This window comes from Acanthopagrus latus, chromosome 9, assembly GCF_904848185.1.
Source record: "Acanthopagrus latus isolate v.2019 chromosome 9, fAcaLat1.1, whole genome shotgun sequence".
Classification (NCBI taxonomy): domain Eukaryota; kingdom Metazoa; phylum Chordata; class Actinopteri; order Spariformes; family Sparidae; genus Acanthopagrus; species Acanthopagrus latus.
In genome coordinates this window covers 23,556,423-23,626,263 of record NC_051047.1, presented here as the reverse complement: position 1 = coordinate 23,626,263, position 69,841 = coordinate 23,556,423, and the positions used below count along the sequence as shown (strand labels likewise).

Here is a 69,841-nt window from a genome sequence, read left to right as displayed (position 1 = left end):
TAAACAACAATGTTTATGTATACAACTATGCCATTAACTGTTGTTTGTGCAAAGGAACAAGCAAGTTTAACAATCATCCAATTCACACAGAAGAACTTGTGGATATATGTGCTACATAACTTTAATCTAGATGTTAGAAATGTACTTATACCAATCATGCAAAAAGGTGTCATCCAAGAGTAACACACTAACAAAATGATTCTTTGTCTCGACATGACAGAGTGGTACTCCAGTGGTCGACATATAGCCACATATCTGTCATATGCCATGACTGAAAGTATAGACAGATCACTTAAGGCAAATGAGGAAATTACTTGAACCTGAACGAGGCATCCAGAATAAGAGATGACATGAACAGGAGAAAGCAGATCCCAGAGAAACTTCGGGTAGAAACCTGCTGTCCCATAAAGTCCATTCATGCAAAAAGTACATAGATAAATATACATTGGTTCATGTAGATTCATATCAAAGATGATGGTCAGAATAACAGAAATATTTACCAGCAAAATCACACAGTAACACAGTAAAGTAAGAAAGAAGAGAGTAAATCTGTGGTTATTTGTCTCATCTAAACCTGAAAGAAAAAACATTGTTATGTGAGAAACATTATCCATCATGCTTAGAAAACATGTTGTTCCCCTGAAGGGTAACTCTGTCACTAACAGTGTCTGTTCTCTCTCATCACTTGTTAATATCTTGTCTGACTTCATCGACACACACACTTAGAGATCCAACCATCCAATCAAATCTCTTTTTTTCAGGGTGTTGCAACCTACTGTAAAATCAGCACATGAAAATAACAATACAGAATGGCACTTGTAGAGCAGAATTCTCCAACAATGTTCAAATGTATAATTTTCATCATTGGAAAAAGTAACCCTTTCTTTGGCACACTGTAGGCTATTTATGCTGTGAAGGCACCAACAATAAACTAGGTCTTTGCTCCAATTTACAATTTTACAAATATATTTTGGATCGGCCTGTTGTGTGGCCAGTCTAAATGTTGCTGTTATTTGTCTAATACATGTCTCTTATCGTGCACTGCAGAGATTCAAATTGAAAAAAAGGAATTGCAGCAACATCCACCTTGAACCGGCACCTGATCGTGGTGGAGGAGTTTGAGCACCTGAATGATCCTAGGAGCTATGTTGTCCGGGGTTTAATGCCCCTGGTAGGGTCTCCCAAGGCAAACAGGTCCTAGGTGACAGGTCAGACTAAGATCGGTTCAAAAGCCCCTAATGACAGACAATCAATCAAGGACGCTTACGTTGCCCGGATTGGCGTTACCGGGGCCCCACCCTGGAGCCAGGCCTGGGGTTGGGGCTCACAGGCGAGCATCTGGTGGCCGGGTCTTTGCCCACGGGACCCGGCCGGGCGCAGCCCAAAGGAGTGACGTGGGCCTGCCCTCCAGTGAGCTCACCACTCGCAGGAGGGTTCAGAAGGGGCGGGTGCGGTGTGATTTGTCCCCGTATGGTGACTCTAGCCATGGGGACATGGAATGTCAACTCACAGCCTGAGCTGGTGCAAGAGATTGAGCGGTACTGGCTAGAGATAATCGGGCTCTCCTCTACGCACAGTCTGGGTTCTGGAACCGAACTCCTTGAGAGAGGCTGGACGCTATTCTATTCTGGAGTTGCCCGCGGGGAGAGGCGACGAGCTGGTGTGGGCTTGCTTATAGCTCCTTGGCTCAGCCGCCATGTGTTGGAGTTCACCCCGGTGAAAGAGGGTGTCGCCTCCCTGCACCTTTGAGTCAGGGATAGGTCTCTCACTGTTGTTTCAGCTTACGGGCCAAACAGCAGTGTAGAGTACCTGGCCTTCTTGGTGGCCCTGGGAGGGGTACTGGAAAGTGCCCCAACTGGGGACTCCGTCTTTCTACTGGGGGACTTCAACGCTCACATGGACAGCAACAATGTTACCTGGAGGGGTGTGATTGGGAGGAGCGGCCTCCCCGATCTGAACCTGAGTGGCGTTTTGTTATTGATCCTCTGTGCTAGTCACAATTGTCCATAGCAACTACCATGTTCAAGCATAAGGGTGTCCATATGTGCAAATGGCACCAGGATGCCCTTGGCCGGAGGTCAATGATCGACTCTGTAGTTGTGTCATCTGACCTCCGGCCATATGTCTTGGACACTTGGGTGAAGAGAAGGGCTGAGCTGTCAACTGATCACCACCTGGTGGTGAGTCGGCAGGGGAGGAAGCTGTACAGTCCTGGGAGACCCAAACACATTGTCAGGGTCTGCTGGGAACGTCTGGCGGAACCCTCTGTCAGGGAGGTCTTTAACTCCCACCTCTGGGAGAGCCTTGACCAGATCCCGAGGGAGGCTGGGGACATTGAGTCCGAATGGACCATGTTCTCCACTTCCATTGTTGATGTGGCTGTCCGGAGCTGTGGCTGTAAGGTCTCCGGTGCCTCTCGTAGTGGCAACCCCCGAGCCCAGTGATGGACTCCGGAAGTAAGGGATGCTGTCAAGCTGAAGAAGTCCTATCAAGCCTGGTTGGCCCGTGGGACTCGTGAGGCAGCTGACGGGTACCGGCAGGCCAAGTATGTGGCAGTACGGGCGGTCATGGAAGCAAAAACTCGGGTCTGGGAAAAGTTCGGGGAGGCCATCCGCACCTCAGGAGGGGGAAGCCGTCCTCCACCTGTTTACAGTGAAGGTGGGGAGCTGTTGACCTTGATTGTGGACATTGTCAGGTGGTGGAAGGAATGCTTCGAGGATCTCCTCAATCCCACTGACACACCTTCCATAGAGGAAGCAGGGGCTGGGGACTCAGAGGTGGATTCATTCATCACCCAAGCCGAGGTCACTGAGGTAGTTGGAAAGCTCCTCGGTGGCAAAGCACCGGGGGTGGATGAGATCCGCCCTGAGTACCTCAAGTCTCTGGATGTTGTGGGGCTGTCTTGGCTGACACGTCTCTGCAGCATCGCGTGGCAGTCGGGGACAGTGCCTCTGGACTGGCAGACCGGGATGGTGGTCTCTCTTTTCAAAAAGGGGGACCGGAGGGTGCGTTCCAACTATCGGGGATCACACTCCTCAGCCTCCCCAGGAAAGTCTACTCCAGGGTACTGGAGAGGAGATTTCGGCTTATAGTCGAACCTCAGATTCAGGAGGAACAATGTGGTTTTCGTCCTGGCCGTGGAACACTGGACCAGCTCTATACCCTTCACAGGGTGCTTGAGGGTTCATGGGAGTTTACCCAACCAGTCCACACGTGTTTTGTGGACTTGGAGAAAGCATTCGACCATGTCCCTCGCGGCATTCTGTGGGAGGTGCTCCGGGAGTACGGGGTAGGAGGCCCTCTGCTAAGGGCTGTATGTTCCCTGTAGAAACGGAGCAGGAACTTGGTTCGCATTGCTGGCAGTAAGTCACACCAGTTCCCAGTGCTTGTTGGACTCCAGCAGGGCTGCCCTGTCACCAGTTCTGCTATTTATTTAAATGGACAGAATTTCAAGGCACACCGTACACACTATGTTCACAGCAAGATCAACAACCTCATTCTGGATTACTACAACAACCTCCAGATGGGAGTTACTTCTGAGTATTAAACATCAGAATGGCACAAGCTTGAAAAGGGAATCACAACTAGCTGCACCATCTCGGACATCCTTTTCGACTAGGCATGGATATGGTGGTTTAGTCCGTGGGGTTGGAGTGTTGAAGATTGCTGACAAAGACTGGTGTGAGGTGGCCACCAATTAGAGCCTATATGGATGGTCTGACTGTCGCAAATTCATCAGTTCCTGGCAGTAAGTGGATCTTAAAAGGACTTGAGAAGGTTCGGACAGGTAGACAGTGGAGTTCTGCCAGAGAGTTGCAAGTGGCGGAGGCACAGCTAAGACAGAAGACCCTTGTTGAGACAGTAGTGCATCAACATCTCTTCTGGGAAGAAGTGCGTGCTGGAGTCATCAAGATGGGGGGACTCCATCAACAAAGAGCCTGGACAAGGTGGGACAACACAATGGGGCAGAAGGTCACTTGATTGGATCTCTGGCAGACTGACATCTATCGCATGAGATTTTTGATCTAAGCACGACACCTTACCAATTCCTGCAAAACTTAACACTGTGGGCAAGACTGACACACCTTCATGCCCCCTGTGTGCTGCGGAGGATGACCAGGAGTTTAAGTCAGTTGCATAAACAGCCATTCAGTCCAATAAACAGCACCCAAGGAAGAAAACCATCACTTTCTTCATGGTTGGAGAGAAGCTCCACTCCTGCCCAAGACAAGACATGGCTGAATGTCCACAGCCCCAGTCTGGCAGTTGAGAGTGGATGTTGGAAAACAACTCAAGTTGCTTGATCACATCATGCACATGTGCTTCCACCTGGATGTAATGATCTTCTTAGACCCCACTAAGCAGGTGACTATGTGGGAGGTGACTGTGACCTGGGGAGAACACATGGAGGAGGCTCAGGAGAGGAAGCTTGCCAAATACCAGGAGCTGGTGGAGCAGCACATAAGACAAGGCTGGTGGACTCTGTGCAAGCCAATTGAGGTGGGCTGCCAGGGGTTTGCTGGGCAGTCAACCTGTAAAGCTCTGGCATTACTTGGAGTTAACAAAGCTGCGAAAAGGGAGGCCTTACGTTCCCTCACTGAAGCTGAAGACATTTGGTGACTTTGGATAAAGAGGGCGAGGCCCTGGATTGCTGTTATGCAATTTGGGACTTGATCAACACTAGATGGGTCACCTGGACTAGGAGGACTGACGTTGAAAGGCCTGAAACCCCAATGACCCCAGGAACATCACTGATGATGCATCCCAGCGTATTCTATATATATATCTTGCAATGAATGAAGCTGAAAAATCTACTTATCTTACAAATAGATCCTTTGAAAAATGATTAAAACATATTGTATTATATTGTTTTGTGTTTATTATTTTATGCAGCTGAATTATTAATGGCTTTTCATATTATAATTTGGGAACAGCAATGCTGTCTACAGTAACAGTTGCTGGTCATCACTACTGGCCGCACCTCATTTTACCTCTCTGCTCTCATTCACTGAAATTATATCAAGTTTGCTGTCTTCCATATGTGACTCAACTAGAGGCAATGTTCCCAACCAAATTTAGCTACCTAGCTTGCTAACTACTAATATAATCAGTATCTGGTTAACAATGGTATTGGTATATCTTTGTCAATTATCAGTGGAAACAGCATACATACATGCTTATCTAACAGTCTGTCCCAAAGCAAAGACTTGGATGTTCATAGGTGGAAGTATAGTGAGTCGGCATTAGCATGTTCTATAATGAGCCAAGGTCATGACATCACGTCCAGACTAGCTTATGTAACTCAAATGCAGGTTTACCACTGAGAAGTATGAATAATATTTGAAACAATGCTTAATTACAGATGGACAGAAAATACACACGGGGTGCTCACTTCTAGCTATTGATCGGCAATTTACAGCCAATTCAGCTGGTATGTTGCCATTGACAGATTTCTTTTGTAGCTAGCTTGCTAAGTAGCCCATTTCTTAATAGTATCAAACTGTATTAAGATGACTTTTTGCTTTAAAATACTATTTAAAATGGAAAGAAATGTCTTGAAACTGCATTTGCTACATACATGACATCATGATAAAAGAATAAGGGTATATAGTTTAATGTCCTTTGATAAAGTCAGCATCCTTATTAGTTGATGATCCAATGAAGAATGTAGATATTCAAAATGAACCTAATAAAGAGCACAACACCTACTTATCATTATCATAAATAGTGTTACCAAATGAAATAGCAATTCATATGATGCAGCACCCTAAATCTAAATTCCTGAAAAAATACATAAATAAACTGTTGAATGAAATGGAAACTTTCAGCTAAAAAGACATTCAAGGATTAACAAGCTCACATTTGCGAAATGTGCAAAAAACCTTGAGGATGTCACATGTAACTCCAAGAGCCACAGCAAACTACTCGTTAAACAGAGCAAATTTAAGAAGGAACATCACACGTAGGACTTTGAGTTAATACTGTATATAAGACTGAAGTCATTTATATTTTAAAGTAAGTACAACCATAAGTTTCTTTCGAATTTTGGTCAATTTGAAACCGTAAATGATTGGATTTATTAAGGGAGATATGACAATGGTTTCAATTGCAACAAAGTTTTTATAGGCTTGAGGGAGATCTTTTGAATCAAAATGCATCATCATTATTTCAAAAAGCATTGTTACAAGAAAAATGAGTAAGGAGCTTAACTGTGGCACACATGTTTGCATGAACTTTGCCCGGTTTTCTATAGAATTTGTACATGCTTTAATGAGATTCATGTAAGATAGAATGATGAATAAAGCATGAATTAAATAAATGATGATATTCATGTATACAACTATGCCATTCACTCTTGTTTGTGCTGGGAAACAAGCAAGTTTAACAATCATCCAATTCAAACAAAGCAATTTGGCAATATTTGGGCTGCACAACTTTAATCTAGATGTTAGAAAAACATTTATGCCCATGACACAAAAAGGTGTCATCCAAGAGTAACATATTAACATAATGAGTCTTTGCTTTGACATGACAGAGTGGTACTCCAGTGGTCGACATATAGCCACATATCTGTCATATGCCATGACTGCAAGAATAGACAGCTCACTGGCGCCATATGAGCCACCTACTTGAGCCTGAACAAGGCATCCAGAATAAGAGATGACATGAACAGGAGAAAGCAGATCCCAGAGAAGCTTAGGGTAGAAACCTGTTGTCCCATAAAGTCCATTCATGCAAAAAGCACATACCAAAATATACATTGGTTCATGCAGGTTTTTATCCATGATGATGGTGACAATAACAGAAACATTTACCATCAAAATCACACAGTAACACAGTAAAGTGAGAAGGACGAGAGTAAATCTGTGGTTATTTGTTTCATTTAACCCTGAAAGAAAAAACATTCTTATTTCAGAGACATTATCCATCATGGTTAGAAAATGTGTTGTTCCTGTGAGAGGTAACTCCCTAACAGTGTCTGTGCTCTCTCTCCTCACTGTTTAATAAGGTGTCTGCCCACATAGACACACCTGCTGAGAGGTCAAACTAGCCAATCAGTCCTCTTAGTTTCAGGATCTACTGTAAATGCAGCACATGACAATAACAACATAGAACCTTATGGCACTTTGAGAGGAGAATTATTAAAGTTGTAGTAATGGAACTATACGGCATTCCAAATTATTATGCAAATTGGATTACAGTGTTTTTTTAGGTGTTTAAGTTATTCTTTTGATTTTCAGTTAAACTCATGGATGGTATTGTGTCTCAGGGCTCTTTGGATCACTAAAATCAGTCTCAGACACCTGTGCTGTGATAATTAGTTTGCCAGGTGAGCCCAAATAAAGGAAAAATACTTAAGAAGGATGTTCCACATTATTAAACAGGCCACAGGTTTCAAGCAATATGGGTCCATATAAGCGTCAAATAGTGCAACGCCTTGGACAAGGTATGAAAACTTTAGATATTTCACGAAAACGTAAGCGTGATCATCATACTGTGAAGAGATTTGTGGCTGATTCAGAACACAGACGGGTTAATTCCAGACAAATTCATCGACTCAAGAAAGCAGCTGCTAAAATGCCGCTATAAAGCAGCAAACAGGTATTTGAAACTGCTGGTGCCTCTGGAGTCCTGCAAACCTCAAAGTGTAGGATCCTCAAGAGGCTTGCAGTTGTGCATAAACCTACCATGTGACCACCCCTAACCAATGCTCACAAGCAGAAACTGTTGCAGTGGGCCCTGAAATAGATGAAGACTAATTTTCAAACAGTCTTGTTTACTGATGCCGTGCTGTGCAACCCTGGATGATCCAGTTGGATGGAGTAGTGGATGATTGGTGGATGGCCATCATGTCCCAACAAGGCTGCAGCATCAGCAAGGAGGTGGAGGAGTCATGTTTTGGGCCAGAATCATCGGGAGACAGCTGGTAGGCCGCTTTAAGGTCCCTGAGGGTGTGAAAATGACCTCGGTAAAGTACATAGAGTTTCTGACTGACCACTTTCTTCAATGTTACTAAAAGAAGAACCGTGCCTTCCATAGCAAAATCATCTTTATGCCTGACAATGCACTATCTCATGCTACAAAGAATACCTCTGTGTCACTGGCTGCTATGGGCATAAAAGGACAGAAACTCACAGTGTGGCCCCCCCATCCTCCCCTGACCTCAACCCTATTGAGAACCTTTGGAGCATCCTAAAGTAAAACCTCTGTGGTAGAAGGCAGTTTGCATCAAAACAGCCACTCTGGGAGGCTATTCTGAAACAGAAACTCTACAAAACTTCACAAGCTCAATGGATGCAAGAACTGTGAAGGAGATATCAAAGAAGTGGTCCTATGTTAACATGTAACTTGGCCTGTTAAGATGTTTTTGATTGAACTTTCAGTAAATATGAAATCCTAATGCTGCAAATTCAACAAATTACAATGTTCAGTTCTTTACAACCGATAAATGTTTTGAAATTCTGTCGTGCATAATAATTTGGAACAGTGCATTTTGAGTTTTTTATTTTTGAAAAAAATAAATAAATAAATACGGTTATCTTTGGGAGGTTTGTTGAAAAACAGCCGATGACTTGAAAATTATACTGACTGTCATTTGCATTGACTATTTAGGAAAATTGCAGGATTGTAAGGCTTAAGACCAAAGCAGAATTGGATGCTTTGGACAAATAAGGACCCCTGCTTGATATATGTTTCATTTTATTTTTTAACCACAAGGCTAAGATGCCGGTGGTAACAGTAATATTTTCAATAGCGCATATCATCTTATGATGTTGCAGTTGAGCTATGTAGTTTGTTGGTAAACCTAGCTTGTAAGTTAACTCCAGTTTTGTCTTTATGGCTATAGTTAACAAAAGTGTCTTTCAAATGACTGGGCAGTTATAACGTTAGTTTGTTTTCAGAATACTCTGAAGTGGTTTAATTAGTTTAGAAATCTAACATTACTCATGCTTCAAAAAGGCAGCATAGCATTGCACTTGGTAATGATTACCTGTTAACTCCTTCTACTGCCATGTGAGGAATATTGTGTGTTACTCTGAAGTAACAATTCAAGGAAGAACACCAGACATAGGACTTTTAGTTTTGTAAATCATTTATTTTTTACAGTAAGTACAACCATAATTCTGTCATGAATTTTGGTCAGTTTGAAACCTTAAATTAATGGCTTTATTAAGGGAGGTATGATAGCGAATTCTATTGAAACAGTTTTTAAAGGTTTGAGGAAAATATTTTGGATCGAACCACATAATTAGAATATCAAATAGTGCAATTACGTACAAATTAGTAACCTTAAGACAGAAGTCATTTAATTTTTAAAGTTTGTAACTGTAAATCTGTGACTCCCTTAACACAAGGGAGTTATGACAAGAATTTCTATTGCAACAACATTTTTAAAGGCTTGAGTGAAATCTTTTGAACCAAATTGTTACATTGCGTGGAGACTGGTTGAAGCGGAGTCACTTGTAGAATGCCACACAGGCGATCACTGGAAGGCAAAGCAAAGTTAGATCTTGCACTGGAAACCATGAAAACACCAGAGACAATCTAGGAGTCACTGTCAATGTCCATATACATATGGTTAATGAAATCATCTGGCAACAGGTAACGTGGGGATCAGGGCTTAAAAGCAGACACTGATTGCCAACCTGCTGCAGGTGCATGTGTATAATCACTCCAGAGACGCAAACTCTGCAAACTCTGCAAACTCCGCAAACTCTGCCCAGCCTCCCAGTGCACCTCTGCAAGCAAAACAGTAAAGCAAATCCAACCACTAAAACACAAAGAAATCCACTGCAGCATTAGATTGTGACACAGATCACATTAATAGAATATCAATAAGTGCAATCACCCAAAAAGAACTGTAAGGCTGTCAAATGTGGCACATTTGTTTGCATGAACTTTTCTCTGTTTTCTGTATAATTTTCACTTGTTTCAATGAGATACATGTAGGATAGAACTATGAATAAACCATGAAAAAACAAAATTATTACTATTATGTATGCAACTCTGTAAAGCTCTGCAAAGCAGTTTCAGCAGAGAAACAAGCCATGAATTTACACAAAAAGTATCTGGTGATATATGAGATGCATAACTTTAATATTGAAACACATTTTTGGCAACAATGAAAAAAAGGCATCCTGTAGACTCAGGACAGAGGGGCAAAACCTTCTGGGTGCCAAAGGAAAAACAAATGGTCAGAAATTATTGCTCAAATACAAAATAAAACAGTCATGGTAATATGTTTCTGTGGTGACGTTGTATTGTTTAAAGGTTGTACTTGTAACAAAAAAAAGAGTAATTTTAGAGCCTCATTCTTAATCAAATCAAATCAAAAACTGATGCTTTGGGATGGTGGCTGACCTGTCCTACAATCCAACAGTGTCAGTTTTTGACAAATTGGGAAATTTAAGAAATACATTCTCAGGTGATCCCAAGAGAGGAGGGAGAATGAGATCCCCAATAGGATGGACCAAAGGACTTCAACCCATGCAGATGGCAGACGACAATGAATGCAACATGCATCTGTGTCAACGAGTGCAAGAATCTGCGTGGCCTTAAAATCCATCAGGCCAGAATGAAGTGCTTAGACAATGAGAAACTGGTGCAATGCCCAGTGATGGTTCCGAATAAAACGCAGGAGGAGCACTGCCAGGGCACACCCCACAAAGCCTAGCACCTCCACATGCCCAAGACTCCATGCAAAGTAGTTTGACAGATTATAAAATGTTCCCAAGCAACCAACAAGAAACAGGGAACTGCAAGAAACCCTACAACAAGCCTGGTAGAATCATCAAAATATAAAAGTTGTGAAAGAGCTGAGAGCTCTTAAGAAGCAGTACAAGCTTGCCAGTGAAGTTCAACACCAGCTCCTAGCAGAGTTGTAGTAAATCCTGAGGAAAAAGTTCATGATGATCTGGAGAGCTGAATGGCACAGAGGACAAGGGACAGGAACATCCATCATTGTCGACCCTTTTGGCTTTACTAGAAAATTGCTCTTGTGTATAGTGGCCACCTTGATTGTGCAGCAGATGATTTTAATTCCTTCCTTCACAGCAACTTGAGTGATCCAGCAAGTGAGCAGGAACTTGGCCACAACAAGGCCCTGATAAGTCCAGTTCCCCCAACAATTGAGTCTAACATCAAGAAAACCTATCTGGAGCGAGGTTCAGGAAGTTGTTAAGGCAGCAAGATAAGCCTCCTCCCCTGGGCCTAGTGGGGTACTGTACAGAATGTCCAAACACTGTCCGAGACTCCTCTAGCAAATGTGGAAAATCCTGAGAGTGATATGGTGGAGAGGAAGAGTCACTGACCGGTGGAAATGTGTTGACAGTGTTTAGATTCCCAAAGAGGAGAACTCCATAGACATTTACCAGTTAAGAACCCTCTCACTACTCAAGATGGAAGGCAAAATATTCTTCAGCATCTTGTCCCAGCAGTATTCTCTTAAAGAATGATTACATTGACACATCAGTACAGAAAGGTGCTCTCTGGAACACCTGGCAAACACCTGCTGAAACAACATTTAGCTGTTATATATATATATACACACTAGTGATCGGAAGGTCACTGGTACAAATCCCGGCTCCAGGCAGGGCTGAGCTGCATGTTAAAGTGTCCTTGAGCAAGATACTGAACCCCACATTGCTCATCAGTGAGGGCCCTGCGATGAGCTGGCGACTTGTCCAGGGAGTGCCCTGCCCTTTCCCTGAGACAAGGCTGGGATTGGCTCCAGCAGCAACACCCCACGACTCCATGGAAAGGGATAAGCGGTTACGGACAATGACGTGAATCCTTTTATGGTCAAGTTCCCGGGGGACTGTGCAAAGTGTGGTATGGATGAGAGAAAAGTTAGAGAGTTTTGGAAGAAAAGAGCTAAATTAATTAGTTTAAAGCTATGATGTCTTTTGGGAAGAAATGTATTAATATTTGAATATTAATACTGGCAATACTGGTATTTTAATATTTAAACTGGTAAATTATGCATTGAAAGTGCATTTGCTACATACATGATATCATGGTAAAAGACTAAAGCTCCTGTCTTTTTTTAAATCATGGCCTTCGTCATCAAGTTTTTTTTTTGTTTGTTTGTTTTTTCTGTGTTAAAGGTGTAGTGTGGAAAATGTATTGGGATCTATTGGCAGAGGTGGAATATAATATTCATAATTATGCTCTCAGAAAATAACCTAAGAATGGTTACATTGTGCGACCTCACCTCTAGCTGTGACTAAATCTGACACACTGGGCTTTGAAATCTTGATGTTAAATCACAAGCAGTTCATTGACAAATACAGTACAAAAAAGGATTATAAACATTTAAGTGTTAATTTCATCTATTTAATTCCAAAATACATGACTGCCAACTGTGCAAAATGTGACTGAACAGTGTGGTGTGCAATAATGGTATATTAAACTTTTTTGCATGATATGTTCACACACATGTTCACAACAGGAGACACTGTGCAACTGTGTTGACCATTGTCTAAATGTGAATAATGTGGATGCTCAAAATTAAACTAATAAGGAGCACGCCATCTTATCATCATCATCTTAAGAGCATCACCAACTAAGATAGTGTTGCATATGATTCAGCATGTTACATGTAAAAAAAAAAAAAAAAGAACATTCACAAAAAATAATGCAAATTTCAATTAAATGAATTGAAAACATTCTTCAAGGTTTAAGAAGTTCATGTTTGATAAATGTGCAAAAAGTCTTGAGGATATTACATGTAACTCTGACAGCCACAGCAGACAGCTGGTTAAACTGTGCAAATATAAGAAGGAACATCTAGGACTTTGAGTTTCTTTAATACTGTATATAAAACAGAAGTCATTTATTCTTTATACTAAGAACAACCAGAATTCTGTTTCGAATTTTGGTCAATTTGAAACCATAAATTAATGGATTTACTAAGGGAGGTATGACAAAACTTTCAATTGCAACAAAGTTTTTAAAGATTTGAGGAAAGTCTTTTGAATTGAAACGCATAATCATTATTTCAAATAGCAGAGATACAAGAAAAATGAGTAAGGAGGTTAGATGTGGCACACATGTTTGCATGAACTTTGCCCTGTTTTCTATAGAATCTACACATGTTTTAATGAGATACATGTAGGATAGAACTATGAATAAAGCATGAATTAAATAAATTGTCATATTTATGTATACAACTATGCTGTTAACTGTTGTTTGCACTGGGAAACAAGCAAGTTTAACAATCATCCAATTCACACAAAAAAATTTCCTGATATATGGGCTGCATAACTTTAATCTGGACATTAAAAACGAATTTAAGCCAATCATGCAAAAAGGTGTCATCCAAGAATAACACACTAACAAAATGAGCCTTTGCTTTGACATGACAGAGTGGTACTCTAGTGGTCGACATATAGCCACATATCTGTCATATGCCATGACTGACAGAATAGACAGTTCACTGCAAACAAATGAACCACCTACTTGAGCCTGAACAAGACATCCAGAATAAGAGATGACATGAACAGGAGAAAGCAGATCCCAGAGAAACTTGGGGTAGAAACCTGCTGTCCCATAAAGTGCATTCATGCAAAAAGTACATATTAAAATATACATTGGTTCATGCAGGTTTTTATCCATGATGATGGTGACAATAACAGAAATATTTACCAGCAAAATCACACAGTAACACAGTAAAGTGAGAAAGAAGAGAGTAAATCTGTGGTTATTTGTTTCATTTAAACCTAAAAGAAAAAACATTCTTATTTGAGAAACATTATCCATCATGGTTAGAAAATGTGTCGTTCCTATGAGAGGTAACTCTGTCACTAACAGTGTCTGCTCTCTCTCCTCACTTTTTAATATCTTGTTTGATTACATTAACTCACCTGCTTAGAAATCAAACCAGCCAATCAATCCTCTTATTTTCAGGGTGTTGCAACCTATTGTAAAAGCAGCACATGGAAATTACAATTGGACTGTGGTCCGTGTATGATCTGATCATTCAATTGTTCCATTTAATCTAGCAAACGAAAAATGAAAAAACGAGTCAGTATTTCGTTTTCTTTTTGTGTATGCAACAAACATTGAAAACTTGTGTTCATTTTCCTATTTTCAGTCCAAAATGGAAAATATGATAAACAACAAAACTAAAACGAAATAAAATCTAATTTAAATTTTCCGTTATTATCATACCATTTCCCATACATATACATTTCAACTGTGTGGCCACCCTTTGCACATGCTCAGTGTCAGTCTGGTATCTCTGGTTGCTAATTACATTTTTAATTAAGCATAGGGGGAAAAAAATCTCTAGTTAGTTAATACACTTAGTACATCCTAGACTACTTGCACGCATAATATGATGTACTTTTACTGTGTACTTCTTGTGTAATCATTTGTCAAAATCCTTAACAGAGGATAAGATTAAGGATATTTCACCCAACTTTGTGTAATAAAAAATGTATTTTTTTAATTTTAATAGTCCAAGATTCATATATTGCTGAACTAATTACTTCCTAAAATATTTGTTTAACTAGTATGAGTACTTTTACTGTGTACTTTTTGAGTAATACTTTGTCAAACCAGATCACAAGAATAAGGATATTTTGCTCAACTTTGATGTAAAAAATAACACATTTTCCATAAGGAGTCCAAGATTCATATACTACTTAACTTAGTACTGCCTAGACTACTTGCATTGATAATATTAAGTACTTTTACTGTGTACTTTTTGAGTAATCTTGTGTCAAAATCCTTAACAGAGAACAAGAATACTTAGCTTTGCCCAAATTTGATGTAGAAATTTACTTGTAACAGAGTATTATTAGGCTGTGATATTGCTCTGTTTTTGTTAAAAAAAAGATCAGAGTACTTCCTACGACAAAAAAAAGGTGCGGCGGATTTGACCAAGCAAATGCGAACCACGGCTGGCTTAACCGCTGTATATTTAGCGACCAGAGATTTTTTTTGCCCCCAATGCTTTATTGAGAATGTAATTAGTGACCAGAAGTACCAGACTATACATAAAAAACCCACGGCATCAGTTTTTGGAAAGTGTTGGGAATATGACTCAAAAATCAACTTATACAAATAGGTTTGTTATGGGATGGCCTCATGACCTCCTACTATAACAAACATCACACATCATACAACACTCAGTTACTTTGATCCTACCATGTAGCTGCCAGGTGGCTGAGGTGTTTGGTGATTAATAACATTAGGCTGTGAAACCTTAATGGCTGAGATAAGTTAAGACAGTGGCATTACTTCCAGTGTCAAAAACAAAACAAAACAAAACATCATATTCAAAGGAAACATCTGACAAAATGAAGTGGTTGAACATCTTCATTTTTAAAAAATTAGTTCGACAAATAGGCATAATGAAATGAAAAGCATGTGTATCTTCCATCAACAAGCATTAACATATCTGAAATGGAGTAGGAAGAAGTATACTCCTATTTAATCTTACCCCTTCTCCCATCTAAGTATACACAATTTGATGTACTATATGTAATATTCATGAATCACAAGTTATATAGCGATATATTTACATACACACCCATATATGCATATATACATATGTGCTGGACACATGTACATATACTGTTCTGTTTCAGCTAAATTAATGTGTTAGCTTCCTTGTGGGCCCTTTAAGAATTACAGGATGTCAGTATCAGGAAGTTGTGTCATGTGACTAGTTATCAGGAAGTGAATGAGCATGGCTCTGAGCTCTGTTGTTCTATTTCATCCTTACTGACCGCCAGAGGCGGTGCTTCAGCACTGAATGTCTCCATCTCGCGCATGCGCAGGTCGGGTGTTAATACCAACAAAGTCACCCGTGACCCCTGACGATACAGGCTAGCCTATATCTTCTGGTGACGTCAGAGGATCTGTTCCTTCTCATCTTCTCGCTTTGCAGGTAGACGTACATCAGTGAGCTCTAGCTGAACTAAAACGTGTACTTCACTGCTACTTTGTCGCTGGTAGCCCTGCGACAACCTGTCAGAGCTGCGAGCTGCGAGCCCTCCAAGGGCTGCGACGAGCTGAGACGGAAGGTTTGTTGTGGTTTGCCGCGGACACCCCCTCAAATTACCATCGGTTCGTCTCTACAACTGGCTGAGTATACCGGATGTTGTGTTACGTCTCCTTTGGGTATCTCTTTCTTTGCTAAATAAGGTTGGTGAAGGCGCTGTACTCGCTCCCTCTCCTGACATTTGTGCAATTAGTTACGGGCGCTAGCGTTAGCATTGCCTGCGGACCTAGCGTCTGTGTAATCGGTACACCGCTGATTGCCCTTGTAGTTAGCAGATGTGCTAGCCACTAAGACTAACTGTGTTTGTTGTGCGACACCTGCTGGTGAAGGCAATGCGTTCGCTCCCTCTCCCAGCATCTGTTGTCTTTCTCAGTTGGTTTGTATTTGAATAGTTGTCACCATGCTTGGTGGCCACTCTTGCTCAGCCTGTCTGGCCCCTCTGCAGTCTGAAGATGGTCATGATATGTGTCCTCCGTGCCTTGGCCTCGAACACCTGAGGGAGGGACTTTCAGAGGACCCCTGCATGAACTGTAGCTTCATGCCCCGGGCAGTGCATGTTGCCAGACTGGCTGAGGCTGAACACCTGCTGGGCCATGTTCTAGAGCCGGACCAGTTGACCCCAGCCCAGCGATTGCCTCCAGCACAGCCTTGCCGACCTAAACGTCGGGCAGCAGAGGCTGCAGGCGCCTCCTCCGGGAAGAGGGTCAAGGAGTCTAAACTGGCCTCCAGGGTGGACCAATTGACTGAGGAGCTAAATCAAATGAAATCCCTCTTCCTAGCCATCCAGTCTGGGACTGGTGCAGTGGATGTGGGTGCTCCTGCTTCCCCTGCTACAATGCTCGAACCAGAGGAGGATGTGCTCTCCTTGACGGCTTCAGCCACTGAGTTCACTGACTATGGGGCTGATGTGGTCCCCCAGGATGCTGCCTCCCACACCTCGGGGACGAGCTCCCGCTCCTCAGCCCGCAGTTGCAGTATGAGGTCCGAGGACGACTCCATGGGTGCCATCATTCGTATGGCCCTGGCCCACCTGCAGCTGGATGTTCCGAAGGCTCAGCCGGCTCCCGCCAGTGCTTTCTTCAGGCGTGGTCCAGCCCCTGCCACCTTTACTGTGCCTCCGTCAGAGGAATACCTGAAGGAGTTTCACGCATGCTGGAGAGATACTAGAGCCCTCTCTCATGCAACATCAGATGGCCGGACCCTGGCAGCTATGCAGGATGCAGCCAAGTTCGGCTTGGCCCACATGCCAGCAGTTGAGCCAGCTATAGCGGCTCTCACCGTTTCACCTGATGAGGCTCTGAGGCCGGATGCCAGGTGTCCGCGCCCCCAGTGTCGGGCTACAGATGACCTGCTCTCTAAGGCCTATGACGCAGCAGAACGCATGGGACGCATTGGAAATTCCCTTTGGCATCTGATGCTTGCTCTCTCAGCATCCCTGCAGGAGGCTACACTGGACGCTTCCGTCCACAGCTTTGGTGATGCATCTCTGCAGGCGTTTGCCCTGATGTCCAGAGAACTGGGGCACCTGATGTCCACACTTGTCCAGGCTCACCGCCGGGTGTGGCTGGCACAGTCACCTCTCACCAAGGTGTGTCGAAGAACCCTCCGCAGCGTTCCAGTGGAACACGGCGAAATTTTGGGGTCGGCTGCTGTAGAGGCGCTTGAGCGCACAGTCCAGGCCAGGCAGACTCGACAGCAGCTCTCCGGGCTTCATAGGAGCATGCTTCCTCCCAGCAGGCCTGGGGGCTCCTCAGCTGCCCCCAGCCACAGACTCTCCCCAGTGGCTACCCTAGGTCTCAGCGACCGGCTCAACAGCAGGCTCGAAGAGGTCCTCAGGGCTTTCGAGCCTCCGAACATCCACCCTCTAGACAACCTCAGACCTTTGACGCTGCCCGTCGTCCCCCCAGGGCCTCTAGAGGCCGGGGGACCAGGCGCTGAAAGGTTAGGACTGCTGTGCCCCGTGCGGGCTTTAAGAGCCTATGTAACTCTGACCTCAAGGATAAGACGGTTAGAACAGCTGTTCCTCTGTTATGGTGGTCCTAAGAAAGGCCTTGCCCTCTCCAAACAGCGACTGTCGCATTGGATTGTGGATGCCATCACCCAGGCGTATAAACAAAGTGGTCGTCCCCTGCCATCCATGGTGAGGTGCCACTCTACTAGGGCTGTCTCTACATCATGGGCGGCTCTGCGTGGTGTGCCCCTGGGGGATATCTGTGATGCGGCATTGTGGGCATCACCAACTACCTTTTCCAGGTTCTATCGGGTGAATGTGGCCACTCCCCACCCACTGGGTGTGGCCCTGTTGCCCACCTCTACTGCTTCCTCTCACTGAGGTATGTATTGGCATTCCTCGTGACTTTGTTGTTATGGGTCATCCAGTGCTGAAGCACCGACTCTGGCGGTCAGTAAGGATAAAATAGAACGAAAGTTACGTATGTAACTACGGTTCTATGAATCCTGGATGACCGCCAGAGCGCTCTGTCACTCAGAATCCTTGTGGTTTCGCGAGAAGATTCTGCAGGAACAGATCCTCTGACGTCACCGGAAGATATAGGCTAGCCGGTATCGTCAGGGGTCACGGGTGACTTTGTTGGTATTAACACTCGACCTGCGCATGCACGAGATGGAGACATTCAGTGCTGAAGCCATGCTGGTTCAATGTGCCTTCAATTTTGAATAAATACCCAGAAGTGTCACCAGCAAAGCATCCCCGCACCATCACACCTCCTCCATGCTTCATGGTGGGAACCATGCATGAGACCATCCGTTCATCTTTTCTGCGTCGCACAAAGACATGGCAGGTGGAACCAAAGATCATAGATTTGGACTCCACAGGCCAAAGCACAGATTTCCACTGGTCTACTGTCCATTCCTTGTGTTTCTTGGCCCAAACAAATCTCTTCTGCTTGTTGCTTTTCCTTAGCAGTAGTTTTTTAGCAGCTATTTGACAATAAAGGCCTGATTGGCACAGTCTCCTCTGAACAGTTGATGTAGAGATGTGTCTGCTACTGTAATCTGAGGTGTTGCTAACTTGTGATTTCTGAGGCTGGTGACTCGGATGAGCTTATCCTCAGCAGGAGAGGTGACTCTTGGTCTTCCTTTCCTGGGACGGTCCTCGTGTGAGCCAGTTTCATCATAGCGCTTGATGTTTTTTGCGACTGCACTTGGGGATACATTCAAAGTTTTTGCAATTTTACGGACTGACTGACCTTCAGTTCTTAAAGTAATGATGGACTGTTGTTTCTCTTTACTCAGCTGATTGGTTCTTGCCATAATATGAATTCTAACAGTTGTCACATAGGCCCCCTAACCCTAACCCTCTACCTAAGCCTAATCAGCTGCTTACCAACCTGACTTCTGGACAACACAGCTGATGGTCCCAAACCCATTAAGAAGGCAAGAAATTCCACAGATGAACCCTGACAAGCCATGACGGTGATGTGAAAACCATTCCAGGTGACTACATGAAGCTCACTGAGAGAAGGCCAAGGGTTTACAGGGTTTGCTGTCAACAAAGCAAAGGGTGGTTACTTTGAGGAATCTAAAGTATGAGACATAATTAGAGTTATGTCACACTCTTTTGTTTACTACATAATTCCATGTGTGTTCATTCAGAGTTTTGATACCTTCAGTGAGAATCCACCGTATAAACACATACACACACATCTTATCATCATCATTTTAAGAGCATCACCAAATAAGATAGCATTACATCTGATTCAGAAAACTAGATGTACAAACAAAAACATTCACAAAAAATAGTGCAAATTTCAGTTAAATGAATGGAAAACATTCTTCAAGGATTAACAAGCTCACAATTGATGAATGTGCAAAAAGTCTTGAGGAAATTACATGTAACTCTGACAGCCACAGCAGACAGCTGGACAGTCCAAATTTAAGAAGGAACATCACACATAGGACTTTGAGTTTCTTTAATACTGTATATAAGACAGAAGTCATTTATGTTTTTGAAGTAAGAACAAACATAATTTTGTTTCGAATTTTGGTCAATTTGAAACCGTAAATTAATGGATTTATTAAGGGAAATGTGACAGTATTTTCTATTGCAACAAAGTTTTTAAAGGCTTGAGGGAAATCTTTTGAACCTAAATGCATAATAATTATTTTTGTTTTTATGAGATACATGTAGGATAGAACTACGGATAAAGCATGAATTAAATAAATGCCACTGACTGGTGTTTGTGCTGGGAAACAAGCACATTTAACAATCATCCAATTCAGACAAAGCAATTTGACAATATATGGGCTGCATAACTTTAATCTAGATTTTAGAAAAACATGTATGTCTATCACGCAAAAAGGTTTCATCCGAGAGTAACACACTAACATAATGAGTCTTTGCTTTGACATGACAGAGTGGTACTCCGGTGGTCGACATATAGCCACATATCTGTAGCTTCTTTGCTAAGTAGCCCATTTCTTAATAACTGAAAAATGTGTCACAATGAACTTTTGTTTAAATGACTTCTCCATTTAAAAATCATGCTAAATGACTGAGGCTATGAGACCCCATGTCCTTTGAAAAATAGTCAACATTGTCATCAGTTGATGATCCAGGTAATTATGAAGACTTTGATATAAGGTAGCAGGATTGTTTTTGTATTGCAGTACAAATACATGTAGACACATCACTGCACACAGGAAAGCATGATAAATGACAATTTAATAATGTCATAACAAACTTTTTGCATGAATTACGTTAGATGTGCACACACGTTCAACAACCAGAATCACTGTACAAAGGAATCGACCATTGGCTAAATGTGAATAATGTGGATTTTCAAAATTGAGCTCATAAAGAGCACAACACCTAATCCTCATCATTTTAAGCATCTCAAAATAAGATATCAATATATGTATATATGATTCCGCATCCAATATGTAAAAACAATCCTATTGCCAAAAATGAATGCCAATTTCAGTTAAATGAAATGAAACTTTCAGCTAAAAAGACATGCTTCAAGGATTAACACGCTTACTTTTGCTAAACGTGCAAACACTCTTGAAGAAATTACATGTAAGTTTCTTTAATACTGTATAAAAGGCAAAAGTCATGTATTTTTTAAAGTAAGAACAACCAAAATTCTGTTTCGAATTTTCGTCAATTTAAAACCATAATTTAATGGATTTATTAAAGGAGGTATTACAAAAGTTTCTATTGCAACAAAGTTTTTAAAGGTTTGAGGGAAATTTTTTGGATCGAAGTGCATAATCATTATTTCAAAAAGTACAGTTACAAGAAAAATGAATAAGGAGATCAAATGTGGCACACATGTTTGCATGAACTTTGCCCTGTTTTCTATAGAATTTGCACATGTTTTTATGAGATACATGTAGGATAGAACTATGAATAAAGCATGAATTAAATAAACAATGATAATTATGTATACAACTATGCCATTAACTCTTGTTTGTGCTGGGGAACAAGCAAGTTTAACAATCATCCAATTCACACAAAAGAACTTGTGGATATATGGGCTGCATAACTTTAATCTAGATGTTAGAAATGTACTTATACCAATCGTGCAAAAAGGTGTCATCCAAGAGTAACACACTAACAAAATGAGTCTTCGCTTTGACATGACAGAGTGGTACTCCAGTGGTCGACATATAGCCACATATCTGTCATATGCCATGACTGAAAGAATAGTAAGTTCACTGCACACGAATGAGCCAGCTACTTGAGCCTGAACAAGACATCCAGAATAAGAGATGACATGAACAGGAGAAAGCAGATCCCAGAGAAGCTTGGGGTAGAAACCTGTTGTAACATAAAGTCCATTCATGCAAAAAGCACATATTAAAATATACATTGGTTCATGCAGGTTTTTATCCGTGATGATGGTCACAATAACAGAAATATTTACCAGCAAAATCATACAGTAACACAGTAAAGTGAGAAAGAAGAGAGTAAATCTGTGGTTATTTGTTTCATTTAAACCTGAGAGAAAAAACATTGTTATTTGAGAAACATTATCCATCATGGTTAGAAAACTGTGTAGTTCCTGTGAAGAGTAACTCTGTCCCTAACAGTGTCTGTGCTCTCTCTCCTCATTTTTTAATATCTTGTATGACTACATTGACACACCTTCTAAGAAAGCAAACTAACCAATCAATAAATTACTCTTATTAATTTCAGGATGTTGCAATCTACTATCAAAAGCACATTAAAATAACAATATAAACTGGGAAAGCAAAATAATCTAACAATGTTCAAATGTGTTTCATTTCAAAATGTAAAATGATTTATTCATCATATTGTAGGCTATTCATGCTAGTAAGCCACTGACAATAAACTACCTCCCTGCTCAGGTTCACAAATATGTTTTACAACAGCCTGTTGTGAGGACAGTCAAAATGTTGGTCTTACTAGTTAATACATGTCTCATATTATGCACTTCAGAAATTTACATGGTAAAGAGGAAATACAGAAAGACGCTAGGGCCAACAAGATGCTAAGAAACATGGAGTGATATTGGCAGTACAGGACAGAGGGACAACACCTTCCAGATACCACAGGAAAAACAAATAGGCTGTGTGTTGACTTTAAGGAGTACATTTGAATGTGGTTGCATTTTGAAAGAATTTTATTTTGAAATGTGTCTTGCTTAGAAAGTTACAGGTTCAAAGTTCATTTCCTGTTAATAGTTTGAGGGAGCCAGGTGAATCTGCACATGTGTCTTTCTGTGTTCATCGTGTATGATCCACACTGTAAATGCCACAGAGGCAATGTCGTAAGTAAATCATTTCATAGTTGGATGCATAAATTAATGTTGAAAATTACTATTTACATGAACAGGCATTTTATGGGTTTGTCTTACAAATAATTAATTTATAAATGCAGTATTTACTTTGAGGAAAAGCACATGTTGCTGAGTAAAATGGTGATGTTTGTATTTTGTCTTTTTACAGTTCTCACTCTGTCCATGTAGGTCGAAGTAGAAGAGCCACAGTAAACAGCAACTGAAGCTACGACTCATCATTTGCATATAAGAATAAGGGGATGATGTTGAAAGGCTTGAAACCCCACTAACCTCAGGAACATCATTGATGATGGATCCCAGCACATTCTATAGATGTATCTTGCAATGAATGAAACACAACAATCAGCTTTTCTTTCAAAAAAGTATTAAAACATATTACATAATATTTTTTGTCCATTATCGTATGCAATTACATTATCAATAGCTTTTTGTATTACAACTTTGGAATGGCAACACTGTCTACTTTAACAGTTGCTGGTTGTTGCTACCTGCCTCAAATCATTTTACCTTTTTGCTCTCAGTCACTAAAATGATATCAGGTTTACTGTCTTCCATCTGTCACTCAACAAGAGACAATGTTTTCAACCAAATTTAGCTACCTAGCTGACTAGCTAGCTCCTAATAAATCAGTTTCTGATTATTACTGCTCATGTTTTTTTTTGTCCAAATCCTGATGCATCTCAGTTATGACTGGGAACTGTGTGCATACATGCTTAGCTAACAGAAAATCCCAGAGCAATGGACTTGATGCTTGTGGATGCAAGTACAGTATATGACTATTGAGTCTGCATCAACATGTTCTATAAAGAGCTGAAGTCATGGTGTGGCATCTAGATTAGCTTATGTAACTCAAAATTTACCTCTCAGAATTGTTATTAATATCTGAAAAAATGCTTAATTGCACACAGAGATAAATAAACACAAGTTCCTCACTTCTTCCCAGTGATTGTCAATGCACAGCCAGTTCAGATGATTTGTTGCTGTTCACAGATTTTATTGTAGTTGCTTGCTAAGAATCCCCTTTTGTTAATATTTCCTAACTTAAAAAAAAAAAAAAAACATATCTTGAATGTGCATTTGCTACAAACATGCTAAAAGACTGATGCTATAAAGCTTCATGTCCTTTGATAAATACTCATCAACATCATCATCAGTTGGTGATCCATGTAATTATGAAAACTTGGATGTAAAGGAGCAGGATTGTTTTTGTATTGCAGTATACATATATGTAGACACATCACGGAACACAGTACAGCATGTTAAATTAGAATTTAGTAATGTCATATCAAACTTTTTGCATGAATTACCTGAGATATGCACACACACCTTAAACAGGAATCACTAAACAACTGAGTCGACCATTTGCTAAATGGGAATAATGTGGATATTCAAAATTAAGCTGGTAAAGAGCACAACACCTAATCCGCAACAGTTTAAGAGTGTCTCCAAATAAGACTGGTAAATATTATTCCATAAATCAAAATGAAATGAACCTTTCAGGTAGAGGACATTCTTCAAGGATTAACAAGCTCACTTTTGCGAAACATGCAAACACTCTAAACAATATGACATGTAATGCTAACAGCCAGAGCAAACAGCTGGTTAAACAGTAAAAAAATCAAGGAGGAACATTAGACATAGAACTGCCAGTTCTGTTAATATTGTATAGAAGACAGAAGTCATTTAATTTTTTAAAGTAAGTACAGCCATAATTCTGCAACGAATTTTGGACAATTTGAAACCGTAAATTAATGGATTTAATAAGGGAGGTATGATAAGAAATTCTATTGAAACAAAGTTTTTAAATGTTTGCGGGAAATTCTTTGAATCAAACCACATAATCATTAATTCAAAAAGAATGGTTACAAGAAAAATTAATAAGGACGTTAAATGTGGCACACATGTTTGCATGAACTTTGCCCTGTTTTCTAAAGAACTTGCACATGTTTTAATGAGATACATGTAGGATAGAATTATGAAAAATCCGTGAAAAAAATAAATGATGACTGTGATATATACAACTATGCTGTTTATAGCAGTTTCAGCTGGGAAACAAGCAAGTTTAACAATCATCCAATTTAAACAAAAGAAATTGTCGATATATGAGATGCATAACTTTAGTCTAGATGTTAGGAAAATAGTTATGCCTATTATGCAAAAAGGTGTTAGCCAAGAGTAACACACTAACATAATGAGTATTTGCTTTGACATGACAGAGTGGTACTCCAGTGGTCGACATATAGCCACATATCTGTCATATGCCATGACTGAGAGAATAGACAGATCAGCGGAGGCAAATGAGGCAATTACTTGAGCCTGAACAAGACATCCAGAATAAGAGATGACATGAACAGGAGAAAGCAGATCCCAGAGAAACTTGGGGTGGAAACCTGCTGTCCCATAAAGTCCATTCATGCAAAAAGTACATAGGAAAATATACATTGGTTCATGCAGGTTTTTATCCATGATGATGGTCACAATAACAGAAATATTTACCAGCAAAATCATACAGTAACACAATAAAGTAAGAAAGAAGAAAGCAAATCTGTTGTTATTTGTTTCATTTAACCCTGAAAGAAAAAACATTCTTATTTGAGAAACATTATCCATCATGGTTAGAAAGCGTGTCGTTCCTGTGATGGGCAACCCTGTCACTAACAGTGTCTGCTCTCTCTGCTCACTTATTAATATCTTGTCTGACTACATTGACACACAAGCTGGGAATTCAGACCAGCCAATCAATCCTCTCATTTTCAGGATGTTGTAATCTACTGTAAATACAGCGCATGAAAATAACAATATCGACTTTTATGGCAACTAGAGAGCAGCATTCTTGTAGAACAATCTAATGTATAATTTTCACACCTCGGAGAATGACTACTTCAGCAAAATGTGACATTAAACTAGCTCCTCGCTTCAGTTTCATAAACATGCTTCAGAGCAGCCAATGGTGTGGTCACTCTAAGTTTTGCTCTTATTAGTCCAAATACGCTTCCTGTCATGCACTGCAGAATTTTAAAGTTCAAAGAGGAAATATAGAAACACGAATGTACCAACAGGCCGACCCGTCCAACAGTCCCACAGTGTCAGTTTTCGACGAGTTGAGAATGAGACATAAAATCAAAAATCTACTTTCCTTTCAAAAAGGTCCATTAAAAAGAATAATTGAAAAAATATTATGTAACAGTATTTCCTCCAATAATTCTAGTAATAGCTTTTTGTATTTCAGCTTTGGTTGTCAATGCTGTGTACTGTAACCGTTCCCAGTCGTTGCCATGGGCCCCACATAATTTTACTGTTCTGTTTTCATCAACTACAATGATATCAGGTTTGCTGTCTAATATCTTCCTGAATCCATATCAATGCACACATGCATACAAGACTCTTGCAAGGTTTCATATGAGTCAATAAAAAAATAATCAAGTGTGTGTTGTGTTGAACCTTGGGTGTGGTATTGTTTCTGTGCTTTGTGCTTTTGCTCAGAGGTGTTTTGCAGAGGCTCAGCGTGGCTTCTCTGGATGACTGAAGCACCTGTCTCTCACACACCTGCAGCTCTGTTCATCATCAATACCTACTGAAATACTCTGTTCTTCACTCCACTTGCTGCAAGATTGTTTCCACTTTTGATATTGACAGATTTTCTTTTAGCTTTCTTGCTAAGTAGCCCATTTCTTGATTGTTGAAAACTTTGTCAAGGTAACTCTAAATGACTTCTTTCGTTTCGTTTTGTTTTCTTTCCGCTTATCCGTGAGGGTCACGGGATGTTGCCGTTTCCCCCTAAGGGGGCTGCGGGGCTTACTGGGACCAAATCCAGTTTCACACAATGGGCATAGGCCAGGGTACACCCTGGATGAGTTGCCAGCTCATCGCAGGACTAAATGACTTCTCTGATAATAATTTTTAAAAAAGTTATTGATGAAGAAAATGTCTTAAAATTATCAGCATCCTCATCAGTGGATGATCCATCTAAATACCAAGACTTCGAAATAAGGAGCATGATTCTTTTTGTTTTGCAGTTCAAATGCATGTAGATGCAGCACTGCACACAGTACAGCATGATAAGTGACAATTTAATAATGACATATTCAAAATTTTGTATTAATTTCCTGAGCTGTGCACACACGTTCAACAACATGAATCATTATACAACTGAGTCGACCATTAGCTAAATGTGAATAATGTGAATATTCAAAATGAATGCAATAAAGATCACAACCCCTAATTATCATCATTTTGATGGCGTCTCCAATTGAGATTAATACATATGATTCTCCACTCTGAATCTAAAAAAGAAACCTTCCCAGAATTGTATTTAAAACTTTCAGGTGAAAATACTCTCTTTAAGGATTAACAAGCTAACTTTTGCTAAACTTGCAAAAACTCTTGAGGATATTACATGTAACTCCAACAGCCACAGCAAACAACTGGTTTAACAGTGCAAATTCAAGGAAGAACATCAGATATAGGACTGTAAGTTTCCTTTATATAACACAAAAGTTATTTAGTTTTTAAAGTAACGACAACCAGAATTCTGTTTCGAATTTTGGTCAATTTGAAACCATAAATTAATGGATTCATTAAGGGAGGTATGACAAGAAATTCTATTGCAACAAAGTTTTTAAAGACTTGAGGGAAATCTTTTGAACCAAATCTAATGATCATGACATCAAAAAGTAGAGTTAAAAGAAAACTGATTAAGGAGATCAAATGTGGCACACATGTTTGCATGAACTTTGCCCTATTTTCAATTGACTCTGCACATGTTTTAATAAGATGAATGTAGGATAGAACTATGCATATACCATGAAAGAAGTAAATGATTATCATAATGTATGCAGCTATGTTATTGACAGCAGTTTCAGCTGGAATACAAGCAAGTTCAACAATCGCCCAATTCACACAAAAAAATCTGGTGATATATGGGCTGCATAACTTTAATTTAGATGTCAGAAAAATATTTGCAGCTACAATCAAAAACGGCATAAGCCAAGAGTAACACACTAAAATAATGAGTCTTTGCTTTGACATGACAGAGTGGTACTCCAGTGGTCGACATATAGCCACATATCTGTCATATGCCATGACTGAAAGAATAGACAGCTCAGCGCAAGCAAATGAAGCAATTACCTGAGCCTGAACAAGACATCCAGAATAAGAGATGACATGAAGAGGAGAAAGCAGATCCCAGAGAAACTTGAGGTAGAAACCTGTTGTCCCATAAAGTGAATTCACGCAAAAAGTACATAGGAAAATATACATTGGTTCGTGCAGGTTTTTATCCATGATGATGATCACAATAACAGAAGTATTTACCAGCAAAATCACACAGTAACACAGTAAAGTGAGAAAGAAGAGAGTAAATCGGTGATTATTTGTTTCATTTAAACCTACAAGAAAAAATATTCTTATTTGAGAAACATTATCCATCATGGTTAGAAAACTTTGTCTGTCGGTAACCGTGTCTGCTCTCAATCCTTACTTTTTAATATCTTGTCTGACTACATCGACACACAGCCTGGGAATTTAAATCAGCCAATCAATGAATCCTCTTTATTCAGTGTGTTGATTTCTACTGCAGTGCAAAGCATGAAATAAACAACATAAAACTTTTACATCTTGGAGATGGTGGACAATTTCCAATGTTGCTGTATATACAAATACTGTATATCCCTGTCATTACCTGAACACTGATATGAAGCATACTTTTAGTATTCAAAAGTGTCTTCATGCTAATCGGGCTGTTAAATATCCTAGATTCTACACCTCCTGTTACACAAAGATATTTTCAACACATAACCAACACAACATATATCACTGTTCACAAACCAACAAAACAGTTGCAGAGTATCTGCAACATTTGTACCAGACCTTTGTTCTATGTTCGCAGTTCATTGGGTCTAGGTAAGAAAGAACTATTTTGTTATTTCATCAGTTTTCATGAGCCCACGCCAGTGATCGCCCTGGTCGGAGGCATAATGTTTTCCAGTTGTCTATCCATCTGCATCTCTTGTGAATTAAATATCTCAAGACCCCCTGAGGGAATTTCTTCAAATTTGGAACAAATTTCCAAATGGACTCAAGTATGAACTGATCAGAATTTGGTGGTAAAGGTCAAATTCACTATGACCCAATGGCATCCCATTCTTGTCAATACTATACCTCAGAAATGCCTTGAGGGAATTGCTTCAAATTTTGAAAAAAGAAAAAAAAAGTCCAGTGTTCATCATCAAGTCGAACTCCTCCAACCTCTGTTGTCCTTGCCCTGACGACACACCCATCTTTGAACTGAGCCTTCACTGTGAATTCAACCGGACACCTGTTACCTTTTGTCTGTACTTGGGTGTGGATCCACCAACCACCTTCACAGACATAGCATCCAAAGTGCTAATGTAGGCAGAAGCACAATTATTCACATCCGCGCCATAATTTTGCTTGGCCAGTTCAATAGTTAACTATGATACTTAAGAGAGAAACACAGGGGGAGATTTTCTCACAAGCTTTTTGCAACGTTTGGCCTCAGCCACCTGATTTTTCATTTATTCGTCAATAGTGTGTCCAGTGTGTAAGATAATATTCATAATAATGATGCTTTTGGTGCATAATCACATAAGATTGGTTGCAATCTGCAAAGTGGATGATATACATTTCAGGTTTATTCCTCTTTATCATTCCTGAATACAAAAAGACAAACAGTGTAGTGATTGCACAGAAAGTGGTGGGAATTGATATTATAAATTGTGTTAAAATCCTCTGGAAGTTCACACAAATGTTCAACATTACAGTATGAATCACTGTACAATTGACTAAACCATGTGGTATGTGTGAATGATGTGGGAATGGTAAAAGAGCACACAAAGAGCAAATATTTTAGTTTTTGATTAGTTAGTTAATAATCAAACATTTAAGACTGCCATGTATAAAAAGTAATGTGATTCAGCGCCCAAAATCTTGAGGAGAAATAATGTTTATATTCAAATTAAATACTCAGCTTAAAAGACATTCTTAACAGTTCACCAAGCTCAAATTTGCTGAGTGCAAAACCTCCTGAGGGTATTATATGATCCTCCAGCACGCAACAAACAGCCAGCAACAGGTGAAGCAGTGCATTTTGTCAAAAGAAGTTCATTAAATATAGAACATTAAGTTATCATAAGATATAAGACAAATCATTTGGTTTTTAAAGTATTGACACCTAGAATTCTGTTTCTAATTTTGGTCAATTTGAAACCATAAATGAGAGGATTCAACAAGGGAGGTATGACAAGGAATTCTATTGCAACAAAGTTTTGAAGAGTTTGAGGTAAATCATTTGAACCAAATCGAATATTCAATACGTCGAAAAGTATTGTTACAAGAAAAATGAGCAAGGAGGTTAAATGTGGCACACATGTTTGCATGAACTTTGCCCTGTTTTCTATTGAATTCACACATGTTTTAATGAGATACATGTAGGAACAAACGATAAAGAAGCCATGAAATACATAAATGACTATTGTTATATAAGCAACTACGGCATTAAGGGTAGTTTCAGCTGGGAAACAAGCAAGTTTAACAATAATCCAATTCAAACAAAAAAGCCTGGCGATATATGGGCTGCATAACTTTAATCTAGAGGCTAGAAAAACATTTATACCCATCACGCAAAAAGGTGTCATCCAAGAGTAACACACTAACAAAATGAGTCTTTGCTTTGACATGACAGAGTGGTACTCCAGTGGTCGACATATAGCCACATATCTGTCATATGCCATGACGGAGAGAATAGAGAGTTCACTGAGGGCAAATGAGTATATTACCTGAGCCTGACCAAGACATCCAGAGTAAGAAATGACATGAACAGGAGAAAGCAGATCCCAGAGAAACTTGGGGTAGAAACCAGATGTCCCATAAAGTGCATTCATGCAAAAAGTACATAGTAAAATATACATTGGTTCATGAAGGTTATTATCCATGATGATGGTCACAATAACAGTAATATTTACCAGTAAAATCACACAGTAACACATTAAAGTGAGAAAGAAGAGAATAAATCTGTGGTTATTTGTTTCATTTAAACCTGAAAGAAAAAACATTCTTATTTGAGAAACATTATCCATCATGGTTCGATAACGTGTTGCTCCTCTGAAGAGTAACTCTGTCACTAACAGTGTCTGCTCTCTCGTCCTCTCCTCAGTTAATATCTTGTCTGACTACATCGACACGTCTCATCAGTGCCTATTTAAATACTCTAAATGGTCTTCACTCCACTTGTTTCAAGATTGTTTCCACTCTTCGCTGTGGTATTCATGGCAATACAATTCGTGTTACTTTTTGTGCCTCCCCCTAAACATCTGCCTCCAAGTACTATGAGCTCCATCCTCCTGAGGAACCTAAATAGATTGCTTTTATACCTCCGATTTTTACCCATTCTGTCGCTTTCTTTGTGTTAAAAGCTGGTTTTTAGAGCGAATGTGACAGCTACGCTAGCATAAACACAGAGTTCAACTAGTTCAAGCGGGAGAGCATAACTGAATACCCCTATGAACCATGGGTAAACCCACAAGGTCAGGAATAAGGTGGATAGGGGGAAATTCCAATTCCAAGGGCCCCTGGCTGACGGGGGCCCCAAAAACTTGTTAAAAAAAAAAGAAAGAAAGAAAAACTAACATAAAATTATTAAACCATCATCATTGAGTATATATTTCAAATATTATAATACAATTAATGATCTCTTCATTTTTATTTGTTCTTGGCAAGAGAAGTTAAATAACCCCATTGACCAAAAAGCAAACCATGTTAACTGACCACCCCAAATCCAATGCGACCACCTGTGAGTCTACAGTTGTGGAGATAGATTAGACCTGAATGCAGGACAACATGGGAGACAGTGAGCAGTAACCACGAAACTGTCATGTTGTTCTTTTCACAAATATGGGAATTAGAGTAAAAAATGTCATCAAAATACATAGTTTAATATACAACGGCATAATATTTTTTCACTGGCCTATACAAGGGCCCAATTAGATTTTTTTTTCATGGGCCCCAAAATCCCTGGCGGCACCCCTGAAGTAGCCCATTCCTTAATAGCTGAAAACTTTGTCAAGATGACTTTATATTTTAAATGACTTCTTTGTTAAAAAGAAAAAAAAGTTGTTGATGAAGAAAATGTCTTGAAAGTGTCAGCATCCTCATCAGTTGATGATCCATGTAATTATCAAGACTCTGAAATAAAGAGCAGGATTGTTTTTGTATTGCAGTATGAATACATGTAGACACATCACTGCACACAGTACAGGATAATAAATGACAATTTGATAATGACATATTGAAGATTTTGAATGAATTACCAGAGATGTGCACACACATGTTCAACAACAAGAATAACTAAACAACTGAGTAGACCATTTGCTAAATGTGAACAATGTGGATATTCAAAATTAAGCCAATAAAGAGAACAACAGCTAATTATCATAATTTTAAGGATGTCTCCAAATAAGACTAATGCATATGATTCCATACTCTATCAGTGCAAATCAGTGCAAATTTCAGTTAAATGAAAAGAAAACATTTAGGTGAAAAGAGGATTAGCAATTAAACTTTTACTAAACTTGCAAAAACTTTTGAGGATATTACATGTAACTCCAACAGCCATAGCAAACAGCTGGTTAAACAGTGCAAATTTAAGGAACAACATCAGATATAGGACTGTAAGTTTCCTTAATATAACACAGAACTTATTTAGTTTTTAAAGTAACTACAACCAGAATTCTGTTTCGAATTTTGGTCAATTTGAAACCATAAATTAATGGATTTATTAAAGGAGGTATGACAAGAAATTCTATTGCAACAAAGTTTTTAAAGGCTTGAGGGAAATCTTTTGAACCAAATCTAATGATCATGACATCAAAAAGTATAGTTACAAGAAAAATGAGTAAGGAGATCAAATGTGGCACACATGTTTGCATGAACTTTGCCCTGTTTTCAATTGAATCTGCACAGGTTTTAATAAGATAAATGTAGGATAGAACTATGAATATACCATGAAGAAAGTAAATGATCATTGTTATGTATGTCCCTATGCTGTTAACGGCAGTTTCAGCTGGAAAACAAGCAATTTTAACAATCGCCCAATTCACGCAAAAGAATCTGGTGATATATGGGCTGCATAACTTTAATCTAGATGTTAGAAACATATTTGCGGCTACAATCAAAAAAGGTGTCATCCAAGAATAACACACTAACATAATGAGTCTTTGCTTTGACATGACAGAGTGGTACTCCAGTGGTCGACATATAGCCACATATCTGTCATATGCCATGACTGAAAGAATAGACAGATCAGCGCAGGCAAATGAGGCAATTACTTGAGCCTGAACAAGACATCCAGAATAAGAGATGACATGAACAGGAGAAAGCAGATCCCAGAGAAGCTTGGGGTAGAAACCTGCTGTCCCATAAAGTGCATTCATGCAAAAAGTACATATTAAAATATACATTGGTTCATGCAGGTTTTTATCTATGATGATGATCACAATAACAGAAATATTTACCAGCAAAATCACACAGTAACACAGTAAAGTGAGAAAGAAGAGAGTAAATCTGTGGTTATTTGATTCATTTAAACCTAAAAGAAAAAACATTGTTATTTGAGAAACATTATCCATCGTGGTTAGAAAACGTGTTGTTCCTGTGAAGAGTAACCCTGTCACTAACAGTGTCTGCTCTCTCTGCTCACTTATTACTATCTTGTCTGACTACATCGACACACCTGCTGGGAATTCAAACCAGCCAATCAGTCTTCTCATTTTCAGGATGTTGCAATCTACTGTAAATACAGTGCGTGAAAATAACAATATAACAATTTATGGCAACTAGAGAGCAGCATTCTTGAAGAACAATCAAACGTATAATTTTCACAACTTGGAAAATGATTTCTTCAGCAAAATGTGACATTAAACTAGCTCCTCACTTCAATTTCATAAACATGCTTTAGAGCAGCCAGTTGTGTGGTCACTCTAAGTTTTGCTCTTATTAGTCCAAATACACCTCCTATCATGTGCTGCAGAATTTACTGCCATGGGCCCCACATAATTTTACTATTCTGTTTTCATCTACTACAATGATATCAGGTTTGCTGTCTAATATCTTCCAGAATCATATCAATGCACGCATGCATATGAGACCCTTTCAAGGTTTAATATGAGTCAATAACAAAAACTCAACTGTGTGTTGTGTTGAACCTTGAGTGTGGTATTGTCTCTGTGCTTTGTGCTTTTGTTTCTTTTTGTTTCCGTCTGCTCAGAGGTGTTTTGCAGAGGCATAGCGTGGCTTCTTTGGATGACTGAAGCACCTGTCTCTCACACACCTGCAGCTCTGTTAATCATCAGTGCCTACTTATATACTCTAAATGGTCTTCACTCCACTTGTTGCAAGATTGTTTCCACTCATCGCTGTGGTATTCATGGCAATACAATTCATGCTACTTCTTGTGCCTCCACCTAAACATCAGCCTCCCAGTACTAGCCTCCTAAATAAATTGCTTTTAACTTTTCCCCTGTCTTGGTGTGCACTTTTGGGTCCAACATACAAAAAACCTGCATATTGTTACACAATGTTTTCAACCAACTTAGAGTTAATGTTAGCTAGCTAGCTAGCTTCTAATAAAATCAGTTACTGATTAAAAATGATCAACTGTTCATGTTTTTTTTTTTTCTTCTGTTCCTAGATTAACACCCACTTCCTTCAAAAATACAACAAATCCCCACAGATAAGTTAGTCTGTCACAATTTACAGTGGAAACTGACGGCATCCATGCTTAGCTAACAGTCAGTCCCACAGCCAAAGAACTCGGATATTCACTGATGGAAGTTTAGACCTACTGAGTCGGCGTCAGTATGTTCTATAAAGAGCTGAAGTCATAGCTTCATGTCCAGAGTAGCTGATGTAACTCAAATGCGGGTTCACCAATCAGAAATGTTAATAATATTTGAAACAATGTTCAATTACACACAGATATAGATAAAAACAGGATCGTTTCTCCTTGATAATTGAAACCTTTTTTCAAGGTGACTTTTTATTTTAAATGACTTCTCTGTTAAAAAGAAAAATAAGTTACTTACTAAGAAAATGTCTTGAAAGTGTCAGCATCCTCATCATTTGATGATCCATATAATTATCAAGACTTTGAAATAAAGGAGCAGGATTGTTTTTGTATTGCAGTATAAATATGTAGCACTGCACACAGTACAGCATGATGAATGACAATTTAAAAATGACATATTCAAGATTTTGTATGAATTACCTGAGATGTGCACAAACATGTTCAACAACAGGAATCACTAAAAAAACTGAGTAGACCATAAGCTAAATGAGAATAATGTGCATTTTCAAAATGAAGCTACTAAAGTATGCAACACCAAATTAACATCATTTTAAGATTGTGAACAAATTAGACTAATACATATGATTCAACAGCCTGAATCTAAATAAATTCCATTCCAAAAATTCAATGCAAGTTTCATTTAAATGACATTAACCTGCTAGAAAGACAGTCTTCAAGGATTAACAAGCCCAACTTTGCTAAATGTGCAAACAGTCTTGAGGATATTACATGTACCTCCAACAGCCACAGCAAACAGCTGGTTTAACAGTGCACATCTATGGAAGAACATCAGACATAAGACTGTAAGTTTCCATAATATAACATAGAAGTTATTTAGTTTTTAAGGTCATGACAACCCTTATTCTGTTTCGAATTTTGTTCAATATGAAACCATAAATTAATGGATTTATTAAGGGAGGTATGACAAGATATTCTATTGCAACAAAGTTTTTAAAGGCGTGAGGCAAATCTTTTGAACCATATCGCATAATAATTACATCAGAAAGTATAGTTACAAGAAAAATGAGTAAGGAGGTTAGATGTGGAACACATGTTTTCATAAACTTTGCCCTGTTTTCAATACATTTTGTGCATGTTTTGATGAGGTACACATAAGATAGAACTATGAGTATGCCATGAAGTAAGTAAAAGATTATTGTTATGTATGTAAGTATGTTGTTAACAGCAGTTTCAGCTGGTAAACATGCAAGTTTAACAATCATCCAATTCATACAATATAATCTAGAGATATATGGGCTGCATAACTTTAATCTAGATGTCAGAAACACATTCATACCCACCATGCAAAAGGGTGTCATCCAAGAGAAACAGACTATAGCAGAGAGTTTTTTCTTTGACATGACACAGTGGTACTCTAATGGTCGACATATTGCCACATATCTGTCATATGCCATGACTGAAAGAATAGACAGATCAATGAACGCAAATGAGATGATTACTTGGGCCTGAACAAGACATCCCAAATAAGAGATGACATGAACAGGAGAAAGCAGATCCCAGAGAAACTTGGGGTAGAAACCTGTTGTTCCATAAAGTGAATTCATGCAAAAAGTACAAAGGAAAATATACATTGGTTCATGCAGGTTTTTATCCATGATGATGATCACAATAACAGAAATATTTACCAGCAAAATCACACAGTAACACAGTAAAGTGAGAAAGAAGAGAGTAAATCTGTGGTTGTGTGTTTCATTTAAACCTGAAAGAAAAAACATTCTTATTTGAGAAACATTATCCATCATGGTTAGAAAGCGTGTTGTTCCTGTGATGGGTAACCCTGTCACTAACAGTGTCTGCTCTCTCTGCTCACTTATTAATATCTTGTCTGACTACATCGACACACCTGCTGGGAATTCAAACCAGCCAGTCAATCCTCTCATTTTCAGGAAGGTGTGATCTACTGTAAATACAGCACATGAAAATAACAATACAGAGTTTTATGGCAACTAGAGAGCAGCATTCTTGTAGAACAATCTAATGTATAATTTTCACACCTCGGAGAATGACTACTTCAGCAAAATGTGACATTAAACTAGCTCCTCGCTTCAGTTTCATAAACATGCTTCAGAGCAGCCAATGGTGTGGTCAGTTTTGCTCTTATTAGTCCAAATACGCTTCCTGTCATGCACTGCAGAATTTTAAAGTTCAAAGAGGAAATATAGAAACACGAATGTACCAACAGGCCGACCCGTCCAACAGTCCCACAGTGTCAGTTTTCGACGAGTTGAGAATGAGACATAAAATCAAAAATCTACTTTCCTTTTAAAAAGGTCCATTAAAAAGAATAGATGAAAAAAATATTATGTAACAGTATTTCATCCAATAATTCTAGTAATAGCTTTTTGTATTTCAGCTTTGGTTGTCAATGCTGTGTACTGTAACCGTTCCCAGTCGTTGCCATGGGCCCCACATAATTTTACTGTTCTGTTTTCATCAACTACAATGATATCAGGTTTGCTGTCTAATATCTTCCGGACTCCATATCAATGCACACAAGCATACAAGACCCTTTCGAAGTTTAACACGAGTCATTGACAAAAACTCAGCTGTGTTTTGTGTGAAACAAGTGATAAAAATACAATATAAATAAGGCATTGTGCAGACATATTATCTCTCAGCCTCAGAGTGCCATCTCTCTCTTATCTATTGTCAGCCGCTTTGCTAGACGACCTCCAACTCCTTCCATGTTGCCATGTGGGTATTGTGCTCCTGGCTATCCCCTTCAACCTCCAGCAAGTGGCTTGCATTTTTCCAGTCTTTTAATCCTTTCCTTATTAAGTCTGTATTCTTTAAAAGTGCATCTGAAGAGAGAAGATAAATATATGTGACCACTGGATGTTACATTTGAACAAAAAAAACAACACATGCTTGGTGTGTGCTATACATAAGACTAACATAGACTAATAATGAAAATTTGATGAGCTTCATTCAAATTTTTTTTTACAAAAATAAAAAAAAAAAAATTAAAAAAAAAAAAAAAATAAAAAAAAAAAAAAAAATATATATATATATATATATATATATATATATATATATATATATATATATATATATATATATAATTTTCATATAATTGACCGCTGCTAAGCATATTTGACCGTTGTCAAGGAAAGTGGCCTTTTTGCCTCTGATTTACGTATGTCACTCCGCGCTCTTGAATCTTTGCTCTGCATCAGCTGATCTGTAGCCTACTTCATGTCAGAAAAAACATACTCCTAATGTTTTTGGAAAATACAGTGATTTCAAGTCTGGGCAAAAGGCTAAGTTGTTTTTACCGGTCAAAAAAAGAAAAAGAGAGGAAAACGGTGAAGAGGGAGAAGCGAAACAGCGTAGGTTTGGCAAACTATATTTCTCTGCTAAAATACAATATGAACGGTAACAAATGAATTGTAAAAACACTGTGTGAAGTTTTTTTTTCGTGTTGTGTGCTGTGTAATAAGCGGGATAATGTATAGAATAGCGGTCATTATCTGGAAAATAAGTCCCGACTGGACGAACCTGTTTTGTCCTGAAGGGACTTATTTTATGACTTATTAATGGCCGCCGTTCTATACATTATCCCTCACTTATCAACCAACTTAGAGTTAATGTTAGCTATCAAGCTAGCTGCTTATAAAATCACATACTGATTAAAAATAATCAACTGTTCAAGTTTTTTTTTTTCCTTCTGTTCATAGGTTAACACCCATTGTCTTCAAGAGTACAACAAATTCTGACTGATAAGTAAGTCTGTCACAATTATCAGTGGAAACTGACTCCATATATGCTGAGCTAACAGTCAATCCCACAGCAGAACATTCACTGATGGAAGTTTAGACATACTGAGTCGGCGTCAGTATGTTCTATAAAGAGCTGAAGTCATAGCGTCATGTCCAGACTAGCTGATATAACTCAAATGCAGGTTTACCGAGCAGAAATGTTAATAATATTGTTCAATGTTTAATTACACACAGATATAGATAAAAACAGGATTATCCCTTCTTACCAGTTGTTGTTAATTTATAGCCATTTCAGATGAGTTGTAGCTTTTGACATTGACAGATTTTTTTTACTTGTTAAGTAGCCATTACCTGATAGTTCAAAACTTTGTCAAGGTGACTTTTCATATTAAATGACTTCTCTGTCAATAAATTAAAAAAAAATACTAAAGTGTCAGCATCCTCATCAGTTGATGATACATATAATTATCAAGACTTTGAAATGACGGAGTAGGATTGTTCATGTATTGCAGCACACAGTGCAGCATGATGAATGACAATTTAATAATGACATATTCAAGATTTTGTATGAATTACTTGAGATGTGCACACACATGTTCAACAACAGGAATCACTATCACTATACAACTGAGTAGACCATTAGCTAAATGTGAATAATGTGCATATGCAAAATTAAACTATTAGGGTGTGCAACACCAAATTAACATCATTTTAACAATGTGACCAAATGAGACTAATACATATGATTCAACACCCTAAATCTAAATAAATTCCATCCTAAAAATGTAATTTAAAATTTAAATGACATTAACCTTTCAGCCAGAAAGACACTCTTCAAGGATTAACAAGCTCAACTCTTGAGGATGGTATATGTCACTCCAACAGCCACAGCAAACAGCTTGTTTTAACAGTGCACATCTATGGAAGAACATCAGACATAAGACTGTAAATTTTCTTAATATAACACAGAGGTTATTTAGTTTTTAAGGAAATGACAACCCGAATTCTGTTTCGAATTTTGGTCAGTTTGAAACCATAAATTAATGGATTCATTATGGGAGGTATGACAAGATATTCTATTGCAACAAAGTTTTTAAAGGCTTGAGGCAAATCTTTTGAACCATAGCGCATAATAATTACATCAGAAAGCATAGATACAAGAAAAATGAGTAAGGAGGTTAGATGTGGAACACATGTTTGCATAAACTTTGCCCTGTTTTCAATAGAATTTGCACATGTTTTAATGATATACATGTAGGACAGAACTATGAAAAACCCATGAAATATATAAATGATTATTGTTATGTATGTAAGTATGTTGTTAACATCAGTTTCAGCTGGTAAACAAGCAAGTTTAACAATCATCCAATTCATACAACATAATCTAGAGATATATGGGCTGCATAACTTTAATCTAGATGTCAGAAACACATTCATACCCACCATGCAAAAGGGTGTCATCCAAGAGAAACAGACTATAGCAGAGAGTTTTTTCTTTGACATAAGAGAGTGGTACTCGAGTGGTCGACATATAGCCACATATCTGTCATATGCCATGACAGAAAGAATAGACAGATCAGCGCAGACAAATGAGGCAATTACTTGAGCCTGAACAAGACATCCAGAATAAGAGATGACCTGAACAGGAGAAAGCAGATCCCAGAGAAGCTTGGGGTAGACACCTGTTGTCCCATAAAGTCCATTCATGCAACAAGTACATAGTAAAATATACATTGGTTCATGCAGGTTTTCATCCATGATGATGGTCACAATAACAGTAATATTTACCAGCAAAATCACACAGTAACACAGTAAAGCGAGAAAGAAGAGAGTAAATCTGTGGTTATTTGTTTCATTTAAACCTAAAAGAAAAAACATTCTTATTTGAGAAACATTATCCATCCTGCCTAGAAAACGTTTTGTTCCTGTGAAGGGTAACTCTGTCACTAACAGTGTCTGCTCTCTCTCCTCACTTTTTAATATTGTCACCACCTGGCTCTAAGGTGGTGACAAGGAGGGAAGCCACACACAGAGAATGAAAAGTAGTTGTATTTAACATAACTGAATTAACTTATTTACAAATGAATGGGGTGTGTAGGTAAGAAAGGAGTCGATAGTTGATAGGGTGATCTATTCCTTGCGCATCTTCCTGGAGCAGCACAGCAGCGGCTCCGACAGCACTGGCGTCGACTTCTAACTTAAATGGTCGCAAGGGATCAGGGGGCGGCGACGACAGGAGCATGGCAGAGGAGCGACGCAATGCTGTCAAATGCATTTTGACACTCCAGAGTCCATTCAAAATCAACCTCTGGGCTGAGCAAAGAGGTGGAAGGGTGAACGACTGTGGAGAAATTACGACAGAAATTTCTGTAATAACCCGCCATTCCTAAAAATCTGCACAACTCACACCTGGTGGTGTGACCAGGTATCGAGTGATGGCTTCTACCTTGGCATCCACAGATCATACCTGGCCGTGACCCACTTGACGTCCCAAGTAAATCACCATGGCTTTCCCAAACTTGCACTTTGCCAGACTGAGGGTGAGAGACGCTTGGGCCAGGCGCGTGAACACTTGTCTCAACACTTTCATGTGTTCATCCCAAGTGGAAGTGTACACAATAAGGTCATCCAAATACACACTACAGTTAGGCATGTCACCCAGAACCTGGTTTACTATCCGCTGGAAGGTGGCCGGTGCATTACACAAGCCGAATGACATTGTATTGCAAGAATTGATCGGGAGTCACAAAAGCAGAGATTTCAGAAGTGCTTTCGGTGAGAGGGACTTGCCAATAACCTTTCAATAAATCCAATTTACGTAATTCGCGTTCCCCACATTATCCACACAGTCCTCCATCCTAGATAAAGGATATGAATCAGGAATTGTCACAGAATTAACTTTACGAAAATCTGTCACAAACCGAGAGAAACCATCAGATTTAGCCTCTAACAGGCAGGGTGAGATCCACACGCTGGGACTGGGTTTCGCCAAACAGTGCTGTAAAAGGTAATCAGTTTACTCTTTCATTAGAGCACATTTTACAGGGTTGATGTCTTAGGGGTGCTGCATTATGCCGCATCCTACACATCTATGTCATGTCGTATGAGAGTGGTCTGCATGGGGACATTACTAAGCAGACATCTGAACTCTGTCACTAAATTAACCACATCATCCTGCTGATCGAGAGACAGTTGATGGAGTTTTGTTGGCAAGACTTGTAACATTTCTGCGTTAGGCAGGCGAGCACTTTGCGCAACAGGCTGAGGTGAACGTAATCCGTCTGCAATAACGGGTGCATCATCAGACTCTGGCAGGCTACTCACTACCACTGATGCACAGAAAACATATTGACCTGAAAACTTCGCTGAGAGAGCTGAACCAAATACTGGGAGTAAAACGAGGACTTCATCCCCAATTTGAAACTCTCTCTTCATGGTGGTCTGATCATAGCGTTTTTTCATGCCCACTTGAGAACGGGTCAGATATTGTTTGGCAACAGCGTTAGCTCAAAACAAGCATTCACAGAAATGACCAACATACTGCGCCATCGTTTTATCCGCTGACTCTACAGGCAGCAACAAGAATCGCTCCTTTAGCGAGACAAAAAACAAGCTCAGCCAGACTAAAAAATATTCAAAAAATATTTGAAACAATGTTCAATTACACACAGATATAGATAAAACTAGGATTGTTCCTTCTCAACAGTAGCTTTCTTGTTAAGTAGCCCAATTCTTGATGGTTGAAACATTTGTCAAGGTGACTTTTATTTTAAATGACTTATCTGATAAAAATAATAATAATAACTTTGAAATAAAAGAACAGGATTGTTTTGTATTGCAGTATGAATACATGTAGACACATTATCCCACATAATACAGCATGACAAATAACAATTTAATAATGACATATTCAACATTTTCAATAAAGTACCTGAGATGTGCACACACATGTTCAACAACAGGAATCACTAAACAACTGAAGAGACCATTGGCTAGATGTGAATAATGTGCATTTTAGAAATTAAGCTATTAAAGACCATAACACCTAATTATCATCATTTTAAGAAGGTCTCCAAATAAGACTAATACATAGGATTCCACACTCAAAATATAAAAAAACGACATCTTCCCAAAAGTCGATGCAAATTTCAGTTAAATGAAAAGAAAATGTTGGCGGTGAAGAGGATTAACAAGGTAACTTTAAACTTCAAAGACTCTTGAGGATTTTACAAATAACTCCAACAGCCACAGCAAACAGCTGGTTAAACAGTGCAAATTCAAGGAAGAACATAAGATATAGGACTGTAAGTTTCCTTAATATAACACAGAAGTTATTTAGTTTTTAAGGTCATGACAACCAAAACTCTGTTTCTAATTTTGGTCAATTTGAAACCATAAATTAATGGATTCATTAAGGGAGGTATGACAAGAATTTCTATTGCAACAAAGTTTTTAAAGGCTTGAGGGAAATCTTTTGAACCAAATCGCATAATCATTACATCAAAAAGTATAGTTAAGAGTAAAATGAATAAGGAGACCAAATGTGGCACACATGTTTGCATGAACTTTACCCTGTTTTCAATAGAATTTGCACATGTTTTAATAAGACAAATGTAGGATAGAACTATGAACATACCATGAAAAAAGTAAATGAGTATTGTTATGTATGTCCCTATGCTGTTAATGGCAGTTTCAGCTGGAATACATGCAAGTTTAACAATTGTCCAATTCACACAAAAAAATCTGGTGATATATGGGCTGCATAATTTTAATCTAGATGTTAGAAACATATTTGCAGCTACAATGAAAAAAGGTGTTAACCAAGAGTAACAGACTAACAAAATGAGTCTTTGCTTTGACATGACAGAGTGGTACTCCAGTGGTCGACATATAGCCACATATCTGTCATATGCCATGACTGAAAGAATGGACAAATCAACACAGGCAAATGAGGCAATTATTTGAGCCTGAACAAGACATCCAGAATAAGAGATGACATGAACAGGAGAAAGCAGATCCCAGAGAAGCTTGGGGTAGAAACCTGTTGTCCCATAAAGTGCATTCATGGAAAAAGTACATAGTAAAATATACATTGGTTCATGCAGATTTTTATCCATGATGATGATCACAATAATAGAAATATTTACCAGCAAAATCACACAGTAACACAGTAAAGTGAGAAAGAAGAGAGTAAATATGTGGTTATGTGTTTCATTTAAACCTGAAAGAAAAAACATTCTTATTTGAGAAATATTATCCATCATGATTAGAAAAAAAGGTGTCGTTTCTGTGAAGGGTAACTCTGTCCCTAACAGTGTCTGTGCTGTCTCCTCACTTTTTAATATCTTGTCTAATTACATCGACACACGAGCTGGGAATTCAAACCAGCCATAATTTGCTTGGTCAATTCAATAGTCAACTATGCTGCTCAATCAGGAAACAATTAACCTGCTTTTTAGGGCCCGAGTAGGTCACGACCTGCAAGTTCCCTATTGTTTTTCTAATTATTAGGGCCTGAGCAGGGAACCTGCATGGTCCCTGTTGTTTTTTACAGGGATTATTAGCATTGACATTTGAGAAGGTTTTGTTTTACTTAGACTTAGAGTGTGGAATCATATGTCCCAAATGATCACATTTTTCACTGCCTGAATATATCCCAAAACTCACCAAACTTGGTATATACGTCACATCTACTGAAAAATTTCATAACCTATTGTCGTTCTCAATTTCCATCACTAGGTGGCGCTATAATCAAGGAAAGTGTGTTTTGCATTATAACTCACACATACTTTGTCCCACATTCAAAAACCTTATATCCACGGGTTCACTGAATTGTGGTGAATTCCCCTGTGCCCATTTCCACCTACCGTTTTTTCTGCAAATTTGCGAAATGTTGCAAACTTAGTTTTTCCAACTCCTCCCAGTTTCCACGAAACTTTGCACACAGCATCTGTGGACTCTCTTGACAAAATGTTATTGAAAGAATTTTGATGGTCCAATCAATACTCAAGTTATTAAATGACAACTTCTGGCAGATTTCGTTCCAAACAGGAAGTGTTGCATATTTCTACATTGGTGTATCCGAATGACATGAAACTCAGGTCACTATTCCCTAAGGGTCTGTGCAAAATTTTAGGCAATGACCACAAGGTGGCGCTCTTTAAATTCAAGTGTTTTATATCTTGACAGTGGTTGCTCGGATTAACATAAAACTTTTTCCCAATGCCCTCCTGAGGATATCAGTCAAAATTTTTACCGATCCACCACTAGGTGGCACTCTGGTGGCAGTCTAATTTAATGTTTGGCACTGTACCCACACCAACACTTACGTAAATGAAATTCATAGGGGTTGTATAGACTGGCCCTGTATAGACTTTCCACTCACAAAATTGTGAAAAATGAAAAACGTACTTTTTCAAACTCCTGGGCAATTTGACCGATTTCCACCAAGCTTTGTATGAAGCATCTGTGGACCCTCCTGACAAAAAATTTATCAAAAGAATTTTGATAGTCCAATAAAAGCCCAAAATATAAAACAACAAATTCCTGCACATTGTGTTCAAAACAGACAGTTTTTCATATCTTGAAGAAACACAGTCCGATTACCACAACACTTTTGCTAATTGTGTTCCATTGCCCGATGAGGGTTTGTGCAAAATTCAGTGCAAATTGGCCAATAGGTGGCGCTCTGGTGGCAGTCTAATTAGTGTGAATGGAAGTCAATTGGAAAATCTTCAAATCCTCTTTAAAACTCATTGACTTTCAACCTCTTTTTGTCCCTGATACTTTGAGCTACAGACATTCCAACCTTTAAAGAGTCACAAGACCTTCAACTATTTGGCATGTATTCAGCTTGTTAAAATGTTTCACGGTTTTGAAATCTTTACACTTTTAAAGATTTTTAGCCCATCTTCTGATTTTATAATGGGTGTGTATTGCATGAGTGTGTGACATCATCACTAGAGTGGAGAGCAGCTGGAAAAACTGAAGAAAAACATTTCTTCAGTTTGATTTGAATCCCGCATCTTTTTCATAGACAATAACATAGAAATGTAGGAAATCTTGATGGTATTATTTCAAATGTAGGACTTACAGTTTTGGCTGAAGAAGCCCCAGAGCGACAAGCACTCCAGCAACTCCGCCATAAGCCACAATGTTAATTTTGAGCCTAAATTGCTGGAGGAGCGCAGATGGTACCTGTTTTGTCTCTCACTCTGGCACCCTCATTTTTCACTCATAGAGTTCAGCAATGTCTCCTGTTACTCAGTATATAAATTATTATATATTGTGGCGCTAACCATTACATTTTTTGCAAAAATCATAGGAGTTTGGGAGGCGTTTTCCCATAAATTCTTATAGGGACATTTTCAACATTAGTCCTGCTACTGCTCCAGCATATGTGCCGCCAGAGAAACTGTTTGGCTATCAAAATGTTCACCTTGTTAAGCTCTCTCAGCCCTCTTCTTTTTCAGCTTTTCAGCTTTTTCAAATAACCTATTCATTTTCTGCCTTTTCAGCTCCTTCATACATTCAGCTTTATGTTCAGCTGGAGAAACGGTTCAGCTGTCAAAATACTCAACTTCATTAGCCCATTCAGCCTATTACTTTTCAGTCTTTCTACCTTTTCAGCTTTTGAAAAATTCAGCTTTTCCTGCAAATTCTTGACCATTCAGCCTTGCTAATTGATACAAACCTCTGTTTAAGAGTCTGTAGGGTCACACAGTGTAGTCCACTCATTATTTGTTCTTTATGTAGATTGCAGGGACTTCTGACTTCTGACTTCAGTGTACATTCTTTAATACTGGCAGGACCAGGCCACCCAATGATAAAGGAATGTCTTCCTCAACGGACGGTGTTGTGTGAACAAGCCCGGAAAGCAGCATGCCCCGACTGCGAGGGCCCATTCATCGCCGCTTGCAGCTTTAATTTAAAATTGTGTTTTTATTTTCTGGTGTCACACTCACTGTTCACCTGGGTTCAGTGGTAATTTGTTTACACAACACCGTCCGGATGTCACAAAAAATGTGTTGTTACACATTTAACATATTATGTTCGGATTTCAACAAAGCTTAACAAACTTCATGTGTTTGACAATTAACACAATATGTGTGTTATTTTACGTGGCGGGAAGGGGGCGCCCTTTCTTCATGTTAGCTGTTCACCACAGAGACAAATAAAAAAGAACAAATAACATTAGCTAACTGGGTTTGAGGTCAGTGCAACAGCAATTCATTAACATTCATTCATTAACACCGCCATTTTATAGCAGGTGAACATTTTTCTTCTAACTATGACCTGCTGGCATCCCTTTGGCTCCACATTGTTGTGTTTTATCATAGGATTAAAACCCAAACCATGACCGTTTTTCAATTGTGAACAAGTTACTGTTAGAGTGCTTTTAAAACACTTGTCTAGACATCACTGTAAGTTACAATTACTGCAGGGGGAGCTGTTATGGCAAACACATCAGGGAAAGAGAGAATAGGAGACGTGGTGTTTATGACTGTGGCATTGTTGTCATCATGGTAGACTGTTTATTTGTGGTTGTTGTGTGTGCTTATGGTTGCTGTAAGTTTGTGTCCTAAAGATGAGCACTACTGAGAAGTGTTGATGTGACATGTAATCAATTTGCACTGTGGGCAGAACATTGTGTGAGACTATACAGACAGAGAGAGAGGTAGCATCAGAGCCAAATCTCTCAACAATGTGTTGTATTTTAAAAGCTTGTTATACTAAACATTGGGAAAAATCTATGTAGAACGTACAGTGGAGTTAAAAAAGATACTGTAATTTCATCCTTGGTGATTTTTAAATACATTTAATGAGTGCTGGGAAGTTGTATGTATTTTGTAATCATCAAATAAACTCAATCAATCACATTTCTGTCTGAAATGAAGTGGAGTGGAAGTATAAAGTAGCATCACATGGACATGCTCATATACAAGTACCTGAAAATTTAATTTAAGTACAATACTTTGGTAAATGTACTACTAAAGTTACTGACATATGTCTCTTTGGCTCAGTAAGAGCTGTAAAGCACTTTTCATTCACCTGAGCTCCTGACCTTGTTCGTAATCTGTTCTACTTCTCTACATGATGTCTGAGTCAGTTTGGTAGCACAGTGTAGCCCCACAGCAAATAGTTTTAGTAGTATACAGTGAGATGGATGTTTGCAGATGTGGTTTTGCTATTTTACCAAAGCAAATGATGACTGAATCCTATTTTTCTCTTTCTCAGCAAATAGAGGCTACTAAGAAGAAAATCCTCACAACAGTCTTCCTAGATGGCAGAGAAATATTCAAGAAAGTTGAATGTGAAATGTTGATTTTAATCTTTTGTTCAAATGAAATGTGAACAGTACACTTTAAACATTTTTTTTTCTACAGCTGGGTGTCTGCTTATTTAAATTCAAATCTTTAGGAATAGAATTAAAATATTTGTTAACACATTAATGTGTCTATATAAGGACTACACATTTTGTGCTATATTTAACAGAATTGCTGTGTTTGAAAGCCAACACAAATCTTGTGTTCAAACTCTTAACACAGTAGTTGTGTTAAAGTAACAAGCAGTGTTAAGATATATAGATTTTAGGTTTATTCCATATATTTCCATATATGATATTCTATATCATTCCTAAATACAAAAAGACAAACAGTGAAGTGACTGCACAGAATCTGGTGGGAATTGATAATATAAATTATGTTAAAATTCTCTGGAAGTGCACAAAATGCTCAATATTAAAGTATGAACAACTGTACAATTGACTAAATCATGTGGTATATGTGAATAATGTGGGAATGATAAAATAGCAAATAAAGAGCAGATATTAATAATCATACATTTAAGACTGCCACCAAATAAAAATGAATGTGTTCCAGCACCCTAAATCATGAGGAGAAATAAAAGACAGCTTAAAAGACATTCTTAATGGATCACCAAGCTCAAATTTGCTGTGGGTGCAAAACCTCCTGAGGATATTACATGATCCTCCAGCACACAACAAACAGCCAGCAGCTGGTGAAGCAGTGCATTTTCTCAAAAGAAGATCACTAAAGAAAGGACATTAAGTTGGCATAACATATAAAACAAATTCATTTAGTTTTTAAAGTAATGACACCCGGAATTCTGTTTCTAATTTTGGTCAATTTGAAACCATAAATGAGAGGATTCATTAAGGGAGGTATGACAAGGAATTCTATAGCAACAAAGTTTTGAAGGGTTTGTGGTAAATCGTTTGAGCCAAATCGAATATTCAATACATCAGACACTATAGCCACAAGAAAAATGAGCACGGAGGTTAAATGTGGCACACATGTTTGCATGAACTTTGCCCTGTTTTCTATTGAATGCACACATGTTTTAATGAGATACATGTAGGACCAAATTATAAAGAAGGCATGCAAGATATAAAAGGCTATTGTTATGTACGCAACTACGCCATTAAGGGTAGTTTCAGCTGGGAAACAAGCAAGTTTAACAATAATCCAATTCACACAAAAAAGCCTGGAAATATATGGGCTGCATAACTTTAATCTAGATGTCAGAAAAATATTTGTGCCCATGATGCAAAAAGGTGTTATCCAAGAGTAACACACTAACTTAATGAGTCTTTGCTTTGTCATGACAGAGTGGTACTCCAGTGGTCGACATATAGCCACATATCTGTCATATGCCATGACGGAAAGAATAAAAAGATCTGAGCAGGCAAATGAGTACATTATATGAGCCTGAACAAGACATCCAGAATAAGAGATGACGTGAACAGGAGAAAGCAGATCCCAGAGAAACTTGGGATAGAAACCTGCTGTCCCATAAAGTCCGTTTATGCAAAAAGTACATAGTAAAATATACATTGGTTCATGCAGGTCTTTATCTACGATGATGGTCACAATGAGAGTAATATTTACCAACAAAATAAAACAGTAACACAGTAAAGTGATAAAGAACAGAGCACGTCTGTAGTTCATTGTTTCATGTAAACCTGAAAGAAAGAATGTTGTTATAACAGAGACATTATCCATCATGATGGGAAAACCTTTTTAGTATTGTAGTTTTCCTTGTGGTGTAAAGCATCGTAACCCCAGACTCTCTCCCCTCATTTATTATAGCAGCTCATGTGCTGGGAGTTAAATCAACCAATCAACTGTCTTGAAGAGCTTTCAGCTTCAAGAATCAGCATGCAGTCTGTGAGCGCATTATGTATTTATTATTCATTGTATAAATAAAATTATACCTGAAGGCAGTTGGTCAGGTGAAGTCTCCACCAATATTAAACTTTTTTTTTTTTTTGGCTTGCTCCAAATTGGAGTTCTCCACAGATCTAAAACAAGACCAGAACCCAGCCAGTACCGGCGCCTATCAGAGATGGTTTTAGTGCGGTCCTCCTTAAGTCAACCAGAAGCCACACAGCTACACTTAAGTTTCTGAATATTTCCACTCTCAAAGGAAATTTTCCACAGTGACCTTCTGTGACCTTAAATGCGCTTAAGTCTATTTGAAAGGCCAAAACACATGAACAAAAGCTCTGTAAGAAATGTTCCTGTATGTGTGGACAGCGTCGTCAGCTGAAGATATGCATGCTCTTAACAAATTTGTGTATGCGTGAGGGCTGGCTGGTTCATGTATCCTGCATCTCTTGTTTTTAAAAGAAACAAGAACATGAACGGTCGGAGCAGTCTACAAGATAACGTGTGCCATCTAATGGTATCCACCATTAACACCCATAGTATGTAGGCAAGTATGTGAACAACCACACAGCTCGTTGTCTGAGCCAACATATGGTTCAACAGCAAGTACAGTCACAGTCAAATGTTTACATACACTTGTAATAAGCATGTATATCATGTCAGTCTTGAGATCCAATGATTTCTGCTTAGATTTTCCCATTGTAGCCTACGGTTTGTGTTTTGCCTTTGGACTTCACTTTGGTTGTCTTTTAGGAAATAAAGCCCTAAAATGTTTGCTCAGAGTAGACATCATACATACAAAACCAGGTCAGTTTCTAAAACACTACCACCACATGCTATGAGAATGATTATGATGAAAAATATGTGATACAGCAGAATCAAATTGATTTAATTATTAATGAATTCTTAGAAACGTTAGCATAATTTTCTGCATACACAAAGGCCCAATCCACTAATGAAAAGTGTCCCAAAGTGATCAATATTAAATGAGAAAAGTAACCCCAAGAATATTCCCAAGAATACATACTGATAAAATATGTGTTGTAATCATCACCTTGAAAATTCTTGAAGCTTACTGTTTTGACATGTCATGTCTTTCTATCTCTTTTCACAATAACAGGGTTTGTTCCAGGTCATTCTTATTAATTACAGCATTTTAAATTTTTTTTTATTCCGTTTTTCTCAGTGACTCTTATTTCACACAATAATGCAACTTTTTGTCATGAGTTTTTCATTCAAGATTGCCAGGAATATATTATTTTTTATATACATATATTTTTCCAACAATGAATACAATAACCCTAACGCTTTGTTTGTTTGTCAGATTTTGAGCATGATAATGTTCTTAAAATAAGTTTTCTGATTTCTGGTAGCTTCAGGCCGTACACGAGAGGATTCACAATGGGAGGAATCACAACAAACTCCAGTGACAAAATTACAGCTAGGAATGGATTCAGAGCCTCAAGATCAATTCTGCTGAGTGCAATATCACAAAACACAGTGATGGAATAATTCACGAACGTAATAACGTGCGGCAGACAGCTCTGTATGACTTTGCCCCTGAATTCTGAGGAGCGTTTCCTGCAAACAAGAAAAATGCGTGCGTATGTATACAAGACAAAAGCTAAGGGCAGAAAGACTGTGCTTACGGTCGCGAACATGCCAACAAGGTTATTCATAACAGTAGAGACACACGACAGTTTTACAACAGGCCAGTTGGCGCAGAATATCTTTGGTATCTTATTGCCACAGAGTGGAAGTCTGGAGGACAGATAAACACAGGCTGCAACAGAAAAAACTGGAACGATCCAAGCAAAAGCGACCAGCTTAGAGACCAGCTTGGAAGTTACTTTGCTGTGGTAATGTAGAGGTTGACACACAGCAACATACCGATCATAAGCCATAATGCCCAAGAGGGTGAGCTCATAGGATGCATAGGTGTAAATGACATAGATCTGAAAAAAACAAGCTGATCGTGGGATCAAATGAGTATCAGACAGAAGGTCTTTGAAAAATCTGAAGAAGAAGCCAGCAGAGCCCCACAGAGAGTTAATAGAAAGACACATAATGAAAATATACATGGGCTCATGTAAAGTTTTCTCTCGTGATATTACCAATATTATGACAAGATTAGCTGAGATAATTAAAGCATACAAAAGCAAGCACAGGACAAATGCTGGATAGCGGTAGTTGCCTATCTTAACAAACATGGTGAGGTTAAAATAAGGTGGATAAGTTGTGTTTTTCATTTACCCTGTAGACAGTAGAAGAGATAATTTTATGAATAAAAACTCTGTTTGTGGATCCTGTTAACAGATATGTGTTAATATGAACTGAGACAGTAACAGGTATCTGGCGAGCAAGAGATAGAGCAGAGATTTCCTAAGTGACAAATGATACAAGAGGATTACAAGTAAGTAAGAAAAATGCAATCATTGCAAGACATCAGAAACATCATCAATAAGGCTTGTTACAATCTCAGATATATTTACTGCCAGTGGTTTTTAACACTCCAACATGCTCCTCGTGTCATATGCTTGTATTCTGTGGCAGGGCAGGTGACCCTCTGCAGTTTAACAGGAGGAGCTGAAAGCCTATTTAACTTGTCACACACAATTACGTCATTGCAGTCATCACTCCATGGAATCTAGGATAGAGAACTTGGATGTGCAATACACAAACTCACTTGCAGATAAATTATCAATTACAGTATCAGGTCAAAGTGACATGTTGACAAGTGACTATATTCCAGCTGTGCTCAAAATACACAAATTATACAGTTTAGGGAGTGTAGTGACAAAGGAAAAGACAGATCTCTGTTATGGTATAACCAACAGCTGATGTTACTGTTCTTGCTACTCCCGACTGGTGGTTTATGGGTGTTAATCGATGCTAATCATACACAAGTCATGATAAAAAGTTGATCACAGTGATTTATTTATAATAGTTTCCCTTAACGAACACAGTCAAAGCCTGTTTGGCAGTCATAAAAGAAGTTTCAGATGTTGTTAGCTGATACAGCAGTCACTGTGATACAGCGAACTCTGTTAAGCTGACAACACCCAACTGTTCCTGTCTTTTCCCCCATCCTCCTCCGACACCCACGTTGCAACTCACATCTCAGAATGTTTGGCAGACATCTCTGCTTGGACAGCTGTGCATCTCCTCAAACTCAACCTTAGTAAAACTGAACTTGACTTCATCCCAGGGAAAGACTGCCCTCGCATGGACCTGTCAGTCACTGTCAAGGATGTCACGGTATGGCCTTCATCAATGACGAGGAACCTGAGTGTGGTGTACACCCCCAATATCACTGCTGTGGCCCAATCCTGCAGATTTGCCCTCTACAACATCTGCAGGATCCGGTCTTTCCTCACAAAAGATGAGATGCAACTCCCGGTCCAAGTGCTGGTCATCTCCTGCCTGGACTACTGAAATTCCTTCTTGGCCTGACTCCCAGCCTCTGCGACTTAACCATTGCAACATATCCACAGCGCTGCAGCGTGCCTTGTTTACAATCCTCCCAATGTGTCAAGGTCTTCTCCCATGTGACCCCCCCTCCACTGGCTTCCTGTTTCAGCCTACATCCGATCCAAGACAGTGATGCTGGATTTCAAGGCCTTCAACAGAACTGCACCTGTCCACCTTGAAACACTGATCAGTCACTGAAAAGTGTCTACTAAAGGCCCTAAATGTAAATATAAATGTAAATGTAAATATAGAGTTGAGTCAAAATAAACTTAAGTGCCAATATTCATCGTGATGAACACATCACTCAATTTAAAAGTGTAGCCTCCTGATGTGTTTTTAATAGTTTAGGACAACAGTAAAACTCTGTGACACAGAATGATACTGATTGGAACATACACCGATCAGGCATAACATTATGACCACCTGCCTAATGTTGTGTTGGACCCCCTTTTGCTGCAAAACCAGCCCTGAACTGTCATGACACAGACTGCACCAGACCCCTGAAGGTGAGCTGTTGTATCTGGCACCAAGATGTTAGCAGCAGATCCTTTAAGTCCCTTAAGTTTGAATTGAGTAACTCGTGTACAACGTCACTTGTCCAGTGATTTCACCATTTGTAGACTTAATTTATTGTTCAGACACAGTCCATTTTCTACTGAAGGAGTTTAGTGAATGCTTGCACAAGAGTAGCAAGTGTACTTCCTTTTATTATTTATGATAGGGGAGATGCTGTGCTTCAGCAGTGTCATTACCTTTAAAGTAGTGGTCAAGAAGCATTCAATAACATCTCAGTGGTTACAAAAGAACTACTTTATTAAACATAAAAGGCTCTATATTCCTGGTCCCATATTCTTTGAACTTCACTTTAGCTGTCTTTTAGGAAACTAAACCTTAAAATGTGTTTTTAGAATAGACGTCATACAGACGAGCTCTGTTTATAAAACAGAAACACCACAAGCTATCAGAAAAATTAGAATAAGAATGCTTGATTTGTGATACAAAAGAATTCTAAGGTACTAAATTATTAATGCATTCCTTTAAAACATCGGCTCAACTTTTGCATGCAATTTGACACAAACTACCAACGCAAAAAGTTTCCCAAAGTGAACCTCATGAAATAAATACTCCTAAGAATACATACTGACAGAATATGTATAAAATCATCAACTTGAAAACTCTTGAACTCTTGAAGACTAACGTCATATCTTTCTGTCTCTTTACACAATGACAGGGTTTATTCCAGGTGATTCTTATTAATTACAGCAGTTTCTTTTAATTCCATTTTTCCTAGTGACTCTTATTTCACACAATGAATCCAGTAGGAGTTAATGTAGTTTTTTTTTTATTCATCAACAGGAAATACAGTGATAAATGAATGTCTATGAATGTGATCATTTACAAAGTAAATGTTTGCACAAACAAACAGCCAGGTGTGTAAATGAGAGATTTTAAAGTAATGATGATCGAACTCTAGATAAGACCACTCACAGAAACAGCACAGGTTAATTATGTTACTGTGATCATGTTACATAACATAACCCTAACCCTGTAACATAAACTAACCCTAACCCTAACGCTTTGTTTGTTTGTCAGATTTTAAGCATGATAATGTTCTTAAAATAAGTCTTCTGATTTCTGGTAGCTTCAGGCCGTACACAAGAGGATTCACAATGGGAGGAATCACAACAAACTCCAGTGACAAAATTATAGCTAGGAATGGATTCAGAGCCTCAAGATCAATTCTGCTGAGCGCCACATCACAAAACACAGTGATGGAATAATTCACGAATGTAATAACGTGCGGCAGACAGCTCTGTATGACTTTGCCCCTGAATTCTGAGGAGCGTTTCCTGCAAACAAGAAAAATGCGTGCGTATGTATACAAGACAAAAGCCAGGGGCAGAAAGACTGTGCTTACCGACACTAACATGCCAACAAGGTTATTCATAACAGTGGAGACACACGACAGTTTTACAACAGGCCAGTTGGCGCAGAATATCTTTGGTATCTTATTGCCACAGAGTGGAAGTCTGGAGGACAGATAAACACAGGCTGCAACAGAAAAAGCTGGAAAGATCCACGCAAAAGCGACCAGCTTGGAGACCAGCTTGGAAGTTACTTTGCTGTGGTAATGTAGAGGTTGACACACAGCAACATACCGATCATAAGCCATAATGCCCAAGAGGGTGAGCTCATAGGATGCATAGGTGTAAATGACATAGATCTGAAAAAAACAAGCTGATCGTGGGATCAAATGAGTATCAGACAGAAGGTCTTTGAAAAATCTGAAGAAGAAGCCAGCAGAGCCCCACAGAGAGTTAATAGAAAGACACATAATGAAAATATACATGGGCTCATGTAAAGTTTTCTCTCGTGATATTACCAATATTATGACAAGATTAGCTGAGATAATTAAAGCATACAAAAGCAAGCACAAGACAAATGCTGGATAGCGGTAGTTGCCTATGTTAACAAACATGGTGAGGTTAAAATAAGGTGGATGAGTTGTGTTTTCCATTTACCCCATAGACAACAGAAGATATAACTTTATGAATAAAGACAACTCTGTTTGTGGATCCTGTTAACAAATATGTGTTAATATGAACTGAGACAGTAACAGGTATCTGGCAAGCAAGAGATAGAGCAGAGATTTCCTAAGAGACAAATGATACAAGAGGATTACAAGTAAGTAAGAAACATGCAATCATTGCAAGACATCAGAAACATCATCAATAAGGCTTGTTACAATCTCAGATATATTTACTGCCAGTGGTTTTTAACACTCCAACATGCTCCTCGTGTCATCTGCTTGTATTCTGTGGCAGGGCAGGTGACCCTCTGCAGTTTAACAGGAGGAGCTAAAAGCCTATTTAACTTGTCACACACAATTACGTCATTGCAGTCATCACTCCATGGAATCTAGGATAGAGAACTTGGATGTGCAAAACACAAACTCAATTGCAGATATCGATTATCAATTTCAATATCAGCTCAAAGTTAAAGTCACATGTTGACAAATGACTGGAGTCCACCTGTGATAGAAATACAGACATTGTACAGTTGAGGGAGTGTAGTGACAAAGGAAAAGAAAGATCTTCTATTAAAACTATTAAGAATTATTATAGGATTTGAAGTGCTGGAAGTGATAAAATTCAGAAGCTGATGTTACCATTCTTGCTACAACCGACTGGTGGTGTATGGGTGTTAATCTGTGCTAGTTATACGCTTATCATGATGAAAGTTTGATCACAGTGATTTAAAGGGATACTTTGTGTTTTTTGAAGTGGGGTCACATAAAGTACATATCTATAGTCGATCTGTTCCCTACCGTAGTCACCGATCAGCGCAGCCTCAGTTTGGAGAAGTAGACAGCCGCTCCAGCCTGAAGCTCAGCTTTGTACTGCAGTGAACAGGGTCCAGAGAAAAAGTGAAATTTAACCACCTAAAACAAGGCTCACCTAAAAGTCTATAACAGTTTAAGTTTTCGTTGTATAGAGAAAATTCACACCGCTTTACATCGCCGTCAGACCGCCCTTTCTTTTGGCATTACATTTTCTCAACCGTAGAACCACTGTATCCCTACGCATTAGCGCAACTGGGCAACAGGTGATCCGTGAGCGGCGAAATACAGCGCGAGGCCCAGCTGCTGGGTGAGAGGTTTACTTACGATAAAAACAAAACTTAACAGACTGTCGAACCTCCGTATCCCCATGCATTAGCGCAACTGTGTAGGGATACGGAGGTTCTATGGTTGACAAAAATGCAGTGCCAAAAGAAAGGGCGGTCTGACGGCAATGTAAATGTTTTAGGTGGTTAAATTTCACTTTTTCTCTGGACCCCGTTCACTGTAGTACAAAGCTGAGCGTCTGGGCTGGAGCGGCTCTCTGCTTCTCCAAACTGAGGCTCAGATCAGTGATTACGGTAGGGAACAGATCTACTATGGATATGTACTTTATATGACCCCACTTCAAAAAACACAAACTGTCCCTTTAATTATAATTGTATCTCTAACCGGACACAGTCAAACCCTGTTTTGAAGTCATAAATGAAGTTTCACATGTTGTTAGCTGATACAACAATCACTTGATTTGACAGCAGCAGGTTTTTGTATGTAGAGTCAAAATAAACTGAAGTGCCAGTGTTCATCGTGACGAACACGACACTCACTCTTAAACTGTGGTGACCTGATGTGTTGAGGAATTGTAGTGTGGTTCAGACATGATGTTTGATACTTGCCTGCAAATCAGAAGAATCTGAGCCCAGGCCAATCACAGCCATTAATTTATGATGGTGCAGGTTGATAAGATGGAGAGAGGATCATCACCGGACAGATTTCAAAAGTCACATGTTGCTCGCTGCTCTGATTGGTTGAAGATCTGTATAATTAGACCCAGTCTGCAGGTCCGTCCAGGTTAAGCAATTCAGATCAAACTGTCAAGCAGCACTGATAAAATATGAATCAAGACTCTTTTACTGCATTTCCAATGTTTTCAGAAACATATTTATATATTTTTTTTGTAGGTGTAAGTGGAGAAATTTTGAGACCAGATCATTGTTATAGAAAAGTTCTGATACCAATCAGACCAAGAACCGCCCCAACTAGCTTGTGTCGCTCAACGCTGCGTCACCCAGTTTCTTGGTCTGTTCCCATGGATGATGACCCTTGGTAATCCACAATTAATCGAGATGAACCAGAAAAATGTGTTTTTCACAAACACGATTTAGTTGATGCCGGGTTAGTCTGATGTTGAGTAGTCTCACTAAAAATTTTGTATTTCACCTAGATGGTTTGGTTTTTCCAGATGTAGCAGTGCATCTCGGCGAACTCCCTGACTGTAGCAGACCTCACATTGTGCATTTGTGCATTGAAAGATGGTTTGGATGGTTTTACGTGAACATTTCTACTGGAAAGTCTTTAGGAAGTCACATAATACGGTATAAAGACGCATAAAAACAGTATCACATGTTGTTGTGCAGTTGTATGGGTCTTTCACATGACCTTCAATGTGCACAACAGGATGTTTGTCTCTTCAAGGCTTTTTTTAAATTTTTATTTAAATTTAGTGAATTCATTGTTTTCTGTCTTCTATTTCAAAGACATTATTTCAGTTTTCAGTCCCTACTTGGTTAGGTTTAGAAAAATAGCACGGTTTGGATTGAAGTAGTAAGCAAGTGTTCGCTCTGTTTGAAGTTACAAACGACAAGACAATGCTCGCCGACGAGAACGGGCATCAAACACACAACATTCTGTGTGATGCAGGATGTATGTCACCGGCGAAATACCAAGATTTAGGGAGTCGTGATACTGACAGGCTTCAAATACTGATAAATAAGGTTTCAGCATAATTTCAACCCAGGTCAATACTTTGGATGAACAGGTGTGTTTGTAAATGAACCTACAATGGTGTGATTGTTAATCTAATTCCACATACACGCTCATGGAAATATACCAAGATTAAATAAAACAAACAAAATCTGATTGATTTAGCCTCAAGAAATAATTCCTTAAACTTGTAGGCTTCATAACAGGGAATTGTTGCAGTCTCATGCAAGTCACTCAGACAATAACTTCTGTACTCCCCTGAGTATCATTTTGAGTGACTCAGAGGGTTTAGAGGAAAAACAGTCTATTATTAAACACGTGATGTAATTTTTGTTTGTCTTTAAGGCCTTAATACACTCTTCAAAACAACTGGTCACACATACAGGACATCTCTTGAGTGATGTAAGGCTACTGTGGTGACTTTTATTAGTCCCTCAGCCCTCCTTTATGTCCACCACTGCCATAACATCCCTTGATGGAAGGTGTTGAAACACAGAGCTTGGGGAAAAGTGTCACTGTACATTGGCATGAGAGAAGTTTTAGTGAAAGATAAAAAACAATAATGATGAAAAGACACTGCTTGTGTTTGGCTCAATGCCTCTGATGGAGATTTTGAGGACTTCAAGACTAATGAGATCCCACGGGACACTAGATACAGTGTGCTTTACTTTTCCAAGGGTATTAATGTAGAATAATGATGTTGGAAATGGTCAACAGGTCATTATCTCCATCATCCCTCGAGAGCAATTAAACATGCAATGCTTCCGTGGAGGAACCGTCCTTAGTAACCAAACCAAAACAAAGATGTTTTTCAATTCAGCAAATGGTCAAGAGAATGAACAACAAGTGTAACCAGCAAAGGTTTTATTCAATGGGTTGGAAAGAAAGAGTTGGACTGACCTAGTGACCCCATACTGGCTTGTAGATGCTGGTAATCTTGATTTACAAATCATTAATGACACGTCTCTGCAACCATCAGATGTTCCTTAGGTTCATTTTTCTGATATTATGTTGTGACAGCGCTGTGCTCATGGTCTGGTTAGGTTTGGGCAAAAATAACAGTTATTAGGAAAAGATGATGTTTTGGTCTAAAATACCTGTTGAGGTCAACACAAACCATCCACTGGCATCACACTAGCTTTATTAATTTAGGTTACTAGTTACTTTGCAGATTCAGACTATTCAGTATTTACAGCCATCTATTGTGACGGGTTACCAATCAGATCTTGTTGTGGTAGAGACATTGTTTGAGACGGGGCTGCATCAGAGCCAAAGTAGCACATTTTAAATTTGTTTATCTGCAAAATGGAAAAAACAAAACACTGATCCAATAATCTGAAAAATACATAATATCTGCCAGGGCTGATTATCGGTCTATCCCTAGTTTTATAGAAATGTCAATGTGGGTTGTAGCCTATGTGACACTTACAGATGTGAACGTATCACTGGTTTGCACTAATGTAAACTGCCAACATTGTATCCTGGTGTCTGGGTTTTGAGAAGAACTCAGAAAAAATAATGTGTGTGTGAATGCAGCGATGACATCACACTGCGGACAAAGCATGCAAACAGAAAAAAAAAATAAAGTGAATTAAGAAAAAACATCTTTACCCTTTTTTTTCAATACCACTTATAGATTACTGACTTTAGTAACAATATTGGTCACAAACAAGACTGCAACAATCATCGTCCAGCCATTTTCATCAGTTCTTAGTGTCAAATAGAAGCGACTTCTATTTTCAATATTCTTGTATTTGGACGTTCTTTGCATGTTACTGCATAAGCTGCAGTGCAAAATCTAACAGAGCCACCACCGTAACGCTCAAAACTAAAATTAATCTACCCGAGAGGCACAGAACATTCCATGAAATGCAATGAAAGTGAGTTGTATGACACCAGCTGTCATGACTTGAAATGTGTGTGTGCCCTACACAGAAAATAAACACTGTGTCATGGTTTAGGGTGTTTGGTACATCATTTCCTGTTTTATTTTGAAGATTATATCTTCATGCATGGTGTGTTACTTTCCACTTCCTGTCCTCTTCTGCATTCCTACTTCCTGCTCGCCCCGATATTCCTCCTCAGCCTGCTTTCCCTCCACACTTGACCTGTTCTGTGTTCCTCCCTGCTTATCAGCACCCTTGAGTAGAGGGAGCTAGGCCACAAGATTCAAGTGTTACATATTGTCAGCTTCTGAGGCTCCCGGAGTGAAGGGCAGCTTTCCACTGGTAGGAAATGCTTCACTTTCAATTGAACGACTGTGTTCTTCCTTCAAATTAGTAAATGTTTGTGCTGCCTTGTTTGGAAATGCTGCGTCATTTACTCTCTGACAGTATAAGTCAATGATTATTTTCCTGTGCGCCTGTTAAATCCAAACAATTCCACAATCTACCCCTAAGAAAGCGGGTCAAGAGTCATTTAGCCAGCAAAGAGAGCACAGTGTGTGTGTGTGTGTGTGTGTGTGTGTGTGTGTGTGTGTGTGTGTGTGTGTGTGTGTGTGTGTCTGTGTGTGTGTCTGTGTGTGAGCGTCCGGGCAGAACAGGGCTTTAATAAAGTAAACAGAGGGGAAGGCAGGAGATAAGGCGAACATAAAGACGACGAAGGAGGCAAGGACACGGAACAAATTCACACTGAGGGAGATTAAAGCCAGACAGAGGAGACTGTTTTGGAGCTGAAGTCAGAGAACGCAAAGTCGGCAACCGGACAGAAAGCGAGTAGAGGAACAAAACCATGGCATACCGAATGTTTGAGGGAAAAGAGCATGCCTCGATCTACCAAATGTACCGACCTGCGCCTCCAGATGAGGTCAAGAACATTATTCTTCAATACCTAGATAAAAAGGTATGGCAGATATACTATGAGTATCAATGACATAACAAATCTGCAACATTCAGCATTCTGAAAACAAATCCTGCCTATGTTAATATCCTCAGAAGGGGCAGCCGCACGTGCTGGCCGTGGATCTGGGATGTGGGACAGGTCAGAACACGCGGTTAATGGCACCGCACTTCCAGCAGGTGGTGGGCATCGACATCAGTGAGTGTCAGGTGGAAGAGGCCAGGGCTGTGCCAGGGTACCCGAACATCACGTACAGGTAGGCATGTTGTGAATGTGAAGGCCCAGTTGCCAGAATAACATGTTGGGATTGTATGTTTCTGGGAACCATGTATTTTTATTACATACTATTAAAAACATTACTACATGTCCTATCACGATCTAAGTACATGCATATAGGGATGATGGTGGCGTGACAGCTAGGCCAGATGGCTGCCAAGCCAGAGACCACGCTTCCAGGTGGTATTTCAACATTTGTAACTGTGAAACCACTGTATAATTTAAACAAGATAAAGAGATGATCTCCAGCCGTTTTTGGCGAAATGTCAGGCAAAACATGATCTTTCCTTGTCCTATCCAAGGGGTCATGAGCAACACAAACAAACGCAAAGTTTCAACATGCCTGTGGCTTGACAGTAAAATATGACTTGTAATAATAATAATAACAATAATAATAATAATAAACCAGAAGTATTTGGGGTTACATGTCCAAACTGTCTACCTGCAGGCAGGGTACAGCAGAGGACCTCCCTTTTCCAGATGACTCTGTCGACTTGCTGACAGCAGCGTCGGCAGCTCACTGGTTTGATCAGTCGAGGTTCCTGGCCGAAGCAAGTCGAGTTTTAAAACCCCGGGGTTGCATGGCTCTGCTGTGCTACACTCTTGATAATACCAGACTTCACTACCAGGACTGTGGAGAACGACTCAATCAGCTACATAAAGAGGTGGGCACAGACTTCGACCTTTTCAGTTTGGGAGTCTTGTTTACCTTGTCTTATCTTGTGACCATGGGGTGACCATATCACTAATACCATACAACAGTAAAATACACACTGAAGGCCGTATAACTGTATTAACCTTTGTCGGGCCTTGGAGGATGGAAAATTTCACTGTCTCTCTGAGTCCAGTAATGCCACTATTGCATTTTTTTAATTATTGTATTTTAATGCAGTATTAAATTATTTATGCATGCAGACAAAAAGCACATGCACTACAAACACCCTGCAAAATGGGAACATTAAAGGTCTTACTGATGACATTTTTACGTCAACAAATCATAAAAAAAAGAAAATGAACACATCTACAGAGGCTTGTAGAAAGGTACAGAATGAAGTATGAAATATGTGTATATTTCCTTTTTTAAAAATTCACATTATTTTGATTGTGAATCAATAATTTTACAAGGTTGGCAGGTCCAAAAGTCTGTCTCTGTGTTAGAGTTCTGACAGTTTGGTTCCAGCTTCTAACGAGGTTTCGTATCACGTGGTATCTGTGTTCAGTCAGCAGCATCAACAGTCTTGGTAGTTGCCAATTTGTGGGCGAAAAACATCAGAATAGCTCATTCATCCACTCTACTGCTCTTATATTAGCTACCTAGCGTTAGCAATGTAAGCTAGCATTCGGGGCATTAGCTAGTGCCATAACTCGCAGCCACTTGATGGGGCAGGTTATTCGAGCAACAGTGGTGTAGTGATGTCGACGCAATGGAAGGAGGGGAGCTGGATGCCACATTTATCAGCTGCATGTTATCAATAACACCTTTTCAAACATTAGCCTCATACACATTTGTTCCCAGATGAAACAGGAGCTGTTACTTTACGCCAGCAGTCCAGTAGCTGCATCTCAGAATAAGCTGGACGATCTCTACTCAGCCATCCCTTTTCCAGATAAAGAGAGGTAATTATTATATACTCACTGTATCTAACTGTATCTTTATTATACCTTTATTTGTCAGAGACGGGCAATTACAAACGAGTCAGATCTGAAATCAGTCATTTTTTTTTGTCTTGTATAATCACACGTAAATAAATTGATACAACAGGGTCGAGGGCATTTGGGTGAAAGAGCCAACCTCTGTGAGGAACCTGATGGGTTTGATCAAGACCTTTTCCATGTTCCAAGCTTACAAGAGGAAAGATCCCCAGATGGCTGAAGACCTGCTGCTCAACACTCAGAAGAGGTCACAGGCACACACACACACACACACACACACACACACACACAGGCACGCATAGTTTGATCCAACATGTATGATTCAGTCATTTTGTGAATATTACCTAAATGCTTTTACAGGTTTCTGGAGGAGATGGGAGTCACGTGTCCTGACACAAACATGGAGCTGGAAATGGAATATTACTGCATCCTGGCATCAAAACCACAATAATCAGCTACATCCAGTCGGTTGTGTAATTGCCGGAGCTTACTGATTATGAAAATTTCTGAATGAACCACATTTTTGTTCCCTGTCATGGCCTTTGGGTAAGCTGCCTTACTGGCTTGCAGTGTAATCATTAACACAGGAACCAGTTTACAGTTGACTTACAGGAACGTTGATCTGTTCATGTAACTCAAGGCTTCATGCTGTAGTGAACCACCTCTCAGAACGTTCCCAACAGAACAACTGATTGTTTGCAGCCTCGAATGCACACTGAGAGGTCACATAACTAGCAAAAATGTTTTATTTTGAAATATAAAATGCCAAGCACTGTTTGTTCTGCTGCTTCCATTTGTTTCCTTTATTCTCAGTAGGGAGAGGGCAGGACAGTCTGTAGTGTACCTGCTTTGTGTAATGCAAATGAAACTAAAGTTACAAATGTTTTATCTCACAGCTTTTTATAATGATTTACATACTGTTGAAACAAAGTATCTTTTCCAATAACAAATAAAGAGACGTTGAATGGAACTGTACAGAAAAATGTGTCCAGTATTTGCACTAATTAGCAATTATTAGGGAATTTTCTGGCAGTAAGATAATACATTTTGGCCAGTTTTGAAAAAGTTCAAGTTGCTAATTTCACAATTTCTTACACATTAAAGTGTGTTTACAGGTCATAGGGGCAACGTGAAAAAATAGTATAAACCCATTTGCTCCAGGGGAAGTTGCATGTAATCTGATAAATTCCCTCCAGTGATGTAACTTAGTTGCTATATTGGCACTGGACTGCTTTTTTAAACCTGGTGCCTGCATTACCCACAATGCAACTTAGCCAGTGAGTTTTTTCTCCTCGTGACAGCCTTCCTAGTGTTTTTGATCCTGACTTCTGCCTCTGCCTCTGTTCTGCTTTGTTTGCTTCGCAGACAGATCTCCTGTGTAGCGAACCTTTCTTCAGTAAAGTTTAAACTGAAACTGTCTTGAGTCCTCATCTAGTGAGTCAGACCTCGTGGTTCAGTGACAAACAGCCCCTCAGTCAAAGTGGCATATGATTGTAAAACACAAGGAATAAACCCAGATTCAGAGAGGAGGAGCGCTGCACACAGCATTTCTACATACATACACCCATTTTATTGTTCACAGAGAAAACGTTTAAAAACAAATTCTGCATTACGAAAAACAACAACATAGTTTTGGAGCTGTCCCCTTTAAGGAGCTCATTGTTAAACTTCCCATGTACCAGTGGAATCAGTCGGACCTCCCACTTTCCCAGCACCCTACTGTTTCCCTCTTGTGTGTGTGTGTGTGTGTGTGTGTGTGTGTGTGTGTGTGTGTGTGTGTGTGTGTGTGTGTGTCCGATGGCCCGTAGAAAGGAATGCAGTCTTTTCAATGTGGAAGTTAGCTCGTTTCCAGCAGTAAAAAAAACACAAGATAACATAGATTGCTTTAATCTATTTTTTTTTTTTTTTAAAAACATTTGCTGACCTGATCAGAGAGGTGCCAGCGAGCTATGACTCACCGTCTGTTTGAAGGCAAACAGCATGCATCTTCCTACTTTAAATACAGGATCTCTCCGGATCATGTGATACAACAAGTGCTTGACTTTCTAGAAAAACAGGTAAGAACAGATTGAAATTGGTGGTAGCCTCTGTGAATTATTGCAAGGTACCTTTTGTCAATTGAGTAATGGTTGTAACTAACTTTACAGGAATGTCAAATAACATGTTACATATTTTGTCAGAAAGGTCGTCCCTTTGAGTTGGCAGTAGATGTGGGTTGCGGCTCAGGACAGGGAACAGTGCTGCTGGCCAAACACTTCACCTCTGTGGTGGGGACAGATGTCAGTCCTGCTCAGGTGGAAATGGCTTTGCAGCACGCCAAAGAGCCGAATATAACATACAGGTAAGCACAAACAGCCCAAGAGCCAAAGTTAGTCTTTTTTTTTAATCAATTTTTTATCAATTTTATCAAAAGATATGGCACAAGAATGCATCCTGAAAGCATTCCTCTTCTTAGATTGCGTCTCTTGTGCCTTGTTAAAGGTGCAGTACGTAGTTTTGGGGAAGACATTTGAATCTGAGGAGACAGAGCTTCATTGACTGAATATCCTTTATGCCCAAACAAACTTAATGAACAAGCTCTCTTTGTTTTCACAACTGAATAAACTGAATAAACAAGCTGAACTTAAAGGACAACACAGTGTCTTACTGTTTATCTTTGTTTATATGTGGCGGACCCTGCCACCCTTCTAACTTCAAACAGTGTTCTGTGGACCTTGTGTTCCTCTTTGAACAGCTTGTTTAATAAGTTACAGGAAAAAAAAAGTATTATAACCTCATTAATATTGCAAATATTACAATTAAAATTTAATTTCCAAAAACTACAAAGAGCAGGAACAATGTGACCCCTGTCTGTCGGTCATGCAGTGAGGCCCACAGAAACCAAACAAATATGTCGTTTATAGGTACCGCTTATGCACTAAATGAATAACTGAAGGTAGAAGGTAAATGAAGGCATCTAGAAGGTGTAAATAAATAAACAAATAGTAAAAAATCACACTGGATATTAAAATTCGCTTCTGATCCTCAGCAGTCGTTATAACACCAATTTTCCATCTTTAGACAGTGTGTGGCTGAGGAGCTGCCGTTTGCTGACGGCTCAGTGGACTTGATGACAGCCATGTCTGCCTTCCACTGGTTCGACCGGCCACGCTTTCTCCGGGAGGCCCACAGAGTCCTGAAGCCCCGCGGCTGCTTGACTCTGCTCAACTACACCGTCGACATGGAGCTCAGCCACCCTGACTGCTGCTCTGACACACTCAACCAAGTCTGCAAAGAGGTGCTTACAGGAGGCCGAGAGCAGTTATTGTGAACTGCTCACTGATAAACCCTCAACCACGTGTACAGGGATGACGATGAGGACAGATGACCATCAAAATAGTTCTGTGTACCTACATGACATGAACATCAATAGAAATAAACTGTATATAGTTTTAACTAAACCGTAAGTCTACAAATTGATATCTGAGGTGATAAACCTAAGTGCTTCTGACCTGATTACAGTCACGGATGAGGCAGATTTTAGAGTCCTGTTTGAAGCAGAAAAACTTGTCAGTGTCAGATTATAACGTGAAATGTTTTTTTGTTGTGACATAGAAGATATTTTCACGTTATTAAACCGAGTTTGCATGTCATAACAAGAGTACGTTGTTAAAACAAGAAAATGTAACTTTTCACATTATAATGAGAAACAGGAAAAGTTCCCCGTTTTTCTGTCCCAGTAGAATACATTAAAAAAAAAAGATAGCCATACTTGTTATAAAATTAGGGAAATGCTTCTTAATTTCTGCTGGTGTGGGAGACGTCCACTACACTGGATCATCACCTGTTACATCCTGACATCACATTCTTGTGGGTCCAGAACAGCTCATGGCCTTGAATTCAGAATGTCAAACAGCACCATCTTGTGGATACACTTGGTCATACATACGTCATCTGAGTGCCACAGTTATCTCTTTTCAATGAAGAAAACATTGTGAGAACGTGAATTATGAGTGTTGCACTTACAAAATATACACTAAGTCTAGATTGATTATACAAACAAACTAGATAGCTAGGTAAAGTATATGATTCATGGTTTGATGCCACACCATTAAAAACAGTGCTTAAAACAATCTTACGATTCTTAATCTTGTGTTTTCTTTAGTTCTACGCAGCCTTGCACCCGTACCGCAGTCCTCACCTCGGAGCCAGCTCTATAGAGTTATACAGGGAGGCCTTCGGATCAATCCCTTATCCTGACAAGGAGTGGTGAGTGGCAAGTTTTTGTTTGCCAATCAGCCAATCTGGAATATGGTAAGAGTTTTCTTATCCTTCCCCCCACTTGGCCTCAGTATACTCGGTATACCAAAACAGCTTGTTTTTTCATATGTATTACAGGCATGAGTGTGTGTGGGTCAAAAAGCCAATGCCTTTGTCCAGCTACATGGGTTTGGTGGAGTCTTTCTCGAGCTATCAGGCTCTGCTGAGAGAAGACCCGCAGAAAGCCACCGGACTCTCCCAGGACATCTGTCACAGGTAGAAGCCCAACGGCACCATAGTGCAGTATAGACATGAATATCACACACATATCACGCTTTGCCCCCCTCTGCCTGTACAATGACACTCTGTCTCCTGTGCTCCTCTCTGCAGGTTGATGTCCATAATGAAGGTGACCTCTGCAGAGACAGAGGTGGTGGTGGCTGTCAAGTATTTCTACCTCTTGGCCTGCAAACCGCAGGAAGCCTGACTCCCGCCAGCTCTCGCAGCTACAATAAAGTCATGAATGTAGTTGACTTTGTCATCCAGTATTTTCTGAGCTGATGTTTTCTATTTGCCATTTAAAATACCTGTAAGTATGATAGATGTACTTTACATTTTGCTATATACTGTTATTCACTCGTTACTGAGAGTTAGATGAGATGATTAAATCCATTCTAACATTTGTATGTGAATATTGATATTAAGATGGGGGAAACAGCTGGTTCACATAGCTTAGCACAAAGACTTTAAACAAGGGGAAATTTTCAACCAAGTAACTGAGATATAACGTATTAATCAGTGAATAGTGGACTACTTTATTATTTTTTTCTTTAATCTCATGAAAGCTTTAGAAATGTAACAATTGGGAGAAAGTAATCAAACGACGTTTATCACTGCATGTTTGCATGTAGTCAGACTACCAGCTTGATTACATGTAGTTCACTTCTCCCCAACACTGCGTGCAAGTGGAGAAGTTGTTTTATGAAGAAGCACTAGAGGGAGGCATTTGACCAAAATTGATAATCGGACCTCTTCTGTGTGTGGTACATCACATCAGGTCTCTGTCATCACATTAACTGACACATACAGTAAAATGTTAGCTGTATATAATAAAAATCATGTTGAACAAATGTATTTCTATGCAATACTGACACTGTGCCTGTATTGATTTGTCTCATTTCCTTTTCTTACACCTATTCTTAAAATTAAGCCGCACTAATACTATACTGGTTGGGGTAAACTGGAGGGTAAGCGAGGGAACAAATCAACCAACTTCTCACACCTGATAGTGGACAATGTGCACTTCCATCGCTGAAGTACATCTGAATTTTGGGGACAGTTCAACCTTCTGCCACATTTTATTTATTTCTTTGAATGTGACCTGAAACTGACCTGACTATGTCACACACGATACGCTTCAGACGACTCTGCAGCCCCTCTGTGACCCTTTTCTTAAAATCACGTCGTAGTCCATCGTGGATTTATTTGTATGGAACAAGAGAACCCAGAATGCTCCTACTGAGTGATGTTTTCTCATGTCTTTGAAGGCTAAGAGAGAGGGATGGAGTGCCGCAGCAGAAATATTAATGACTCTGTCATAAGTCGTGTTTGCGATGCTCGTCACGCCCGTTGTAATGGCGTCCCCCTCTGTTTTAACGTCTGTGTTAAAACGCTCTCAGCAGCCTTTACAGAATCCTGCACTTTATTCCCCTGTATCCACTTTATCACAGACCAACACATCAGCGGCGTCCTTACTTTTGTGAGGTCTCGGCCTCATTTTTAATGTTAAGCCTTCAGGCCTTTTTGTGCAGTTGGTAGCCACTGGCATGACCTGACTCTGACCGATGCAGCTGCTCTGAGTGGGCAAGTTTTTATTGTCTGCGCCTGGTAGCACAGGGGCAGAAAAGTTGTCAGCTTGGATCTTTTGGCCTTGAGCTATTTCGGTTTCCAAATCTGACCCTCCTCCACCATAAAACCATCATAATCATACCCGCAAAATGTTCCCGTGGTAGATAAATCATGATAAACTGCCCCTGTGGTCCAGTGTGCAAGGTTAAAGCAACACTATGTTTCAATTGTTGAGTCTTACTGCCAGATCGTCAATTATCAACACTCTGGGTTTAATGCTTCTAGTCCCCCCACAACCCTGCACAGGATGAATGTTAGGGACTGAAAGAGACCCAAAAATCAACTATACTTCTGCACAAAGTTACATAGTTTGTGGCTCAGGGGTAGAGCCAGCATCTTGTTATTGGAAGGTTGCAAGTTCGATTCCCCCTCGAAGCATCCTTGGGCAAGATACTGAACCCCAAACTGCTCCTGAGGTGCTGGTCAGCACCTTAAATGGCAGCCACCGCCATCGGTGTATAAATGTATATATGTAATTTCTGTACCTGTCATCGACATCATAATTTCCTTGACTTGAACATAATCAGCATCGTAATCACAGACTGCT

General features: G+C 39.3%; 16 protein-coding genes across 16 annotated transcripts in view; 2 read left to right on the top strand and 14 right to left on the bottom strand.

The window, feature by feature from the left end:
• The window catches only part of LOC119026115 (olfactory receptor 142-like), a 933-nt gene extending 316 nt beyond the window's left edge, over positions 1–617 (bottom strand). Inside the window, exon 1 of the mRNA XM_037110234.1 lies at positions 1–617. This exon is cut by the window's left edge and continues 316 nt beyond it. Within this exon, the coding sequence (XP_036966129.1) occupies positions 1–617 (617 nt within the window).
• Positions 618–5,999: 5,382 nt separating this feature from the next.
• Positions 6,000–6,932, bottom strand: LOC119026302 (olfactory receptor 142-like). Its single transcript, XM_037110567.1, has one exon. It carries the CDS (start codon positions 6,930–6,932, stop codon positions 6,000–6,002), a length of 933 nt encoding a protein of 310 aa, XP_036966462.1.
• A 5,899-nt stretch (positions 6,933–12,831) lies between these two features.
• On the bottom strand, positions 12,832–13,764 carry LOC119026028 (olfactory receptor 142-like). Its single transcript, XM_037110108.1, has one exon. The coding sequence runs from the start codon at positions 13,762–13,764 to the stop codon at positions 12,832–12,834; it is 933 nt and encodes a 310-aa protein (XP_036966003.1).
• Positions 13,765–21,084: 7,320 nt separating this feature from the next.
• On the bottom strand, positions 21,085–22,029 carry LOC119026112 (olfactory receptor 1020-like). Its single transcript, XM_037110227.1, has one exon. The coding sequence runs from the start codon at positions 22,015–22,017 to the stop codon at positions 21,085–21,087; it is 933 nt and encodes a 310-aa protein (XP_036966122.1). The 5' UTR covers positions 22,018–22,029.
• A 2,451-nt stretch (positions 22,030–24,480) lies between these two features.
• LOC119026039 (olfactory receptor 142-like) lies at positions 24,481–25,410 on the bottom strand. Its single transcript, XM_037110124.1, has one exon. The coding sequence runs from the start codon at positions 25,408–25,410 to the stop codon at positions 24,481–24,483; it is 930 nt and encodes a 309-aa protein (XP_036966019.1).
• A 1,884-nt stretch (positions 25,411–27,294) lies between these two features.
• On the bottom strand, positions 27,295–28,227 carry LOC119026008 (olfactory receptor 2AT4-like). Its single transcript, XM_037110073.1, has one exon. The coding sequence runs from the start codon at positions 28,225–28,227 to the stop codon at positions 27,295–27,297; it is 933 nt and encodes a 310-aa protein (XP_036965968.1).
• Positions 28,228–29,963: 1,736 nt separating this feature from the next.
• On the bottom strand, positions 29,964–30,896 carry LOC119025976 (olfactory receptor 142-like). Its single transcript, XM_037110024.1, has one exon. The coding sequence runs from the start codon at positions 30,894–30,896 to the stop codon at positions 29,964–29,966; it is 933 nt and encodes a 310-aa protein (XP_036965919.1).
• A 1,614-nt stretch (positions 30,897–32,510) lies between these two features.
• LOC119025992 (olfactory receptor 4P4-like) lies at positions 32,511–33,440 on the bottom strand. Its single transcript, XM_037110045.1, has one exon. The coding sequence runs from the start codon at positions 33,438–33,440 to the stop codon at positions 32,511–32,513; it is 930 nt and encodes a 309-aa protein (XP_036965940.1).
• A 2,047-nt stretch (positions 33,441–35,487) lies between these two features.
• Positions 35,488–36,420, bottom strand: LOC119026107 (olfactory receptor 13H1-like). The gene has a single exon (XM_037110221.1). It carries the CDS (start codon positions 36,418–36,420, stop codon positions 35,488–35,490), a length of 933 nt encoding a protein of 310 aa, XP_036966116.1.
• A 2,949-nt stretch (positions 36,421–39,369) lies between these two features.
• LOC119026165 (olfactory receptor 6N1-like) lies at positions 39,370–40,299 on the bottom strand. Its single transcript, XM_037110327.1, has one exon. The coding sequence runs from the start codon at positions 40,297–40,299 to the stop codon at positions 39,370–39,372; it is 930 nt and encodes a 309-aa protein (XP_036966222.1).
• A 2,429-nt stretch (positions 40,300–42,728) lies between these two features.
• On the bottom strand, positions 42,729–43,661 carry LOC119026083 (olfactory receptor 1D2-like). The gene has a single exon (XM_037110186.1). It carries the CDS (start codon positions 43,659–43,661, stop codon positions 42,729–42,731), a length of 933 nt encoding a protein of 310 aa, XP_036966081.1.
• Positions 43,662–48,491: 4,830 nt separating this feature from the next.
• Positions 48,492–49,424, bottom strand: LOC119025973 (olfactory receptor 142-like). The gene has a single exon (XM_037110020.1). The coding sequence runs from the start codon at positions 49,422–49,424 to the stop codon at positions 48,492–48,494; it is 933 nt and encodes a 310-aa protein (XP_036965915.1).
• A 346-nt stretch (positions 49,425–49,770) lies between these two features.
• On the bottom strand, positions 49,771–51,835 carry LOC119026108 (olfactory receptor 6N2-like). Its single transcript, XM_037110222.1, has 3 exons — positions 50,941–51,835; positions 50,324–50,359; positions 49,771–49,784 (listed from the first exon to the last, which is right to left on the bottom strand). Exons 1-3 carry the CDS (start codon positions 51,833–51,835, stop codon positions 49,771–49,773), a joined length of 945 nt encoding a protein of 314 aa, XP_036966117.1.
• A 2,792-nt stretch (positions 51,836–54,627) lies between these two features.
• Positions 54,628–55,575, bottom strand: LOC119026103 (olfactory receptor 6N2-like). Its single transcript, XM_037110219.1, has one exon. It carries the CDS (start codon positions 55,573–55,575, stop codon positions 54,628–54,630), a length of 948 nt encoding a protein of 315 aa, XP_036966114.1.
• Positions 55,576–60,436: 4,861 nt separating this feature from the next.
• zgc:162396 (uncharacterized protein LOC555292 homolog) lies at positions 60,437–64,117 on the top strand. Its single transcript, XM_037110605.1, has 6 exons — positions 60,437–61,221; positions 61,314–61,474; positions 61,943–62,159; positions 63,011–63,111; positions 63,257–63,394; positions 63,508–64,117. Exons 1-6 carry the CDS (start codon positions 61,111–61,113, stop codon positions 63,596–63,598), a joined length of 819 nt encoding a protein of 272 aa, XP_036966500.1. The 5' UTR covers positions 60,437–61,110; the 3' UTR covers positions 63,599–64,117.
• Positions 64,118–64,903: 786 nt separating this feature from the next.
• On the top strand, positions 64,904–68,531 carry LOC119026321 (putative methyltransferase DDB_G0268948). Its single transcript, XM_037110604.1, has 6 exons — positions 64,904–65,204; positions 65,328–65,488; positions 66,208–66,424; positions 67,292–67,395; positions 67,525–67,662; positions 67,777–68,531. The coding sequence occupies exons 1-6, from the start codon at positions 65,097–65,099 to the stop codon at positions 67,871–67,873; spliced, it is 825 nt and encodes a 274-aa protein (XP_036966499.1). The 5' UTR covers positions 64,904–65,096; the 3' UTR covers positions 67,874–68,531.
• The last annotated feature ends 1,310 nt before the right edge of the window (positions 68,532–69,841 follow it).

Bases quoted from the DNA above. Each gene is read 5' to 3' on its own strand.
- LOC119026302 (XM_037110567.1), bottom strand. From the start codon at position 6,932: ATGATGGATAATGTCTCTGAAATAAGAATGTTTTTTCTTTCAGGGTTA.
- LOC119026028 (XM_037110108.1), bottom strand. From the start codon at position 13,764: ATGATGGATAATGTTTCTCAAATAAGAATGTTTTTTCTTTTAGGTTTA.
- LOC119026112 (XM_037110227.1), bottom strand. From the start codon at position 22,017: ATGATGGATAATGTTTCTCAAATAACAATGTTTTTTCTCTCAGGTTTA.
- LOC119026039 (XM_037110124.1), bottom strand. From the start codon at position 25,410: ATGATGGATAATGTTTCTCAAATAAGAATGTTTTTTCTTTCAGGGTTA.
- LOC119026008 (XM_037110073.1), bottom strand. From the start codon at position 28,227: ATGATGGATAATGTTTCTCAAATAAGAATATTTTTTCTTGTAGGTTTA.
- LOC119025976 (XM_037110024.1), bottom strand. From the start codon at position 30,896: ATGATGGATAATGTTTCTCAAATAAGAATGTTTTTTCTTTCAGGTTTA.
- LOC119025992 (XM_037110045.1), bottom strand. From the start codon at position 33,440: ATGGATAATGTTTCTCAAATAACAATGTTTTTTCTTTTAGGTTTAAAT.
- LOC119026107 (XM_037110221.1), bottom strand. From the start codon at position 36,420: ATGATGGATAATGTTTCTCAAATAAGAATGTTTTTTCTTTCAGGTTTA.
- LOC119026165 (XM_037110327.1), bottom strand. From the start codon at position 40,299: ATGGATAATGTTTCTCAAATAAGAATGTTTTTTCTTTTAGGTTTAAAT.
- LOC119026083 (XM_037110186.1), bottom strand. From the start codon at position 43,661: ATGATGGATAATATTTCTCAAATAAGAATGTTTTTTCTTTCAGGTTTA.
- LOC119025973 (XM_037110020.1), bottom strand. From the start codon at position 49,424: ATGATGGATAATGTCTCTGTTATAACAACATTCTTTCTTTCAGGTTTA.
- LOC119026108 (XM_037110222.1), bottom strand. From the start codon at position 51,835: ATGAAAAACACAACTTATCCACCTTATTTTAACCTCACCATGTTTGTT. The intron at 50,360-50,940 runs TTATTTTAAGAA...TACTCTGAGCAA, and splicing joins GCTACCAGAAATCAGAAAAC to ACATTTTAGGGCTTTATTTC.
- LOC119026103 (XM_037110219.1), bottom strand. From the start codon at position 55,575: ATGGAAAACACAACTCATCCACCTTATTTTAACCTCACCATGTTTGTT.
- zgc:162396 (XM_037110605.1), top strand. From the start codon at position 61,111: ATGGCATACCGAATGTTTGAGGGAAAAGAGCATGCCTCGATCTACCAA. The intron at 61,222-61,313 runs GTATGGCAGATA...TAATATCCTCAG, and splicing joins TTCAATACCTAGATAAAAAG to AAGGGGCAGCCGCACGTGCT. The intron at 63,112-63,256 runs GTAATTATTATA...TTGATACAACAG, and splicing joins CCTTTTCCAGATAAAGAGAG to GGTCGAGGGCATTTGGGTGA.
- LOC119026321 (XM_037110604.1), top strand. From the start codon at position 65,097: ATGACTCACCGTCTGTTTGAAGGCAAACAGCATGCATCTTCCTACTTT. The intron at 65,205-65,327 runs GTAAGAACAGAT...ATATTTTGTCAG, and splicing joins TTGACTTTCTAGAAAAACAG to AAAGGTCGTCCCTTTGAGTT. The intron at 67,663-67,776 runs GTAGAAGCCCAA...TCCTCTCTGCAG, and splicing joins TCCCAGGACATCTGTCACAG to GTTGATGTCCATAATGAAGG.